The 72,089-nt window shown below is 32.4% G+C and overlaps 1 protein-coding gene across 2 annotated transcripts; it reads left to right on the top strand.

The window, feature by feature from the left end:
- The first annotated feature begins 19,476 nt into the window (after positions 1 to 19,476).
- CCT7 (chaperonin containing TCP1 subunit 7) lies at positions 19,477 to 58,374 on the top strand. 2 transcript variants are annotated; one of them, XM_076506441.1, is made up of 12 exons: positions 19,477 to 19,569; positions 22,064 to 22,214; positions 24,709 to 24,815; positions 26,000 to 26,125; positions 27,648 to 27,700; positions 29,117 to 29,288; positions 35,507 to 35,671; positions 36,130 to 36,263; positions 40,291 to 40,446; positions 45,332 to 45,483; positions 55,336 to 55,524; positions 58,068 to 58,374. In XM_076506441.1, the coding sequence occupies exons 1-12, from the start codon at positions 19,567 to 19,569 to the stop codon at positions 58,262 to 58,264; spliced, it is 1,605 nt and encodes a 534-aa protein (XP_076362556.1). In that variant the 5' UTR covers positions 19,477 to 19,566; the 3' UTR covers positions 58,265 to 58,374. The 2 variants fall into 2 exon arrangements, with proteins under 2 accessions (XP_076362556.1, XP_076362549.1); XM_076506434.1 differs by lacking the exon at positions 19,477 to 19,569 and adding an exon at positions 19,656 to 19,784.
- The last annotated feature ends 13,715 nt before the right edge of the window (positions 58,375 to 72,089 follow it).

Genomic DNA, 72,089 nt, shown 5'->3' with positions numbered 1-72,089 from the left:
TTTTAGTGACTGGAGATGAAAAAGGGCTATTTTACAAAATGTTATGCGCCGCAGACAATGGCTCAGTGCAGGTAAACTGGCTAGAGCAAGCCCAAAATGGACCTCCACCCTAGGAAAGTCTTGCTATGCGTTTGGTGGTATATTGTTGGTGTGATCCACTTTGAGTTACTGCCAATCAATGTAATGATTACATCAGATTTCTGTTGTCAACACTTAGAGAACTTGAGTGTTCCACTGAAAGAAAAGAGGCCTGTTTTGATCAATCGTAAAGATGTTGTGTTACACGAGGGTAACGCACAGCCCCATACAGCAAGGATGGTATCTGCCAAGATTGAAAAGCTAGACTGTGAAAAACTTCCACGTCCTCCTTATTCTTCAGATTTTGCCCCATCTGATTATCATCTATTACAAAGTTTGCAGAACTATCTTGAGCTTGGAAAACATAAAGATGTCAAAACTACCCTCTCTACATTATTTTCCTCCAAATCCCCAAAAATTTATAGAAGTGGCATTCAGAAGCTTGGACATCGTTAGCATGAAGTAACTAATAATAATAAAGCATATATTATTGATTAAATAACATTAAAAGCGTTTGCAATCCTTTCTCTTTTTCTGAACCTAAAATCGGGCATTACTTAAGGGATGACCTGATAGATAGTATTTGAGAGAATCTTCATTTAAATTGCCTACCTTTGTTTTGTTTAAAGTCTTGAACGACTGTATACAATCGACAATGCTCCAGTTTGGAGAGATTAACTGTCATCCTTGTCTAAGCAACTCCTTTTCTTCTGTAGTTATAAATATCGGATCGATTGGTTGCTAACTAAATTAAAATAACTCTTTCTAGTCAGCTGTTGAAACTGGGGTAAATGGGTGGTAAGTTAATGAAATAATTCTATTTACTTCTAAATGTTGAATATAGAAGTATTTTATTATTCTCTTCGCTAGTAAGTTTTTGAAACTAATATTATTTTCCGGTTTTCAATTGTTTCACATAAATTAAATTATAATAAATGCAAGAGAAATATTACTTTCATTTGACCTAAGGCGTGGTGTATAAGTATCCACATTATATATTCAAAACGATACTTTATAGAAAACTAAGCACATCTAAAGGAATATTTAGAAGATTCTTTTGTGTTTCGTGAAGCACAAAGCTGAACAATGTGATGTCCATGCTGTGCTCACAGTGGGCATCGAAACCTTATTTTTGGCGTTATAAACCCTCAGAGACAACAATTAGCTCAACTTATTATCATGTACTAATACAAATTCACTTTTGATCAGCATAGAATATCAATAATATGTCTATGTTAGACACAAAATAGTTGTAAACGCTTCATTAAATCGTAATTTCTGAAACCTTAGCTTTTCTGCTTAAGTAATTAACCAACGACTTGAGCAGGAACTTTAAATCAAAATTCATAAATAAACCTCTTTAGTGTTGGTTAATAGTGTCTGAATACATATATACGTGTGTTTATGATGTTCACACTATTTTGTTTAATTCACAATTCGTTAAAGGTCAAACAGGGTTTGAAAAATATAAGAGAAATATCTAACGGTTACTTATACATACATACACTCACTCACACACACTTATACAGTTATTACTGCAGCAGTTAATTATTTTAACAAAATTGTGTTTTATTTATTAATAGCCTTTTGCTTTAACATGTTTATTAGGGACAATGATAGTGATCAAATTAGAAATTCAATCTTTATTTTTATTCTCTCATTCATTTAAACATTATCCCTCATTTGTAGCAGACGTGTATCTTGCCAACAAGATTGATACGCATGATTTTATTTCTTGAGACAAATATATTTTAACATATAAATAACAATACAATTGTTAATAATGGTTATTGCAAATAATTGTTTATATACAAGGGTTTAACAAACTTACAAACTATACTGAGTCTTCTAAACGTTCTAGAATGAATATTTTATTGACTGTCCAAGTCCACGAGGCACAAGTTATTTTTGTGTTGATACTCAGATAGTTACACTTCGCTTGACGAGAACACTAGTTAGCTCTTTATTCTTGACTGGCCTCACACCGCTTGTGAGCTGACTTTTACCGACGAAGTTATTTAGTGTTCTGCTGGAAATACTAACATCATAAGTTAATTATCTGAAATCGAACGGTTTGTAATGTTCAAAAACTATAAACATTTCTGGTCAAACTCTGGAGTTTTCCAATTAATAAGAGCTAGAAGCTTCCGAAGCTTATAATGTACTGATTGTAGATGACGAATGATAATATCTTTTGGCGTCTTATGATGGCTTGCTTTTATATACTCACGTGAAATTCTCGAACGATAAACAAGATTCAAAAAATGGTTAGAATTTTTGTAAACCACACATTGTTAGTTCTTACTCTCGAAAATCTACAGAATTAGAGAAGCTGGACTTGCGCAATACACATCCAACAATATACGTTACACGCATAAAAACATTTGTAGGTATTAAACTAACTGCATAGCATTAAATTTCTCACAAGCTTCATTGTGAGAAAGCAGTGAAAATGGTATCACGTAATTGACCTGCGCACTAGATAGCTCAGGCTATGCCATATGGGGTCAAATACACTATATAATGACCGGTTGTTAAGAATTACCAGTATACTAAACATGGCTACAATATATATTTCAGCAACGAAAGTGCTTATCGAAAACTAAACAGCCAAAAGAATAAAGTTCTTGCGTCCGGATCAAGATGAAGGAGGCCTGTTTCAATGTCGCAGTTGACCACGCAACTCAAACTAGTCACTCATTTCAAGGGTATTCTTGTCTATAGAGCCAGAGGTGTATGATTTGCTTAGTGTCAATATAATCGTTTCAGTACTTGTTAAGTTACAGTGTGGGAAAACACATTTATAATTGTACACAGACATTTATTTAAGCTTCCATGTGGAGAAAATGTTACAATACAATATGCTGAAGTAGTAATGGACGGGGCCCGGCATGGCCAAGCGTGTTAAGGCGTGCGACTCATCATCTGAGGGTTGCGGGTTCGCATCCCCGTCGCGCCAAACATGTTCGCCCTTTCAGCCGTGGGGGCATTATAATGTTATGGTCAATCCCATTATTCGTTGGTAAAAGAGTAGCCCAAGAGTTGGTGGTGGGTGGTGATGACTAGCTGCCTTCCTTCTAGTCTTAGACTGCTAAATTAGGGAAGCTAGCACAGATAGCCCTCGTGTAGCTTTGTGCGAAATTAAAAAAAAAGTAATGGACACATGAACATTTACGTGAACACTTAAAGCATGAAATAACTCTAATTTTTTATGATTTTAAATAAAGCTCGGTGCTTGTTTTCAGCATTGTGTTGCACTAAATAAGAAATTATAAAACTAGCATGTTAATTGGCGAGAATTCTTGATGAAAGTCAAGTATGTCAAAAAGCTTGAGGTTGCTATAAAGTCGTCAGTCAATTGATCACACTTAATCCTTAGAGTGTAGAGATTACAGCAACGCTGGGTTCGAACAAAGTCGCTATGAATCTCTCTTTCTTTCTTTTTTCACAAAATGCGACGATTTCAGAGAAGATGATTTAGTTATACCCTAATTTTGGTCACTTTGAAAGTGAAAGTATTTATATTCCTCTGTGTTGTCATTTTTATATATAAATGAACCAAAACGATTACTTACAACTTAAAATATATCAATCAGTTGTTGGACAAGAGGCTTACCGGACTTTGGCTACGTACAATAACACTAGTAGTATGTGTAATGAAGTACTTTTTGATAAATTAATAAAATATTCAATAACACGGAACAACAAAGTATACTTTGTTTTGACTATATTCCTTTATTCGCCACTAATAACCGGAAGTACTTGAGGTAATTATTTCTAGAGAGAACTGTACATCAAACTGAACTGTTGCATTCTACCACAATACGGTATGAAGCCTCATTTATTGGCTCAGCATGACCAGGTGGTTAAGGCACTCGACTCGTAATCCGAGGGTCGAGGTTTCGAATCCCCATTACACCAAACATAGTCGCCCTTACAGCCGTGGGGCGTTATAATGTGACGGTCAATTCCACTATTCATCGGTAAAAGAGTAGCCCAAGAGTTGGCGGTGGGTGGTGATGACTAGCTGCCTTCCCTCTAGTCTTACACTGCTAAATTAGGAACGGCTAGTGCAGATTGCCCTCATGTAGCTTTGCGCGAAATTCAAAACACACCAAATCTATATTTATTTGATTCATTCTTCCACGTACCGCTGATGAGACGTGAATTACGCGAAACTAGTAGTAGAAGCAGAAACCTAAAAAAATAGATTAGGCATTACATTAGAAAGAATAGATAAATTAAGTTTAACGAACAGCGTTTTAGTGAGGAAAAGAAATTCACATATAAAGTGTTTGTTATTATTGTTCTTGGTCTGTATACTCTTTGGACAACAACTATAAGAAATAAACTACACATCTTTGTTTCTTTTTACTGTCAGATCCACTGTAAAGTAACAAGAAAGCATAAGAGATGGACAAAATAAATAGTAAGGAGTTAACTTATTGTCCACTCTTCATGCAATTGCCTTACGAATCATATTTATTATTAATCTGACACATAACCTTATATGCATACTTTTCATCAAAAAAACATATTTTTTAAGTTGTATGTTTTCTTCTAACAATGCCACATCGGGCTATCTGCTGAGTCCACCAAGGGGAATCGAACCCCTTGATTTTTCAAGTTGTCGTAAAAGATGTGAGATCAGCTTTTCATAGCACTCTTTGTATCCATTTGTCTTAAAATGGATACAAAATCTTGAAGGAACTAAAATTAGCCTCAACTATCGATCAAAAGTAACATTATTACCAATACAAAACATGTTTTAGGTATTCTGAGACTTCAGTTGTCAAGTATGTTACTTAAGAGTGAAAAATAACAAAACTTTAATAGGTTATATATATATATATATATGCTGTCATATGTGTTGAATCCGCTAAATAGGAAACTGCTAATAAAAATTTACAAAACATAAAGCTAGTTTCAGTCAATTCACATAACAATTTACCCCATATCCACTTGTTTCATTATATCTATTTTGTCTATTTTTATGACTAATTTATGTTTCAAGTTTAGTTTTATTGGAAATTTCACCTATCAAAATAAAAAGGATCATTGTATCTGTTACTATTGTCACTAGGGTTTAAAGTTTTTCTCTTTCTTTTTTCAAGCTGCATAACCCTAAATGACCATATATACGTTATTTTTCCCCCAGTATTTCAGTTCTACACATTAATCACTGGTATGCCCATTTTGACAAAGTCCTACGAGCACTAAATTAGATTGACCTCGATATCAGCACTAGTCCTTGTCCAAAGTGTAAACCCAAACGCTGGGGTATAAATAACATATATGTTTCAGTTTTTCTTTGATCTCGTAGTGACGGCTTTTTGTATATAAAATACTGTAGTGATGACTGTAAATTAATTATTATTTTTTTAATATTTAAAGAAAGGACCGCCTTGTTAATGTGTTGTAATTGTATGTTTTTACTGCGTAGAAGATCCTGGATAGTAAATAAAGTAGGGTATTTCAACGCGCATACATAAATATTACTACTCTCCAAAGAACGCTCACTTTTAAAGTTAAGGCAATGAAAACTCCCAGCAAACTGATTACCGACGTGTCAGATATCTGTAGAAGCATCGTATTCTTCCACGTCATTTTCTGGAATTAAATAAGTAAAAACTGATATCAGAACAATAGAAACAATAGCGATCTCTCGACCTTAATAAAAATACAATTATTAGTGAAATATAATCACTTTTCAGTGCTGTCGATAAACATGTTTTTTCTTTTATAATTTATTATTTCTAGCATGGGGAAACATTCTGATTTGATATAATTTTCAAGCGTTACGCAGATAAAGAAAACAAAACAACTCGTATCAAATACTTGCCAACCATGCAGAACTTAATTAAATCCTTATACATATATACATAAATAGGTCAATAAACAAATAACTATAGGAGAAATTACTGACACGATTGACGTAGTGATATTGTGACACTAATTAGTGAGTTAAAATATGCGTAAATGTGCTAATTAAGCCAACTTCGTATTTGATATTCGTATAGCTTACGTGGTTTATCTTTAAGGAAATATTTCACAGCGATGGTTTATATAACTTTCTGTGGATATAATCTACTGCTGTGATGAAATAACAAAACCGTTCTAAATGCATACGAATAATATTTTAAACAAGCTGAATTTCAATAAATATTTATCATTAGTAACAATATTTACCTTCTTATAAGGAAAACCGCATGTTATGAAACTGTTATATAAAGAATGTGAGATTATTACAACTGAAGAGCATCATAAAACTCTAAAGCAAGCTGGAAAATAAGTAATTATAAATGTATTAGTATCATCACCCTATAGAGACACAAGCGACATAAAAATTACGTCACTAAGCGTTGGCTAAAATGTAATCAAAATAAACCACGCAGTAGTTATTTAGTGATAACCAAAGAAATCTCGTATAGTATGGAGTTATTAAATTTGGAGGAGGTGAGGTAAATAAAAATTAGTTTAATGTTGAACTTCAAGAAAGACAATTCTTCATTACTAACACTAATTACTTTCTTAGAAGTTATTATTCTTTGCTATAAGAATTACATATAAAATTGTGAACTTGATTGTGCATTTAAAGAGGTTTAGAAGACACAATATATTACTTTTTGAAAGGTTTCCTACTTGAGGAGAAACTGGAGACACCTTTGAAGAAGACTACAATATTAGAGAATGAAAATAGTAGGCTTGGAGCAGTACTTAAAGAAGCAATAAAGGAATTGGATAGAGATAGGATACATGTTGCCTTGGTGAGATGAGACTGTAGGTACTGGATGTATAATGGCGCACTGTAGTTAAAAAGCTAAAGTTATATAAAAGGTTTAGTTAACATTCAGATGTCATTTTCAATATATTTGAATCACTGGGTGCTTGTAATAGAGAACCAAGTTATTAAGTGGTTTCGTAGTGGCATACTTTGTCATCAACCATCGGGATAAAGCTATTTGTCGTAGGAAGCATAGAAAGGCTAAAACTAGAACTGGCTTATCGGGTACAACTACAGGATATTATAGAGCGTGTTGGAAGTTTAGTTGCTATCAGTAAAGAACACTCACATTTTATCATGCATGTAGGAGTGAGCGATGTTGGAAATTATATATCAAGAAAGCTGTTTAACAAACATAGAGAACTCCTTCAAACGCATGGAAACAGAAATAAACGTATGTACCCTTACAGATTGCGTCCATCAGAGATGGATTAATTAGAATTATTCAAAGATTAAATATCAGGTTACAAAGTAGATATTTAGAGCAATAGGTAGACTGGTTGAGTTTTGTAGGGCAATTGTCAGAGAGAGGATGAATTATACACTTGAAGGGGATTCTATTAAAGCAGGTTAGGTAATAGGATGTTTGGAGAATTTCTAAACATAATCTTTAAAAAAACTCAACCTAAACTCTCATGGTATCTACGGTGCTTGGAAGGATAAGAATAAATAAACTGATATAATAACTAATGTGACTAGAATTTGGAAAATGTGAACTTCAGAGGATAAAAAACTAGATAATAGTTTTAAGATAAGCCATATTTAATGATAACCATAATAGGGCCAAGAATAAACTTTATTTTTTTATTTTTTTTTTCGGGACATAAGAAGCACAAGACTGATAAAATGAGAATTACTGAAAGCTGGTAATAAGAATTATTGTGAAATCCTCTTTAGAAGTTATTTTAAAATGATAAACGTTTTTAAAAAGGATATATTTACTATTTACATAAGGATGAACTGGACTTTATTAAGTTTCAAGATATGAAAACTGACAGTCAACAGGGTTGAGTATGTATGGTTTACAATGAGGAAATTTATGGTAGCAATATTTTAATTGTCAATTACTCTTGACTACCTGACCAAACATAAGGGTAAATTCGACATTCTGTGCTCAGAATGTTATTACTACTAATAAGAATACTGTTGCAATAATTAAGAGAGATTTCAGTTTTAGCACATTCGTTGTGATTGTATATAATCAATTAGTGTGGGAGTGAAATAGTTAACAAAGTTGAATACCATTAATCCCATTTACTCTTGGTTTATTTGTCTAATCCTTGTTCTGTGAGAGAGCTACATTTAAACCATATTTTCGCGTGTTCTCCCTCACTAGATCCATTCATCTTTTTTCGGTTTTTCTCTTCTCCTTTTCCATTCAACTGTTTGTTTTGTCTGTTACTCTGAGAGTTTCCTTCATCTTCTGTAGAACTGTAGAAACTTCTTTGACATCCCTGTCATCGACCTCAATATCGCATTTCAGCCATGTTTATCATCTCCATTTTCTTTTTCTAAACTCCAGAATTCAGCTTCGTACAAAATAATTGTACACAGATAGCCCTCGTGTAGCTTTGCGTGAAATTCAAAAACAAATAAGCAAATAAAAATGCGCTCTATATTTTAATAATAAAGGTGTACTATAAAAGTAACAGTAAAAGAGCTGTTAATGACTGCTGTTAGCTAAATGCCTTGTCTTTATTTTATCAAATCGAAATTTTGAGCGGTTATACGAAGACAAACCTTTGTGTAACTTTGAGCAAAAATTCTGAGGGAAACAAATAAGATATTAAGATAAACAGACAAATATATATATGTATATATATATATAGTAATTACACTCCATTGTATTGAAACTACATTCTTATAAGAATGCTGACATTAATCAATACTGGTACATGTAAAATAACAGGAAAAAGTCAAGAATTCCACCCTAACATCACGAATTTAGAACATACTTTTATCTGATATTTATTTACAAACATAGCTTTTCTACATTTTACTGTCGGTTTTCTACAGGCATATGACGTTCTTGACAGATGTGTAAAGTTCGTAAACATGTACTCATCCTTTTACCTAGGCAAAGTTGCATACTCTATTGGCAAGAAACTCGTATCACGTTGGCCCTATGCTTGAATTCGCTAGGGAGGGGTGAACCCATCTCCAGGTGTTTCAGGTGCTAATACGAATTGATATATGAATTAACGTTTTTATCGTTATAAATTTCACTTTGAGTATTCGGTGATGTATGCAGAATTGGATTCTGGTATACCTCATTTTTAACGTTACGTCGAAATTTCGGTAGTATAGTAAATTCGCATTTGTCAGTGATGTCGAGAAACTCACTTGTTGAGAAATTTATATGCAAAAACGGCTCGTTTGGGTTGAGAAAATATTTTACATAGAAGAGCGAACAATGTTTCGACTTTCTTCGGTCATCGTCAGGTTCAAACATGTGGTCAGCTTTCGGTCAGTTACCTCTTTCTTTGTGAACCTGACGATGACCGAAGAAGGTCGAAACGTTGTTCGCTCTTCTATGTAAAATATTTCTCAACCCAAACGAGCCGTTTTTGCATATAAAATTCGCATTTGTGTTTTCCTTTATCCAATGTGGACAGATTAAAGCAAGTCTTCTTATACAAATCCAATTGAAGTCACAATACAAGAAAGAGTGATCCAGTCAGTAAGCGAAATACCTGACAACACGATATTTGTTGATAAGAGTTTTATTTATTTGTTTAATAATGTTTCGTTCTTTTGCTGTTCAAGTTCGAAATTATTTTCTGTCGGAAAATCACTGCACATGAATATTACTTATTAGTGTAAAATGTGTCATTTCGGTATCATGACAAAAGTATTTGTTGTTGATAAGTTCATTTTAAACGCATTCTTTCTTCTGTTTGATTCTCTAGCACAGCAAGTTTTGTAATTCATGAATATGGATTTTTTTCTGAGACCACATATATATAACTTTTAGCCGAAATGAGACTGCTAAGACTAAAATGAGGACTAGGTCAAATAATGTGATAAGACTAAGAGCAGCAGTTTCTTGAACACAGATCTTCTGTCAACAATGGTGAAAGCTATGTTCTCAATTCGTTCTCGAGATTATGGTGGTAAATAGGTGCTCTGCTAAGATTTATAGGTGCTTTATACACAATATCCGGTAGTTGCTTCCCGCACATCGGAGCATAGGACAGCGTAGAAAGGCTGCAGATATGTTAACCGGCTTAGGTGTCCTAAAATTCAGTAAAATAATCTTTATGAGACACAAGAGTGGTTTTCGACAAGCCTAAGCATTTAAAGGGCTGGCTTGCTCTAATTGTAGTGAAGAATAATAATCAGGTGCACATGCTGGATAAAGGTCAACACCTTTAATTGAGAAACCTTCAGGTGGAGCAAGTGGCACTTCGCTATGAATGTGTGACAGTAAAAGTTGGTCAGAAGCCTTCAAGTGAAACAAATGATATTCTAAATTCATCCCCTCTGGTGGAGGACATTATGGAATACGATGAAAAATTGTGGAATCACAGTAAAGTCATCCCGATAGCAAAGACAGCATGCACTATCGTGTAATTAGCGACGTAGTGGAGGGATTAACTCAAGAATGTTGCATTCAAAAGAATGTACATATTTTTAACACTGGAATAAAAACAACTCTCCTGTATCTCGTCCAGCAGCCAAAAATTTAATAGGGTGTGATGACAAAGAGTGGAATTACATATCGCATCATTACAATGGCAGAAGTGACATGCAATGCAGCATACTGAGTTATTCCACTGAAGACTTAGTCCAAGAAAATCAGATTTGTGAGAATGCATACGTATCTGAACTTCCAGCAGAAATGTTCAGAGCATCTCATCGAATATAGAAGCAGAACAACTAGTAATAGGTTCCTGTCATCACTGCTACGTAATCAATCAGATTTCAAGTGGATAACAAAGAATATTTGAGTCACTTCCTCAAAAACTTATTAGTTGTTACCTACATGGCTGAGTGGTGTATGAAACTGAGTCTTGACCATTTTGTGCTTGGTTCTTAGAAAACTTGGATTACAGTTTTCTATAAGTTACGCTACAAAAAACAGTGCAATCTGCAGGGACGAAGTCAAAGTTTGAAACCAAGGGCTTAATGAGAACTTGACCACTTATTGAATTTAAAAACATCCTCCAGCACGTCTTCTGTACAGCATCATGACCTACTCATCAATAAGTTCATAATGAATCTAAGAGACAGCTAATCGCTTATAGAAGCCGTTTCACTGACAACGGGATTAGAAGTAGTCATATTGAGCCACACACAGGAACAGAAAAAAGTGACAGTGATAAACTCTGGCTGCAGACCTAAAGTCAGTACAATATCTGAAACCAGGAATGATTCCTAAAGGATCAAAAATGAGTTCATCCAGCTCTTGACCAGCACCACTTAAGCAATTGCTGCAAGGAAGCGTGATTCTTTCCCAATTTATCAGCACGGTTTCCATGATCTAAGCACCATGACCACAACACCAATACAACTGGAGTTGCACTCCCAAAGGAGGATGCAAGAGAAAAAATGTCTGTTTCAACAGTGGCAAACTTTATCACTGGTTGTGGAAATGTTTGTATCCTCTTGTCATCGAGGACCATAGGAAAACAATGAACTGAAACTAAAAGTGCGTGACAATGAAAATACACAAAATACATGAAGGAAAAAGTGCAAAGTAATATATCTGAGACTGATATTTGTATTCTGTGCCACAGAGCTATTATTTTATATTTTTGAAATCGGTACTGCACCTAATTGTGTCAATAATTCGAATTATTTATATCAAAAAATAGCCCCAGTGGCACAGCGGCATGTCTACAAACTTAAAACGCTAGAAACAAGGTTTTGATACCTGTGGTTGCAGAGCAGTAACAGCCTATTGTGTACCTTTCTTCATAATTTCATCAACAACATAAAAATAGCCAATAAATTGTAAAATTGTTCAACATAGATTCTCAGTTTCTTGCTATTACCACCTACATAAGATCTGTGTGATAACATAAGCCAGCAATTTTAGTTATTGTGTAACATTTCATTAAAAATATTATTTGTTATTGGTTTACTAGATTAGTAATTTGATTGTCTTAGTTTTAAAATTTAAATATCGTTAATATACTTTTGGATAAACCAAAGAAAGATGAGGCTGGATAGCAATTATAAAAAATGACAAAGGTGCAAAGAACAATGTTTTAATGCAAAAAGAACTATTGCATAGAACTAAACACAGAATAAATAACTATAGTAATTTTATAAGGCTAACACAAGCCATACACAGATAGAATTTACAGTCGTATTACCAAAAATATGTAAAAACTAATAATGTTGATAAACCTAACCCTCTTCCACCAACTCATAATCTCTAAAGGGACGGTTTAGAAGCTTTTCAGGGCTGAGTTTGAGGTTCCATTCCATCCCTATTTGGTGGTTGTCTCTGATCTGAATTCAAGATTAGTATCTATCACAGAAACTGTCAACCATTTTTACTTGTGCAGCAGAGGTACTGTAGTTCTGCAACAAACACATCCAGTGCTGTCCAGGTTCTGACCGAAAATAGTGAACTACATGCACACATAGAAAAGGACATGACAATTCCTTCGAATGCTTAATCAATGATTTGTGATAAACTTCAGATGCAGTCTGATACTTGATTACTGCCTTCTGCAATTATAGAACCCATATAGAAAACAGTGTGTTTCATGCATGGGTTCGATACATGGGTACAACAGCAATGCTGAAACCGGTGTTAATCTGTGATTATTGATATTTGTCTATTTAGCTTCTGCTGAAATGATCAATAGTAAAATACCAGAGAAAGAATTGAAACAATCTAGCTCAGTAGTTCGAGGTGGAGCCACAGTATTTTATCTAAGAACTGATGCATAACTTTTAGAGCGTTTTGAATTAAACACAGTGACATGAATTCAATAAATTACTCAGGGAGTTTACTGATGTGTTTGTGGACGAGATATCTGGTTTTTGTGACAGTCAAACATCATCACATAGACACAGTAGACGCTTGTCTGGTAAAACAACCACTGTGCAGACGTTTTGGAGCACTAAGGAAACAACCGAAAGCGATAAGATATTAAAGGATGGAGTGATAGAAATTTTGGAAACTACACGATTAGTTTCAGTAATGATTGTAATAAGGATGTAAGAAACTTCAACTTTCTTTCTGCGCTTGTGATAGATGAACATAGTTATATACATCAATACTTTTCTTTACTATGAACAGATAAATTTGAAGATGCTTGTTCTGTCTTCTGAACATTGACAAATCAAACTGTACGACAAAACAAACCTAAGACTGTTTTCAGCACATATCAAAAAACGGTATGTATTTTGTTTTGTGCTGCTTAGTTTGTGTACTGTATCTGTCATTATTAAGAATCTCGTATAGCTTACACTTAAAGAACTACAGTAAAACTAATATTTTCTCTATGCAGATGATACGCTTCTCTTGGGTTGTATATTTCAAGCCAAAACTGAAAATCTAAGAATGGTAATCTGGAACACCAAAGATACTAGTTTGAAACTGATACCACGGAATTCTTGCCCATACAGTTGATAGCAATGAAATGTTTACTAAATCTTCAAACACTGCTGTAGTCAAAGACCATTCTCTAGCTTCAACCAACTAGAAGCTTGTATCTTTCTTGGTTTCAAATCATATTACCAATGCCTTATGAGTAATTTCTCTTAGACAGCCAGAATACTGATAGTGATGACTAATATTGATGCACGCATTCTAAGAACATGGGAACATAAATATGCAATATTATATTTGATGCACACTTTGATTAAAGTATCGGTTTTAGGCTATCCTCATCAAGACGATCCCTTTATCCTGGATACATATATCTGTAATAGTAAAATTACAATTTTGTCACCAGTACAAGACAGTATGGAAAGCGTGGTTGTGTATACGTTATACGTCAAGTCTTAAAAGTGTACAACGAAGAAAGAACTGCATACTGTTATAGTATTTGAGAAACCTTACTGATATTACTTTCATGGTAGAAGATTCATATTCGAATAGACCCACATTATTGAAGTGACAATATAATTTCAAAACTCAGAAGATTTGATTGCATGTTAGATAACAATTCTGCAATAGTACAACTTTTTGAAAGAACATCAACCAGGTCAAAAGCATGAATATATCTATAAGTTATCTTACCAATGCATGACAGCATGTATTAATTCCAGACCGTGGAGATCATGCAGCAGTTAAAGCCATTGAATCAGCATTGATGATTAATAATACAAATTGTGGAAATTCTACATCTGGTTGGTCACAATGAATAATCAACCAGAAAGAGAGTAAGAACAACTTGAGAACACAGATATATCTTTGGTGCTAATTACGTTGCAGCAAGGTAGAACATGTCCACCGTAAAATGTCTTGCACTTGCATATTGGTTAGAATTGCTGAATGGTGTGTCGACCCATTTTTATGAATCTCTGACATGTGGTAGTCAACCTGAGATGTAGTTGGTTGTTTCCAGTTCTCTAAGGCAAGAAATATTTCAGGTTTAGCATGACACAAGGATTAAAAGGGTGGTTCTAGAAGTGTCAAACAGTTGTAGTTGCTCTTCTCAAGAAGATAGTTCTAGATACAGCTGTTTCTCTCCTGAAAACAGGAAGAGGTAATTGGTATTTTTTGGTCATCATTAATTATTTTACTAAAAGAACAGAAGCTATGAATAGCTGGCATGTTAGAGAAGTTTCTAAGTGACATTTTGATTAACTATGGTTTCAATACTTTGGTGCATTGTGAGAAATCCATACAGATTAAGGAGCTAACTTCAACAAGCAGTTGTTCACAGAATTGTTTTGAGTGTTGGGTGTGGTGAAAATGTATGTTTCACCATATCTTTATCAATTTTTTGGTTTCATTGAACAGATAATATAGACAGTGACGCGTATGCTTCCTAAAATAAGCTAGCCAAAATTATTGGAACATGTGTACCTACTATATGTCATGATTATACATCACACAAATGAGAAACAATCGACCGATTTTCTTCAAATCTTCTGACGTTTGAACAAGAAATACAACTATCAATGAATATGATGTATAGAACACCCAACACAGTGCTAATGCATTGTACAGTTTACAGGAATGGGCAGAAAGGCTATGCTATTCAGTAGTTACATACAAAAACGTGCATGATAGTAAGCGAGTATGATGACATAGTATTAAGGTCTATATTAAGAACAAATTTCTAGGTTTATGACTGAATGTAGTTGCGGTAAGCACCTGAAACAAAGAAACAACTTGGTTCTGGCTGAAATAGTCCATATATTGTCTGTCCACAGCTCAATGAAGTGTCTTATGAATTACAGCAATTACACTACGTTCTGTCAAACACGTTGACAGTCTTAAACTACACATCAGTAAGAAGTCTCTAGAGACCTGATTACTTCAGGAATCAGAGATGGACGAGCAGGTTGACTTTTAATGACGAAAATACTCTGTCATATGATCTCATCTTAGCTTACAATTCCCAGAAAACATCATATCTTTGTGAAAAACAAGTCGTGGAAATGCTGCCAGTCGTCAAAGATAACAACTTTTTAATCACTACGGCTGGAATAAACTAGTTGATTAACAACTAAGATCGTAATTTACTTGAAATGAAGTGTGTTTTCTGGTTTATCAGCTCTCTTGTGATGTCCAGTTATAGTTGATTTATTACTATAAAGTTAGCACAATTACGTGGTTGAGAAATCAATGAATGAAAGTTAGTGGTGGTGTTCCTTACTTTCTTAGCTATCAAACTGTATTTTATAACAGAATCTACTTCTCTTACAGTTAGGACAGATGGTTAGTTGATTAAAAAATCAACAAGTGAAGATAATTGCAAACTTTATTTTCTAAGTTATTGTGCAACATTCTGTAGTGAAACATTAGTTGAGTATTTTGTAATAATAGTTTGGACTATTTAGAGAGTTATAGCAGAATTTCGGCATAATAATATATTAAATACATAACCAAGACGGTATTTTTAGATCAAAATATCCTCAACAGTTACAAATGGATTAAATTAAATTCTTTATTATGACCAATGAATCTGAAAACTAATCTGACCGAACTTTGTAATGCTTGTTTTATGAGCATTCTAGCGAATGTTGGTGGACTTTCGCCTGTAGTAATTTCTGAGCAAATTTGCAGTCTCTTCAACTAGAGCGATTTTGTGTTGTGTTGCTACTCAAAAATTGTGCCTGCCAGTCTGGTTGTTATATAGCAGAAGTGCAAAAGTGGAGTTATGCTATAACATAGAGAGAGAAATAAAAACAAACTGTGTCATTATATTAAGTGCGTATCATTTAGTTAAAACTGTGTTTGTTTTTTCGTGTTTGTATGGATGATAACATTACCAGGATAAATATTGTAATTCGTGTTGATTGCCTTGTTATAACAACAAAAGAAATTTTCAAACATCGTTTCTGAAAATAATACATTGGTCTTGGTGTATATGCAAGTTGACGATATACAATGCGATCTGGAATAATGTGTCTAACAGAAACGGCCAGTTCTGCTTATTTATGTGTATGTTTTTATTTTTGTAAGCTCAAGTTAGAGCAATTTTAATTTTCAAGGAGGCGCTTGATATTTGTTATGCGTACTTCAGCAGGCACAGAAAGCATAATTGACGGTAATGTTGATTCCATGGAAACCAGACTAGCTACTGAATAGTGACGTCTGTACCACAAACATGCACTGATTAATAACAATGTAGTTGTAGATTCGTGAGTCTGACAGTACACGTTTGTTTTCAGTTATATTTTTACACCTGCATTATCAAAACACAGAATACACCATGCTTTAAACCTCAATGCGATTTAAGCTAATCATAACAATTTTCTACCAAACGTATGACAATATATCAGTATTTAAAATTATGATTCTCATAATTTGTAACGTTGTAAACTAATATATTTCGTATTCTTCTTATGCATAATTAATAAATACGTTTATTTTGGAATAAACTGGAACATTAGCAAATGTATGGTTTGTTTACTGATGGATCACTCTTCTCAAGAGTTCAGTTAGAGTCAGTTGTACTTCACTGTATTTTCTCTGCTGCCGACTACTGGGCTACTCTTTTACCTACAAATAGTGGTATTGACAGTCACATTATAACTCCCACATGGCTGAAAGGGCGAGCACTTTTGGTGTGATGGTAATTCGAACCCAATGGTGACTCGAGCACCCTAGCTACCTGGCCATGCCGGGGCTGCATATTTTGGTAACTGCTACGAAACAATGAATCTTTGACTCCAAGAACGTCATCCATTATGCCATTAAATCGTGCTCTTTGAGAATGTTTTTATAGTTGATACTGTGAACTATTCACCCCTTATGGAACGGGTTTATAATAACGGCAAACTCATTTTTCTGCTTATCCATTACATGTGGATTATAGAGTTCGGTGAAAGTGTTTAAAATATATGAATAAACGTTGTATTTTTCACAAACAGAGCATTCAAGTAATGAGAAAGAAAGAAAATATCAGTTATTCTTGAAACTGAAAACATGTTTATATAGTATATATTTATTTTTTTTTTAAATTCAAATATTGAGATACTTGCCACTATGCATATATTTGAAACTAGTCCAAAAGTTAGGAGAATCACTAATCAAAACGGAATGGCGTTTATTGTTTTTAGTAATAAACGATTTGCCTAAATTAGAGGCAACGAAAAAAACAGGCAAGAGTCAGTCCAGATTAAAAACTAGTAGGATAGATAATTCACTAAACATAACAACAAAACCTGCGATCGAAGTGCAGACTTATTTGTGCCATGGCAGTAAAGTCTGTGCATTTGATATTTTATTTCAAATACGTCTTAGTTACAGAAAACTTCTTAAAAACAATTTATATGTCAAATTATAAATAAAATAAGAAATTAATATATCTTTTTAAGTTTAATTACTAAAGCATTAACAGCAGTTTGCACAGACTGGAAACGTCTCATGTATTTTGAGGTCTTCATATCACAAGTCTCCTTATTTATTCTTAAAGTTTCACTAGATAAAGCCACAGCTATCTTGTTTCAAAAACTTGGCACAGAATCGACCAGACATTATTTATTCTAAGCTCCTAAAGCCACTTCTTCTTCTTATCGTTCATTTTGATTCATTCTACAATTACTGAGAGCCAGTTTTACACCAAGTATAAATTGTTTTTTGTTTTGGTGGATGTAATCCTGCTTTTGTTGCTGAGATGAAACTAAAGTTTAGTCGCTACGAAGATCTTTTTCTGCAAAAGACCATAATAATCAAATTGCTATATATTGCTCTTCATTACTAACAGTTTCTAAATATAAACATAGTTCTCAATTGTTATACGTTCGAAACCTGATGTTTTTTAGTACGGATACAATTCTAAGTATAAGTTTAGTTAAGTAAATTTAGTTAGTTTCATTCTTTTTGACAATCATGTTCAACATTTTTCATTTTTGTTGGAGCTAATGTATCAAGAGAAAAGATATTAAGTTTGAGTTTTCTTGTTCCATATAACCTACACACATACCAGTCGAAAACATTCGTACATAATGAATGTAAACATTTCTAAACATGCGGTAAGTTGATTGAACCTATTTAACATATAGGAAAATAACCCTCCAACAACATTCATTCAAAAGTATGAAACACTACTTTCACACTAATACACTCTTAAAATACAAAACTATAAACCCCGTAATTCCGATACCCCGCTGGGACAGCAGTAAGTCTTCTGATTTACAATGCTAAAAGCAGGGGTTCGATTTCCCTCGGTGGACACAGCAGATAAACCGATGTGGCTTTGCTATGAGAAAAATACACACATGCACACGTAATTCTGCTGTTTAAATTCAGGTTGGTAGTTTACTGAATATTGTAACTGTCGAACTTAGTTTTGAATGAATGAAATACCAAGACATTCTCTGCTCTTTCAGCTGTGCATGTGATATGAGAGTCACAGTTAATTTGTCAGTGTAGACTGAGAGACTGTTAATGTAGAGCCGTAGACTGTTTGTTGTTAAGTGCAAATTACATAATGACTATCTGTGCTCCGTCCCTGTGGTTATCGAAACACATTTTTAGAGTTATAAGCATTCAGACTTTCCAATGAACCACCAGGGGCAGACACTTTTAACTGGCTGTCTTTCCTCTGGTAAATAGTTTTATAATAAGTGCAAATATTTTAAAGGATTTAGTATTTTATTATACAAATAATTAATTGTGTATTTTTTAAATTTTGTATGCCATGTATATCAGAAATAAACGGCAAAAATAATAAAAGTAAACAGCTGTTAATTAATACGAGGGTGATGAATCTAGTATTATTTAGAACTTTAAGATGAATGGGGCTTGAGACGCTTAGACTTTCAGTTAACAATTATAAAACATAAAAGTTAATGAAATATTACAAAAAAAATTATAGCTTACATAATGGAGACGTATTTGCTTTACTTTGGAAGTAAGAATATAAAAATTCATTTTGCGGTAAATCTTAATGAAGAAGAAAACAAAAATTTCCGTTAAATGTTCTTTTCGTAAATTAGTGCATAACATTTTAAAAATATTTATATTTTAGCTAATGGGGGCGCAGAGGTAGTTTGTACGTGAACCCATTCTATTGCATTGGTTTTATGCATTTGAGAGTTAGGACGAAGTAGAAACAAAAATGGTGAGTACTTTTAATATCGCTTTACATCATTTTGTACCGATATTATTATGTTGTTCCTTATTTCTTCGTTTATAAAGAATTTATTACTCATGTAAGTTGTAATGTTATGTTGTGCAGTGAAAATATGGTTCAACTTTCAATTGTATTTTAATACAGACTTCGTGTGGAACATTCGAGAAAATTGCGTGAGCCCCCCGCCCTATGGCTTTGTTCTGGTGAAGTGTTAATGTATTTGTTAAATTATAACTAAATATGAATACGTTTGTTATGCAAAAATGTGTGTATTTGAATATTCACGTTTAACTTTTATAATTTAATAATTCTGAACATTAGTAATTAACAATGAAAATATGCAATTTGGAAACAGGTGACCAGATGATATTGATAGGGTTTCAATTTTTCCTTCTGTTTAAGTCGTGTTGCCAAGAGCCAGATAATTAATAATGCCTTAATTGTTAAACAGAATGTCGCTATTTCTCCAGTGATACAAGTTTGTACTAATGTTAAGTACTTTCAGTCATTATAATTGGCTCGTTCACCAATTAGTAATCTACTTAATTTTCTGGAAAGCATGAAGTATTTGTTACAAATTTTAGTCTTGCAGCAGGTACAGTGAGAGAGTAAATTGACGAATGAATAGTTCTTTACCGATGTGTAAAGCTACCAGAAAATAGGCCTACAAATGTGGTATTATTGTATAATCCAAAAATATGAATTACGTGCTGGCCATGAACTTGTAATTAAGAAATTGTTATAAAATTTACAAAGGAGTGGGCCTGTCATGGCCAGGTGGGTTAAGGCATTTGACTTGTAATCTGAAGGTCATAGGTTCGAATCCCCGTCACTCAAAACATGTCTGCCCTTTTAACTGTGGGGATGTAATAATGTTACTATCAATCTCACTATTTGTTGGTAAAAGGGTAGCCCAAGAGCCTGGAGGTGGGTGGTGATGACTGTCTTCCCTCTAGCCTTACACTGCTAAATTAGGGATGGTTAGCACAGGTAGCCCTTGTGTACTTTTGGGCAAAATTCAAAAACAGAACAAAATACAAGGTGTAGCCATAAGTTGTTACTATAATGTTTCATCTGTCAAGGTTTGCACGGTATCTTTTAAGTTTCAACAAGTCACTTGTAATGGAATTTGAAGGTTTCAGATAACCTCACATTATTATGGCACAAATTTGGGATATATTGTGAAAATTTAGATACCCAAATGTTTTTTATGCCTTTAGTTCACAAAATTTTTATTTCAACCTACTCAAAAGCTTTTATAGTTTTGATATGGGTTTGAATCTTGACCCTATTTTTAATAGCATGAAGAATAAAAAAGTAGATAATTTATTCTTCTAAGTATACAAAGATGTTTAAATTTATATAGCTTAATCATGTATCTTGCAACAATATTTATATCAAGAATATCCAATATTAATGTTTTGCAGTATGCGTTTAAACAATTTTTGTAGCGGCAAACGTTATGTGAAGAACATACTGAAAAAAAAAGCAGAAAGTGTTGATTTCTGGATTTGGGTTTGAATTTAAATCAAATGACAAAAGAACTACTATAAACAATTGATGCTATTATTGAGAATACTGGTTTGGTAAATTGGTATGCTAATACTATGGCAACATCAGTGAGAAAAGTAACACAAGTGAACATTGTGAAACCTTTAGATAATGCACATTTTGACATGGAAAGTGAATGTCTGTAATTTTTGGAAAAACTGATGATGATGCAGAACAGATGTGAGATGATGTTTCACAAGCTCGCATCATGAGTAGCATTATATAAATGGTTATTTTTGAGTGTATATTTTTGAAAAGTGTGAATTATTTGATGTGTTCAAGATAGTTAATTATTACTTGAAAAGAAAGTCTATAATTATAAGTAATGAAACAAATATATTTTTCAACATGTAATTTTATCTGTGAAATTACTTCAATTCTCAGAAGGCTCACAGTCCCTTTGTAGAAATTGTAAGAAAAAAAAGTTATAAATGTTACTGTATTTGAGTTGTGACTCATAAGGTGAAACTCATTGTTTCAAAAGAATTATTATTTACCTTTACATACAAAATATGATGAAACCAAGAAAGCTATCTATATAATCTTGTATTTTTAGTACAGTCAGAAATGTTCCAGAACATTTTAATTTTATGGGTTCTTTTGTAATATGGAAGTGAGTCTACAGATTTACAATGCTAAAATTAAGAGTTTGACTCCCTTAGTGGACATGGCAGATAGTCTGTTGTGGCTTTTCTATAAAACATGTACTCTTATAGATGATTGGTTAGACTCGTAACTTTAAAGACAACCTTGATGTTAAATTTGTAGACAGTACAACTTAGGAGAGAGTATCTATGTTGGTATACTGAGAGAAATATTCCCAAGTCACAGTATTTTGTTTTTAGGTGGCTATCAAAATATATGTTATACATTAAATAAAAGAAATGCTGAGCTGGGATTTTTTTTTATGTAATACACTTTGTTCTAGCAGCAGCCAATTATATTGTTAAAGGAAGGTACTGAAAACATTCAAGGGAAGTCTCAACTGATAAGTAACATCAATGCATGCCAGGCTATAGCAGAAGCAGTGAGGACAACACTTGGTCCTCGAGGAATGGACAAACTCATAGTTGATAGCAAAGGTGAGTTTTGAAATGTTTTAAGATTTACAACCACAAGCTAGTAGGATTATTGAATAAGCAAACAGTTAAATGTAAAAATATTCTTTATAAAACTTAATTTCTTTGATAATAGACTGACTTTTGACTAAATTAGGGATGGCTGGCACAGATAGCCCTCGAGTAGCTTTGTGCGAAATTCAAAAACAAATAAACAAACACTTCTGAACGTATCTTTCTATTTAGGTTTGTAGAGAAAGAAGTCACTTCTCTAAATTTTTGACATCCATAATGGCCCCTGGACATAATTTATAGGAGTGATGTCCCTCTGGTCTGGGAAAGGTTACTGTGTATGTTAAACTAGGTGTGTTTTTATTGGTGTTAACATTGTGAGTGTCAGTAACTATACCTTAATTGCTATTATTTTGGTAGTAGCTCTTGTAGAAATGTTTTATAAAATACCTTTCAAGATGAAGAACAAAGACGATATGTAAATATATATCTTTACTGAAATTGCCCAGCATTTGAAATGTTTGAAAGAAATATTAGAAATATCTCACGTGTATTCATTTATTAACTTATATCAGGATTTTACTGTTTCATTTGTTCTTAAGTTAAGAAGTCTACTTATCATATTCTTTCCATAAAGAAAAGGAAAGCAGTACCTAATCCACGCTATAGGTTATAAGAGTATCAACTTAGAATGGGAATTATGTTTCTGCAATCATGAAGTTTTTCCCTGTATATCTCCATTAAATCTACTTGCCAATGCTCTGATGTCTTTACTCAACGTAAATTGATTTATATTAATAACTATAATTGTGATTTGTTTCTCCTGTATACTTAAAACATTTCCTACTTTTATTATTTAAGGGCAGTAGAATTTAAATTTTATAGCTAATTTCTACAAATCATTTTTATCGTGAACTATGATTACTGAAAAATGTAATTCCTTTTCAGTGGTATAGGATTTTAGGCACTGTACTTTCTTAAAATATTTTTATAACATTAGTGTCTTGTTTAACATCTGTCAAGTATTTTTCAGCAGAAGGTTTTCATGTATTTAGTGTAAAGTAAAAAATTAACCCTCTGTATAATGAGTTTATGTACACATTTGCATGTTAAGTATTTATACTATAACTTTTAATGCAATGTGTATTTTCATATAATGTGGTAGAATTTTAGTAAATATTGTTTGTTTTTAGTACACAAAAACAATTTTTAATGAAATGTTTTTACTAAAGGTATGTTTGTGAAAATATTGAATCTATTTCAGTGCTAGTCTGAGTTCAAAGTTATTTCATGTTATGATTTAAAAAGAATATTTGTCTCCAAAACCTCAAATATCATTTTTATAATCTGTAAAACCTCCTAAATGCATTTTTGATGTTTATTTTCAGTAAGACTATATTTCGTCTGTTATTCACTCTACCCTAATCATGTGTAGTCTGTCAGTTTTAGATTTCATAACCATAAAAAAAAAAAGGTATATAAGAGATTATTTCCATTAATGGAAAGAGATAAACAGATCCACTGTTTGGTTCAGTACAATATCTCAGCAAAAATAAAAAGATGTGTTTTTTATTTTATATTCTAGTTTATCAATATTGGTATTTTGAATTTGTATTTGATATGAAACACTTAATATTTTGACATTACAAACATCTAACTTGAACCAATGCTGCATTCAGCATACCTAGTTTTTTAATATATACATTCAAATTAAGAAATAAAAATTTATAATATGAAATTTTAAATTATCTATAGTTTGATGAATAAATTCAAAAATAAGAGATGAATAAAATTGAGTGAAAGTCAACAAATCAAGTGATGTGGCCTTTGACCTGTGACCTGTCGTGAAACGTTTAATAATTAGACAATAATAGTTAATGATCTGACATTTCTGTGAAATTCTTAACTACTTTAAATTTTCATAGTTCATTACATCTTTCATATAAATTTGTCATTTCAGTGTTAGTGACTATAGCAATCATATATAAAACATTTTCCATTTATAACAGTTGGAAAACAGTCGTTTATTAAAATATTATCACTTTAAGCTTTAGGGCGAAGTTATAATTAGTATCTTAGTTTCAATCAACTAGCTGTTGTCTTTTCTTACAAATAGTGCAAATGTTCAGAGCTAAATAACATTTTATTAATAACATCCTGTTATAATCATGGTAGTTTCTATTTCAGGGATGCTTGTAAAAAATGCTTAATGGTCTCATGGAAGACAAATTCTTTATTTTAACATTGAATGGATGTATATTTTGTGTCCTTTTACAAAATGTGTGTACATCAATTACTGAACTAAAAGAAACATTTTGTGTTGTATTACACTTTATGTGGTGATTGTTATCATTCCCTGCTAGTACAGCTGTATGTCTACAGATTTACAATGCTAAAACAGGGGTTCCATTCCCCTTGATGAAATCAGCAGATAGGCCAATGTGGCTTTGCTGTAAGAAAACACTCAAACACAATGTTAGTTTTGACTTTTGAATTTTTGTCACAGGAAAAGCAACAATTTCCAATGATGGTGCAACTATTATGAAAGAACTGGACATTGTTCATCCAGCAGCTAAAACTCTTGTTGACATTGCAAAGTCTCAAGATGCTGAGGTATGTTTGTAATAATATTCTACTGTTTAAAGACTGTTTTGTGTTAGCTTAGATATTTTTTTATCATTCTAGATAGTGCATAACGTGTGGTTCATTAAGTGTAAGCATTGTGTGAGATTAATAAAATAATGTCAGTAGAAAAAGTCACTGGAAAACTTATTGTGCTTGGAAAAAGGACTGTGGATGCATTTTCATTTTGGAAAAAGAAACTATGAAACACTAATACTGTTCCTAAAGATAAGTTAACATTTGTCATTTACCGATAACTTGTGAAAATTAGACATTGTTATACTTTCTAAACTAAATGTCATTGAACAAAAATAATTGCATATGATGGTAATCATTGAAGTAAAGAAGAAAACAACTTGCAACATCAACAATGAGGTTTTGATTACTAAGGTAGCCTATTTATGTAGGTATATTTTAACAACAAACAGATGTAATGACAAATTTGTGATTAGTTGAAATGATTAAAAATAGTAACAATTGGAAATTGTAATTTTGACTGGATTATTTTTGAGTTGTGACAATAAATCATAAAGCTGAATAAACATTAGTTGGTTTTGGGAATTAGCTCGAAAAACGTTAGTTTTTGAGTTTTGGTAGTCTGTACTTGTATATTTAATTGTAATAAGTGTTTTTTGTGTAATGTCTTTCAATAAACTCACAGTAAAGAATGAGGATGCTTTTCTCCAATGATTGAGATACAATTCAGAATAGGTTTGATAAATCAGCACAAATAGCATTATCATGTCATTTAGTGAGTACTGATGGAAATACTTTAACCTGTGAATAAATTCAGACAGATATGACTAGACATGGAAGTGGTTAATCATGAATAGTAATGAAAAATATATCTATTACTGGTTAGGTGGAATAAATAGATTAATTTTGAGTAATTGATAATTTTGTGATTCTAATTAATGTAATTGCTGCTCATATGTACTAAATATCATTGTCCAGTTCTGTTGTGGTATGATTGGTCATTCTTATGCTGTTACTTCAAATTAGAATGTGAAGTTTTTCATCATGTTTATAGGACTGTTAAAGATACTCAGTGTTGATTGTATATAAATACTGTAATAATATATTTTTCTGGGATAACTTTGGTGTGGTATATTAATTAGTCATGAAGTGCTCAAATTATAAGATGCATTATAAAACTAGTATTTTTCCATTATTAGGTTGGAGATGGGACAACAACTGTAGTTTTACTAGCTGCAGAATTTTTGAAGCAGTGTAAATCATACATTGAAGAAGGTGTACACCCACAAGTTATCATAAAAAGTTACAGAAAAGCAGTTCAATTAGTAAGTTGTCAGTAGGGGATTCTTTTGTAACATTAAATGGTTACGTGATGTAAATGCCACAGGAAAAGAAGGCCAGAAGAGTTATGGCAATTATTTAAGTAAATTTTCCATACATTTACTTTATTAGTTAACAGATCTTTATCTGATTTTATATTTGTGTAAATAAGAACATTAAGGTATTGAATTACAGGTTTTGATTTTAGAGATGAAATAAACTAAGAAACAGATTAATGATTTCTGTATTATTTTTTTTTAGTAGTCTAAGCTAAAAATGACATTGTTTATAAAAAAAATATATAAATATAAGATATTATAATAAAAAATTTCATCTCTAAAATCAAAACCTGTAATTCAATACCTTAATGTTCTTATTTACACAAATAAACTAAGAAACAGATTAATGATTTCTCTATTTTTCTTTAGTAGTCTAAACTAAAAATGACATTGTTTATAAAAAAAATACTTTTTGTAAGAATTCAAATCAGTTTCAAAACGTATTTAAATTATTTAACCCTGTTGTGATGGGTCACTGAATAAAGGCCATGTCATTGCATTTGTTGACTTGCATTCAAACTTTTAGTCAACTGCTATTTTATGAATTTATGTATCACACTGTATATTATAATTTAAAATTTCATATTTCTTAATTCAAAAGTATGTATTAAAAGAACATGCCTAAATATCAGATATTTGTGAGTTGCAAGAAATGTTGATTGCAGCATTGGTTAAGATTAGATGTTTGTGACATGAAAATAACTACGTCTATTGTTTTGTACTAATTACAAACTCAAAATACCAATATTAACAAGCTAGAATCTAAAATAATAACCTTGTATCTTTTTATTTTGCTGAATAATGACTTGTGTACTGAATGAAACACAGTGGCCCCATTTGCCTTTTTCTATTTTTGGAAATGGTCCCTTGTATACAATTACTTCAATGTATGATGTGAGTAACCAGTCGGAGACTAAAAATATCTTCTAGTAATTTTCTCAGCCACCTTTAAATATAAGTGTCCTCTTTCTTTCGATAAAGACCTTCATACTGGTAAGCTGAGTCTTTAGTCTTTTTAAAATTTCATATTTTTTGATAAAAATACAACTTAGTTATTAAACTTATAATTGAATTCTATAGTATTGTTAAAGTAATTTATGATTTGCCTGATATAAGTGCTAATTTGGCAGGAATTGTTAATTTTCCGTGAAAGCACAGTGAAAAGAATTATTTTAATTTATTTCCATTGAATGAAATAATAACAAAATTGGTTCTAAAATAATCCTGTGAACAGAATAAAGTTGCAAAATGATTATTGCCTCATAAATTATGCAAAACATTTAGAGAATTTTGTTTTGAACACAAGTATTTTATTATCAATGGAAATGTAACAATAAAATTTTAGGAGTAACATGTAACCTCATTATTGGGAAATAATATGTTGTTACAGTATATATTTATCTGATGTGTAATATTTGCACATACACAACTGTATCAAAATGTTCAAGTAAATTGTCTTGAATTTTAGGCTGTGGATAAAATCAATGAAATCTCTGTGAAAGTGAAGAAGGAAGATAAGAAGTAAGTTAATATATTTACTTGTCAATTTGTTATCTTCACCAAAATGTGAAGAAAGTTAAAGTGGAGGCCTAATATGTACTTAATCTGTTAGTCACTGCAGCAGACTAGTTTAATTGAAATCATGTTTCATCAGTCTTATTGGGAGAATGAAGCAAATAAAGTAGGCCTACATGATGGTGAAATGTAGGCAGTTTCTTTGGTTTAGGTCAATAGTCCTTTACACCCCACCAATAATTTAAAATTGTTATCCAAACAGCTAAACAAATTTAAATTGAGTAGTTGTGTGTGCATTTACCTGAAAATACACAGTTGTACTTCTGAAGGCTATGTATAATATGACAGTTCAATTTCGTGTTTGCTCCGTGATTTTAGGTATAAACTTTTTTTTTATTATTATGATTTTAATAAAAAGAGTTGAATCAACTGTCATTACAAAAAACAGTTAAATAATAGAGATTGTAAATGTTTTAGTTATAGTCAGTTAGAAATCAGCATTTCTGTGCATCATAGCACTGCCCTTTTTAATGCTTGTATCTTTAGTGTAGTTCATTTCAAGTATCTTTTGAAAAATGACAGCATGTGTACATTTCAGGCTTGAAGTTTGTATTGATTTTGACCGTTTTATTTTGATAACTTTTATCAAAGACTTGATTGTTTTATTCTTTTAGTTAGTTCTTACATTTTACTAACATCAAATATGACATGAATGACAGTTTCATTCCTGCCAAAAATGACATTTACATTTTAGGCCTGTATGGGGTTAGAATCATTGTGTGTATTGTTGGTTTCATGTATTAAAGTGTCTCACAAAGAGTTGGGCACTTGTTGCTTAGTAAGTGGTTAATGTTAGAGTTGTGAAATAAAGAATGGTAAGGATGATGACTATAATCATTGTGGTGTAACTGGCCTTGCATTTCTGATTATGAAGGTTTTTTGGAAGTAGAACAAGGTTCTGTCACCGAACTCTTAGAGCAATTAACTTACATTTGAAACTAAATTATATTGTAAATCATGTTTTATGATTTGTTGAAGTATGTGAATATTGTTACTGAAATTTTATCTTGGGTATGTAGTTTATAAGAAAATGGAATTCATATGAAGGACTGCTGGTGAGAAAGTATGAATGCTTATAGTGTTTATTAAACTTGTAGAATCAAGTAATTAATGCTTTAAAAGAAATGACAGGTTAATTAAAACGTGTTTACTTTTAAGAAAAGATCAGTAATTCTCCACTGCTTGGATGAGTGAAAATTAACTTCTTTTGATGATTAGTTCATTAATCAGAATTGCCCTCAGTATTAAATATGTCAACATAACCAGTAAGTTGTTATTAACTTAAGGTAAAGTTTAATATTTTGTATGTCATTTCATTCATTAATCCTAGACTTGAAAGTGACTGCTAATTTTGCTTTTCAGAGAACACAGGGCTCTTCTAGAAAAATGTGCCATGACAACTCTAAGTTCCAAACTTGTAGCAAATGAGAAGACATTTTTCTCAAAAATGGTTGTGGATGCTGTGATGCAGTTAGATGAACTTCTACCTTTAAATATGATTGGAGTGAAGAAAGTTCAAGGAGGGGCTCTTGAGGTTAGTAGTTTTAATTATTTAGAATAAAACAAACTGTTCCAATATCTTCAGTTTTTTGAGATAGCAAAAATGTGTCTAATATAAATTATTAGTTTACTTTTTATTTTATGTGAAATTTCCTTGTAACTGTAAACAAGATAATTCTCACAAATTTAAATTATAAAAGTGACACAAGCCTTGTTCATGCATTTATCTCAAACAGAAGTTGACCTGTGAAATATGCAAGTGATATCTGGCAAATAATGAATGGAAGTATATTATCATTTTGTACTGAGCATATATCTACTGGATTTGCTACAGAAGTCTAAGTAGTTACTTTTACGATAGTATAACGTAAAAAATAGTATAGAACATAGTGATCTTTTTCTCAAAGAAATTATGGTGGTTGAGGTTACAGCTATTATGATAACTTGAACACCTGGAGAGAAAGGATGACTTCCAAGGTAAATTCTGAATATTATCAGACAGTATTATAATTGATATATTTTTCTACAGACTGAGTGTCAGTAAGATTTGGATCAATGAAGAGGTTAAATATTCAGCTAAACACCTCTGTCCACTTTCAGATCTTTACAAGAGGAAAGTATAAGCTGGAATTCATCCTATAAACTTTACAGACTTCTCCCATGGCCTTCAGTGTTTTTGGCTACGTAGTACTTGTATAAATCCTTGAGTCACCATACACAATGGTAGATGTATTTTAGAAAATTGTATGAAGAAGGGGATCAATGACTTTAGTGTGTTGTGCAAAATGTGAGGATTCAAAAATGATAGTTTTATCTTTACTGTTAGTAGACTTATTGTTACAATATCATATTATCTACATGGAATGTTTCATTGCAGAATGCTTAAGTTTGTATTTTTCTCACCATGAATTTGTGTAATACTTCCATCAAAAAAAAGAATTGTTTTTCCAATATAGTTCACACTCCAGCAATATGCAAACTAGTGTTTCCTCAGTTGTTGTTTTTTTTCAGCAGAAAAAAATATTGAAGAATATTCCAGAGTTTTTGAAGAAAATGTTAATGAATTTTGAGTGTTATATCAAATCTGTCACTCATTAACTATAAGATTAGACTTTGTTACATAAAAACCCTGTAAGACCTGGGACTATTTTAAAATTCCTTTCTGCAAATGTTAGTTTTTCTGAGTTGTTTTAAAAATTTAATTAAACCAATTTACTCTTAGTGTATTTTAATGGAATTAGTGTTAGCAAGTACATTATAATTAAAGTTTTATGTCAAGTCAAAGGTGTTGAACACAATTGGCACTCACCAGTGGCGAAATGGCTGTCAGTATGACAAATTGGTGCTTTACATTTACAACTAATTTATTTAAACAATTAATTTTGTTGCTAGATAATTGAAAACACTATTGGGTAATTTTCTGCTCCTCTATATCTATAAAACAATTTTTTTGTTATGTGGAATAAATGTTAACATATTCACCACAGTATTGACGATTATGCAAAAAACTATTGGATACTGCTATCTTAAGTGTTTATTACTTTATTTCAGAAGTAATCTTTAAGAATTCATTTTTTGTCACCTGTTTCTGTCATGGTTCATGTATCTAAACTGTAAGAGATGATGTAGAAGATACAACTGTATGTAATGTAGATATTTTCATGCAGATGTTCAAAATACACGTATTTAGATTGTTTACCAATAATTTCAGAAATGATCTCAGAGAAAAAGAATTTCTCTGAATTGTAAAAATTCCCATTTTCAAGATAAGCCATGTCCATTTTTGAGGAAGATGAGATGTTGATTAACAATAGTTTTAACTTGGATGATATGCTTATAATCAGTAGAAAATGCAGAATTTTTACTGTAATGTTTCAAGTTTAGCAGGAAATGTAGATAGTAAATTATTTTTCAAATGAAACAGAATACTGTTAAGTCCATTGTTGAAATCAGTGTTTCTAGCACTTGGCAGATTTCTCTCACTTTATGCATGTTACTTTAATAAACAGTTAAATTACATTCTTTGTTTTTAAAATCTGTATTTGAAAGGTTCGATTTTTTAAATATTTTTATTCTTTGTATTGTTCCATGAGGCTTAGAAAAGTAGTAGTCCAAAATTTTACTGATGTCTTAAAAAGTCTCTGCTGCTGATAATATTATGGCCTGCAAGCATTAGTTCATGTGTGTCAACATAAGTAATCAAAGGTAAAAAATATCAAAGAAAAATATTTATAATTGACTTTAAGTAAAAAAGTAAGGACATGACCCAAATAAGATATTACAATAATTCAATGAAGATATGGAAAGGTATGTGTATGTTTCCATTTCTAAATTTTAAACATTTAATTTCATTGTACGTTGATGAATATATTAAAATAGTATGTTTTTCATATCACAATTATTTCAACTTTGAAATGGTGATTTGCGAGGTATGGATCTGGTGTGAATATTCAGCAGAACCAGTCCATGTCTGTTCGTCGATGGTGGCTGTTTTAAGGTTAATTTTTTATTCATTTTATCAGTTTGTTGGCAGTATGATTGTGTTATAATTGTTTCACCTGATTGCAGAAAGGAGTAATGGACAATTCCTTTAGCAGACCACCATACTGTCACCATGACTTTTTTTTTTGTGCACAGGAGATTTCAGCATGTCTCTGAGATTCATCTACATCTAGTAATTATCCTGATCTCTTCCAGTTTGTAGTATAGGATCCACTTCTTGTTGCAGGTAACAATTTGCTTCAAGAATTGCTCCTTCTTCCTAACCACCAGGAATGAACAGATCTCTGGGTGTTGCAGTTTCTGCCCTTCTGTCAATTTGTGCAGTACCCATTTGTCCAATTTTTTTCACTTTTCCAACTGCAACCAAGTGATGAGGAAGTTGCACTGAAAACTTTTAAGTGTGCTGCAAGAGCTTGAACTTTTATGAGTTAGCTTACATGATAGCTCTTAAGCTCTCTTTGTCCACAACAGATTGAGGCCTTCCTTGGGGTTCATTCTCAAGGTCTGTATTGCCAGATTGAAATTTCTGGGACCAATGCTAAATAGTCTGTTGAGAAGTAGTTCCTTCTCCAAATGCCAAACTGATGTTTTTAGCAGCTACAGCTGCATTTTTTTTCTTAGTTTAAATTCATAGAAAAAAAAGTAGTCTTAATTCTTTTGAAGACATCTTATAGGGTTCCAAAACACACAAACAATTATAATACAAGTCTAGTATGAGAGAAAAATGAAAAGCATGACATCTTTGTCAATTGTGAATAGGAAACAGTCAAGTTACTATATCCAACTTATCCTAATCGAGTCACTAAGTGAAAAGTTAGTGAAACCAAGTGAAAGTCGGCCATTTCACATGAAATGAGCTAATAGCTAATTAGTGATATGGTAGAAAAAATGAGATGTGAACATTCATCTTAAAATAGCATTCAATATTTATTTAAGATTGCTCTGGATATTATTCAAGTGAAATATGAAAACTATAAAATAAGAAAACATTATTTTTGTACTTAACGTGAAAATTGCATAGGCAAGTTATTGAGAATCCAAGTGCAAATAACTACATGAAATAATGAATTTATTTATAGAAATAGTAGAGAAAAATTAAAATCATTTTATTCTTCTCAAATAACATATTTTTAGAAAAGCTTTCACAAATTTATCTACTAGTTTTATTTTTGATATGAAATATGACGAGCAATGTTAGTTGTGCATGGTGTGAAACTAGGTTTAAGGGGACTTAATTTTAAATCTGACACCAGGTCTTATAGGGTTAAACAACAAATCCCCACCACCAATATCATTGACTAAGTTGCATAGTGTAACTCACTGCAAAATATTTGTTGGCAATACTGTTGTTTTATAAAAATATGATATTTCAACCAAAGACTTCACATCATCTTGCCATGTATTAATGATGATTTTAGCAAGCATTGTAAAGCATTGGTCTTAGTGCCTGCTCATTAACAGCTCGCTATTAATAAAGAAAAGATGCAAGATGTATACATATAGCATCTTCAAACATTTAAAAAAAAACAACTAATTTAACAGAATAAGTATTTGAATTATGTAGATACCTACATTCATGCTAGTTGAAACACAAGTTACTGGTTTTGTGGCTCTGCTACATTAGGTATGTTTACTTTCACATGCTTGAACTATTCCAATTTCTATTTAGCTTCAACAATCACTAAAGAATTAGTTATAACAATTACAGAGTAATTGAAGTAAAAATGATGCACAAGATAAGCTTGTATCATCTTTGCTCTGGGCTAACTTTATTTGGTTTATTGCATTACATTTTTAGGTAATTCCCATATTAGTATATAATTGTAAGTTTCTTATGCAGGTTCCATACATTGACAATGGAAGTGGTTTCGCCTTGCCTATCGTAATATTGAGGCTATGAAGAATAGAAATAATTTAATGAAATTACATTCACTCAAGGGAAAGATATCGGGAAAAGGAAGATTGCATTTCCTAATTATTTTTTTTTATATTAACTTTCATTGGTCATAACTAAAGGAATATGGATGGACCATGCATTCCCAATATGGAAAGCCAATTTAAAATATAAAACTCCTTAAGCAAATTTAAATTTCTTAGGGATGCTTGTGTGTAATGTTATGATACCTGACTATTAGATATACAATTGACACTATCAGTGGTCCAGTAGCAAATGTTATAAAAACTAGTCATCCTTGTATGATACTTTCCAGATAGATCAAACTGTACATAGCTTGATGGTATACATTGTGTAAACAGCCGGTGATACACAGTATTGTACCATAAGCAACGTTGCCTTACACAATAAGCAATCAATAAGTAGATAAAATGACATTGGGGAGCAAAGGTTTTGTGCAGCATGTTACAATAAAGTTTCAAATATTGCAATACAAACACTGATAATACCTATGCTATAACAACTGCATGTAACTTCAGAACGTCCCAAGCAATAATAGTGTTTCAAAGCTACTTATAGATTCAGATTCTTATGTTTGACTAAAGCATGCAGTTATTCTGGTATAGGTATTACCAGAAATATTGTTTTGTAATATACTGAAGTATTTATAACTGTGTTGCAACATATTACCCCAAATCTTTCTGTATTGGATGTATGGTACTAAACAACATTCAATATCCATAGCTGCCACACACACACACACACACATAGGGGCATTTATCCTTATGTTTAGATTAGTACCTGTAACAATTGCATGAATTTATTAGTTTGAAATTAGAATTTCAGTGTTTATGTAGATCCTGGTGGAGAAGGACTTGGATCATATTTTAAACAAGTTGTTTGGCATTATAGTCAATCAATGGATTCCAAATCATTGTGTTTAACATTTATTAGTACTATTATACTGCCTTCTAGCCTTACATTATGCAGGAGGTTGTTATATAATTTAATATCGGCATGCAGCAATTTGTTCTTCCAGTTATATATTTTAGTTGCACATTTCTGAATATTTTGTACACTTTGTTAAATTTAAATCATTGTAAAATGCAAATTTCTGTTAAAAGTGCCAGATTATATGTAAAGAAGGTGATACTCTCTGCTTGTTCAGTGGATGAAGTATCAGTTATACTACTTGTTTCAAGGGCAGTCTTAAGTATTCTGGGTACATAGTGATATAAATTTTGCACAACTACCTCTAGATAAATTAAAAATCAATGTCTGTTCTTAAGATTCACTTCTGTGTATATATGTGTGTGTGTGTGTGTAATCACTTGAATGTTGTTACCAATGCTGTTTATCACATTGTATGTATATTAGTATTCTGCTGTTTTTAAACTTTGAAGTTCTTGTTTGGTATGTTTCACGTAGTGTTATTCAGTGTGTATATCATTGTACATGTAAACATTGTGTACAAGGATTGTGGTATTTTTATGATTCAAAAGCTCTTAAGATGTATCATAATATTTTTGGGTTAAAATGTAAAAGATAATGTTTTAGTTTCCAGATATATCACTTTACAACTTTTGGTTTTATTCATCATCATCATGATTAGGAATTTTAGATTTGTAATTATGTATAATGTCATAAAACAACCAAATTTACTAATTACTGTAGGCTCCATATTTCACTTAGGTTAAAAAAATAATAACATATAAATATATTAAAGGAAATGTATGGCAACAAATGAGTATGTCTCAATTTTGTTGGTTTTTTTTGTTCTTCTTAGCAAAAAAAAAATGCATTGGTGACATAGCCATCCCTAACTTTTGTAACTTTTAAAATATTTTCACTTGCAGGATTCCAAGTTAATTTCAGGTGTAGCTTTTAAAAAGACCTTCTCTTATGCGGGCTTTGAAATGCAACCTAAAAAATATGTCAACCCTAAAATAGCTTTGTTGAATGTAGAACTTGAATTAAAAGCTGAAAAAGAAAATGCAGAAGTGAGAGTTGAATCAGTACAGGTATGTACACAAATTGGTATTTATAAAATTACAGCTCTTTGTAACTAGTTGTGTAGTTGGTTTTAAAATACTTTTGAAATTTTTTAAGTTGTGAATAATAGTTGTAATGGTGTTCAATGTTGTATTCACAGAGTATGAGTCATATTAAACTTTAATTTAAAATGAAGTGAAATTTGGTTTAGTAATTCTTCTAGAAAATGTAAATAAATGTTTCTGAATTAAAATGAATTTGTGATGTGGAAGATGAGAAAGCTGTTAATGACATTTTCTTCAAATGATTAACATTTTTAAATTTCTTTAATGATGGGAAATGTCACGAATAAAACCTATACTGAATCTGATGTTAATAATCTCGTACAATAAAAGAAAAAAAAATTGCAAATTAGTGAAGTGTTAAGATCTATCACAGGAGCTTAAGATGGGCCTAAAAAATTAGAACACTTAGTTGCTTTTAACAGGAATACCAAAACATTGTTGATGCTGAGTGGAATATTTTATATGAGAAACTGAGGAAAATTCATGACAGTGGTGCAAAGGTTGTGTTATCTAAACTTCCCATTGGAGATGTAGCTACCCAGTATTTTGCAGATAGGTATGTATGTATGTGTATGAATAAATGTGTATTATTTTAACTTAAATGTATTTGACTGTAATAAACTGTAGAGAATGTTGAAGATTTGTTAGATGTGAATTATTCTCTTGTTAACCATGGTATAGAGGATCATAGAATGGGTGTTTTTTATTGTTGATTTTTCAAGTATAGGCTTTTAATTCACATCTGTTATATTTTGACTAATTGAAGATTAGTTACAGTTTTGGACTTGGTAGGTCATACTCTTATGTATTTGACCATGCCTAAAGTTTCATAGATTAATTTTTTTCTAATCCTGCATAAAAGAATTTCACTTTGAGGGTAAACTGGTAAAGATCCTGATGAGTAATAAAATTGAATTGGATGTACACGTACATCATGCTTGATGTTGCTGGCACACAGAAATATAGTCAATAAAAAGGAAAAAGTCTCATAAGTTAACTTATTCCAATCCTGCCTAAAAGAATTTCAAGTATTGGGGTTAATGAGGATTCCTTTTTTGCTTTTTACTTTTAGTGTTGATTTTGAGTTGTTATTTTATGATATTCTTGTAATATTTATTTAATTTTCCATTATCCGTTTTAAGACTGAAGTGATATCACTGACATCTGTTGCTCATTTTCATTAGAAAAAATAATATAAGAATTGGTTTATTATTTTTCGGGCTGATAATTTTAAACTTTTGTTGTGATACTTGCCTTTCTGTGTAATGTAGTAAATGAAAGCTAAACCAGTAAATCCACAGTTAGACAAGCAAAGTGTATAATATAAAATAGTTGTAAAATAATGAATTATGCTGAAACTTTACTTGGAGAAATAAATGTAAGTCTAGGAGTAAGCAAAAAAACAATAAAAAAACAAAACCTGCAGCAAATAATAAAATATTAAAAGTTGATTTGTGAGTGTCCTCTTGAGAGACTAAACATCCAGCCATAGTAAATGGGTTAATTGTTTTGGTATGCGTGAAGTAACTTTACTGCTGAAAATTACAAACAACCTGCATTTTAAGACTAGATTATTTAATCATAAAATTGTCATCTGTGAAATCTATTGAAAAATTTGTGAAAAACTAAACTTGTACCTGCATAGATTTTTATCTATCACTGCATTTCTAAAATATAGATAGGACCTGAGGAGCAAATTAACTTTTCTTTAGGTCCCTATTTCTCCTTGATGATAATTTAAAGTGTTATAACTACAGTAAAACTAATACTGGAATTAAGCTTTGGTGTTTGTTATTAGTAATTCGTTATTGAGTTTCAAACTATATGAAAAAGCCTTAGTTAAAACTTTTTATAAATAAAGTTAAGATTATTTTAACTTTACTTGACTTATTTAGGTTACTTTAAAATATTGTCATTTCTTAATCAAAAAGCTGTCTTAAAAAGTAAATGCATATCATACTATCATTGTTAAAATAAAACATTACTAATTGCTACCATGAATAAGTTAAATAATACTATGTTGTTTGAACCTTTCTAGTTTTATTTAGTCATTCCTTAATGGTATTCAATCTCTTAAGTTGCAAAAGTGACAAAATGTAATTTATAAAATAAATTTGTTACTTTAATATTTATTTTAACTTTAAATTTAAGGTATGTGAAAATTATCTAAAATCATGTTTTTACCTTAATTTGGCTAAAAACTTGTTTCTTTAATGAATAAAATGTGTTAAGTATTTTCCTTTGGTTGAATATACAGTGTGTGTGTAAACACTCAAGGCTTATAAACATGTAACAATACTGAATCATCAGTATTGTAGCAAGTGACTGATAAGTGAATCTGTTTCATTGTTTGTAAATGTTAAAGTACAAGCTTAACATATGAGATATTCAGTATCCCATATACCACTGTGCATATTCATGGTGTATTGGGAGCTCTAAGTGATGCATTACTCTTTGCATGTTAACATGGTTAATCTGAAATAATTTTACACTGAAAATTAGTTATTTTGATAGTTTTTTTAAAAATAAGAATTATGATTGAAAACAGATTTGTAGAAAGTACATTTTAAACCTAGTTTTTGTAGAAACTAGCATTACATCTGTTATATCCATGTTTATTGAACTGAGTGAAAATTTCAAGTTAAATATTAACATGTTTTATGTAGTACAAACAGCTCAACTGACATCGTTAGAACTGTAAGCAAGTTAGTGTAATAACATCTTTATCATTGGTCTTTTAAAGTAAGTGTTTTAAATATAACTTAATTACTACTTGTTTAAAATTGGTGGAGAGCTATAAACGTGAATTAGTCAAAAATTGTTGCTATTGTGAGTTGTACTAACAATGGAGAAATGACAGAATAAGAAAAACAAGTATAGAAGATGTGATATGGTTCATTCTGAGAACTAAATGGGAATGGGCTGGACAGGTAGCAAGGTATTCTAATAATAGGTGGACATTAAAACTAATGGAATGGCAACTGAGAATACAGATGTAAGTGAAGGCAAGAGAGGAAGGAATGATGTAGTCACAGAGGGAGAGCTATATCCAGTGATGAATGACTGCAACTTTGATAGTTATAATAGTAGAACCACCAGTTCATGATTAGTTAACCTGGGAAATGTTAGCACCTTTGAAATCTTTACTGAAAGGGATGTTCAGGTTTTTAAACAAAGATAACTGCTGTCGAAATGAAAGGCCTAACAATATATGTTAGAGTAAAATAACAGTTTTAAAAGAGATGAAAAGTATAGTGTATTCCAATGAAACAAGCTCTAAAGTAATTGAATCAGTTCACTTTTACAAAAGGAACAGACCTGTTCCTGAAGTACAGGACCAGACGGTTACTACTAGATCAATATACAACTGTGCTGTACTTGTAAGTAAATTACACATGTAATACTAGTGTGATAGAAATAGAGAAAGGTAGTTTGAATTATCAACTGAAGCAACTGAATAGACCTAAGTGTACTTTTGACAAGTAGAGCACTACATAGTGTTTACTACTGTAGAGGAACCCTTAGCTCAATACACCATTAAACTTGCATTACTACATACTGCTAAAATAGTACATAATGTGATATTGTTGTTTTGAAGTTACACTATGTTATTTCTGTTCATGTATGTTAGACTGTACTTCAGGGTATTACATTTGTGCTTTAAATGGTTGAATGGTAAGTCTGAAGTTTTGTCATGCTAACCCACTTGCTTTTTATACCTGTGATTGATGTAATACAGAAAGTCTGTGTAGCTTTGTGATTAGCAAGGAACAAATAAATGTTACACTTGTAACAGCTGAATGGTATATAAAATTCTTTCCCTGGCCACATTGTAAACTATTGTATGTGAATAAGAGATTTGCGTACATGTTATTTGATACACTCACTTGTTCTTGACATCTTTACATCTTAGTTTTATGTCAGTGGAATATGTTGATGTAATAACAAATTATTTGAAAATTGCTTTTTACTGCATGTCATTTACTTGTTGCTCTATACTGTTGAATCATGTTAGGAAACTGAGGTACATTGTTAGTGTTTAGTCTGTAATATAGAATAATGGTCATTATTGTAGGTATCTGCTGTACAAATATAAAGTCGAATCTATTGGTGATCTGAAAGTGAATGTGAATCTTATTAATAATTTTGTAAGACTTGTAGACACTATGCAATGACTGTCTGATCAGCTTCTAACTGACTTGTTTCTCTAATGTCATATAAATCATACACGTATCTGTTGGGGTTATTTATCACTACTAAGCTGGTTCTCTTTATAATTGTAAAATTTTGTTTTCCAAACTGCTGAGAACATAGTTTCATTCACTGTTATATACCAGTGAACCATGCATGTCAAAGTCTTTCTCATTTCTTGTTTTTTTTTAATAATGACCTCATGGTTGCTGTTGACATTATTTAATAATGGGAGTTCTCTTTTAGATATAATGTTATTCTTTGAGTTGTTTTGAGAGGGTATTTTATTAGTGGTAAGTTGTTTTCAGTATTTCAAATTTTTATAGAATATTGAATTAATTTTATGCATATTTACTGTTCTTAATCAGCCTTGAATATTTTATCTTCTACAGAGATATGTTCTGTGCAGGAAGAGTTCAGGAGGAGGATCTCAAAAGAACTATGAAGGCTTGTGGTGGGTCAATTTTATCAACAACGCATGACTTGACTGACAGCAAAAACCTGGGAACATGTGAATTATTTGAAGAAATGCAACTTGGAGGAGAAAGGCAAGCTGCTTATGATCTTACATTGAATTTGAAGAATTGAGTTATTTGGTTACTCGAGTTTAGGTCGATTAATTTAAATTCATCTTCTAGGTAGGTTATAAATCAGGCTAAATACATTTTATTATTGCATAAATGTCAACTTAAGTAAAAATCTAGTTATATAATTGTGGAAAATCAAGCTAGTTATACATTAAACAAATACATCATTTATTATGACCATAGTTTTGCCAGTAAAGCCATCAGTAAGATAAAGATAATAAAATATTTCACAAGGTGCCTGATGATTCCTTTACAGGTGAAACCGTGGTTGTAGTATTGTATTTGTGAAGCATACAGTTGTCTCGTTTTTAGTCAGTTCTATAATTATGGAGCCTCGCCAAGTGCTGACAGTTTCGCGTATCAGTCGTGTATAGGATACTTATTTATTGCTCCTATAAAATTAAATATTAAATGTTCAAAGTTTGGTAGGTACTATAAGTGGTTTTATTTGGGAATTTGGAACTGGTATGTACTTTTAAGGAAACTAGTACTGAAATTGTGGGGTTTGCTTGGAGATCACTGGTTGGAGGAGAAGTTGAAGATTTGTCTCAATTAAAGTATAGGTAGTAATTAATAGTGTAAATTGTGGTAAATGGCAGCAGGATTTCAGGATGAACTTAAGCTTTATGTGAAAGGGATGCATTAGCTTACAATGGCTTTTAGGAAGTTGGAAACAGTAATTTTATGGATAAACATAGTGGATTTATTTGTAATAAGTGTTTTGTTGAGCAACAGATTTTAGCTTTTGGCTTGTACAGATGAGGAATTATTGGAGGGAAGGAAAACAAAAGGAACAGAGAAGTATGTGAATGATTAATGGGGTTAGTTACAGGTAAATCTTTGACATGGTAAGTGGATAAGATAGTCCATGCTGTTAAAAAGTAAGAAAATTGGGTTATTATACCTTGATATAACTGACAGACCAAGAGATACAGTGGTGCAGTTTTGTTGTGTGTATGTAGGGCTTAATGAGTTCGAGAAAAATAGATCAGAGGAACTAATTAGTAAGTACAATGGTTTGATAAAAGCATTTAAGAAAAGGGCTGTATTTTAGTCATGTTAGGTATACTGATGAGAATTAAGTGTGGGTATGAAATTATAAGTATGTCATTACAGTTGAAGAATAAACACAAGTTTATGTAAGAATGAGCAGATTGGTTGGTTGAATGTGTGGGATGAGTTTAAAGAGAAAGACAGTTGTTTGGAATGGATGGTTTACATTTAAATAGGGTGAGAGCTGGTTTGTTTGCAAAGGCTAATTAATTTAGCTCTGTGGGAAGTTTTTAACTGGGTCAAGACAGTGATGAGGGCCAGTATTAAACTTTATGCAAAAAAAAAAAAGAGAGAAAAGTTTAGCATAGGGTATGAGTATAGTAGTTTTAATGGTAGGCTTAATTATTGGATAACTTAGGTCAAGTTCTGCATGTAACGATCTTTTACAGAGTTACATTCAAAATTAAATTACTTTGTTATCAATATGTGTGAATAACCTTGGCATCAAAATGTAATTAATAAATCAAATTTTTATATTAAGTTTTAAATTTTATAAGGCAATATTTTGAAATCCTGCAATTTACCGTAGTAGTAGAACTGTGCCAGTTATCTGTCTTCCCTCTTCCTTGATTTATTTACCACCATTCCAAGAAGTTTGGGATTCAATTTTAATTGCTCATTATATCATATTTATTGTTTAGGCAAAATATAATTTTATAGCTTTGAATCTTGTTTGTTTAAAGAACCATTAACCCTTCTGCAAAGCCCATTTGTCACACACTCTTTTTCACACATTGCACATTGTTGTTTTTGATGTTTAATATCAGATTAGTTATAATCAATTGAAAGCCAAAGTTTCAATCCATAAAATGGTCTATTATATTGTGTTGCTTTATGGACAGAAGATTGCCACTTTCACATCCAGTTTAAGCTGGTTTCTGATGGCTCTTGTTGCATTGTTAGAAAGTCAGAAAAAATGATAGTGATGAGACATATTCTGCTTTTTGCATGTTATTCTGTGTTCTTTGGATCATTATTTAATCAAATAAAGCTATTTATTGCAGTAGTGTTATTAGTATAAAAAAGTAGGGTTAAGCGTCATTTACAGTTAACAGCAAAAAGACAAGATAAGTACTTTATTTAAAGTTTTTCATTTGTATTATTTTTTACTATTAAAAGTAAATGAAAATAAATATTAGAAACATTTTAGGTTATTATATAAAATATAGAATAATAAAATATTTCACTGGGTATGCTTATCAGCAATGTGTGTTCTATAGGGTAGCATGTGCTGTACATTTGTGAAGTAATTTCAGTTTTCATGGTGGTAATATTAGCTTAGAAATGGTTCAAATGGCAGTAAAACAAAATTTAGGAATAAATATGTGTACTGTTATGGTGTACAAATTATGTAGTAGAAACAAATCAAAGTTTGTTACATTATGAAGTCATTCTAGAAAGAAAATAAATGGTAATTCAGCTTTATTTTCAAGATGTTTGGGTGATTACAAGATTGGTAAAATTGACCAACTGTTTGTTGGTAAAATAAAAGGAACTACTTTGTGTTTCTGAAAAAGCAAAACATTTGATATTTATTTGGGAGAAGAAGGAATGTATTGTTAATGTATTATGTATTTTTCAACACAGGCTTGGTCAATTTGACTCATTACCTCTTTGTACTTATTTTAAAGTCTTTATAATTTAACACTTCTAACTTTCAGTATGTGTATATCTGGTAGTCTTTCAGTTAACATTTAAGTTTTTCACACAAATCATTGTTCAATGAAGTATTTTTAATAAACTAAAGTCAAAATTGGTCATAAGTATATTGAGTATTTGTTTAAATAGTCTGTGTGAAAAGTAATTTTTATGTTAAGATTAAAAAGTTTCTCATCTTAAAAATCTCAATTTCCTTTGTGTAATCCCTAAAAACTTGTAAGTACATTTCAGATGCTTTTATTTTAAGTAAAACTCTTTTGTCTGTTATTTTCAGAACCATAGTTCAAAACAGGATCAGTAAATTTGTTTAATCTCATTACCACAATATATATATATATATAAATTACTCTTGTATTTCTAGTGTCTTCAAATTGTAACATGAAACTACATTTGTACATCACAAGTAGCTTTAAGCTTATAACAGTATATATCTATTTATAATTAACTTTTGTTGTTTTATTTCACTGTAAGGGTTAAAATTAAAGAAAAGCACCATAAGTTTGAGAAATTTAAATTGACTGGTGTGATGGGAGATTGAGATCAAATAAGATCAGGAAAGTTAGGAAACCAAAAAAAAAGTTTGGGTAAAAATGTAATAATTAACAGTAAAGATTTTAACTGTCTCATTGTGGGCTTAATCCTAGGGACTGATCTTTTGACCTTTTTGTCTTTTAATATTTACTTGCATACGTTCATAAAATTTGGAATGCAAATTTACAAATGTGACAACATGCCCTTTGAGTCTTAACTGTAGGAAGACCTGCAGCAAAAGGATCAAATACATTAAAAGTAAACAACATGCTAGAATGGTTGTAGGACCTTTACAGAATGATAAAGGAAGGCTTGTATCTGTTGTTTGTGAGGATAGCTGGCTTAATTCTTTTTCTACAGTTTTTACCAATAAAGACTTGAGCAATATTTCTAATTTTGAAGAAGCTCAAACAAATTGACCATATTAATTTTGATCTTGTTAAGACAAAATAGGGAAGTATGAAGAACAATAAGGCTCCTGGGCAATGTAATATTTCTCCAAGGTTTTGAAGGATTTTAGCTGCTTAGTTAGTTGGGCAAATAAATGGCAAGTGGGTTGTAATTGTGATAAATGCAAGAAATTGCATTTGTATTATTGTAATTTGAATAGAAATAACCTTAAAATTGTTATGGAAGAAAGGGATCTTAGTGTATTGGTTGATCAGTCTTTTAAGTCATCCCTGCAGTGGTTGACAAAAAGTTGTACCCTATAGACTATTAATATGATAACCATGTCAAATAGTATAGTAATATCACTCTGCTGGTAGTCATTTAAGTCATTGTTTTAGAGACTGGGTATTATATGTAAATCTAGCTTGTGAAGTCTCCAAGTTCCACCAGAAAATGTAGAAACTCCACTTCTTAAACTTGGGGTTTAAAAAGTATTCTTTTTGTATCATCTTTAATCAAATGTTAGAAATTATATCTCAAGATGGCTGGTATGGGTGTTAATACTTTTATTAAAATAAAGTAGAGAACGACATTTTGACCTTAGGTCATCTTCAGATTAATATCTATACCTGCCATTTTGAGATACGTTTTTACTTCAGGTGGGTTTCTCATCATCACGAATATTAGAAATTATAAATTTTGATCACGGATGTTTTTGCAGGAGTAGTTGTTTTGTAGTTGTATGGAAGATTGAAAGTTTACCATAAGTAGTTGGAAAAAAAATTAAGAAGAAAATATAAACGGTGTTGTATTTCTCTACTTTTTTGGTATTATTTAATACTCTTGTTTTTTACATGTAAATTCCAAAAATATAGTTATGCTTATATATTTGAAGTATTAAATTACAATGGTACACTTGTAGTATTAATAAATAGGATCTGTTTGTGTGTGTGTGTGTGTGTGTGTGTGTGCATACTCACTTAAGAATTTTTTTTTTTTTTTTTCAAGTGAGGTGCATCAATAAACTTTTCTCCTTCAGTTTCCAAGGATAAGTTTTTCCAGTGCTAATATTCCTCCTTATAACCTTGCTTTAGGAAGTTGGTGCAGTTTATGACCTTATGTGATACCTTAAGTGTGTGACTTCTTTTTTCTTTTTATTAAAATACAGCACAAAGTGAAGCATTGAATAGTCAAATTTTTTACTTCCTTATAGATACAACCTATTTACTGGATGTTCCAATACCAAGACAGTAACAATTATTCTTCGTGGTGGTGCTGAGCAGTTCATTGAAGAGACTGAGCGATCTCTTCATGATGCTATAATGATAGTCAGGAGAGCTATGAAAAATGATGCTGTTGTAGCAGGTAAAACTGTTTTCTCATATTCAATGATCTTTTTTCTCAAAATAATTTAATTGGCAAAGTTTTTATTGTACCATGATGTCAGTTTTTCTAGTGTACTTATAGTAATATAATTCATTGTATTCAATCAACCTGTTAACATTATCTTACTATTACAATTATTGTAAATAATTCCATTTAATGTATAAAAAAAATTACATGTTAAAGTAATCTCTGCCAGTGAAGTCATAAAACTGTTGGATGGTATTCCTTGCTGTTAATGTAATTTGGCTGTAAAAATTAATTTAGCTAACAGTTATAAAGCCTTACTTGTTATTTATATGATTTTAATGGTTAAACATGTTTTCTGAATTTCTTTTTTTTTTTTTTTTTAACAGTTGAGTATAGACTCAATTATTGTACAAGGTGTTTGGAAAGTCACTGTGCACTTATATATTTATTGCGATGTGGAACGGGTGTATCTGGGAATTTTTCATCAAATCGCTGTCGCACTACATTTGTGTATCTACCACCTTCTCAGAATACGTGTTTGACGAGCCATACACGTTCTTCAGTTGTTAAAACCATATTGGGATCAAAATCGGAAATATAATAACGTGATTACAAAACTGCACAGTGACTTTCTGAATGCCCTGTAGTTAAGTGGGTTCATTTTTTTTTATATTAATTAGGGTTCCCTTGTGGATCAGTGTTAAAATTGTGGACATGCCAACTCAAATCTAGTTTAATTCATCATGGTGGACGGATTACAGATAGTCAGTTGTGTAACTCTGTACAGTAGAGCGCCGTTAAGCCGCGGTATTTGGGGGGGGGGATCAACCTGCTTAACCGCGGCTTAAACCTTTGTGACTGAAAAGCCGAAGTCACCAACAGCTCCGCCGAGGAGCCTCATCTGGGCCATTGCGTTATCATTATATCGGATTATCAAATTAAAAATAATACTTTAATTATTGATCACTTTTTTCACGGATTTACCGCGGACGGATTAACTTTAATGTATGGAGAGGTGTGATTCGGTAACAATGGCGGCCTCCATAAAGCAGACGTAGAGAGCGGATAAGGTAGATTTCTATTGTAATATATTTTATTTATTTCCCAAATTAAAGCAAATTATTTTAAATCCCCTTAAAGTTATAAAGCCAGGATTAAATTTGTAAGCTGCGTTTCTACACGTTTTTAAATTAGCGGTGAGCCGCGATAATCCTCGCTCACAAGACTTCAACAGCGGCTTAAGCAATTTCGTGGTTTACTGGTCCGCAGCTTAATGGCACTCCACTGTACTACAAAATAAAAAATATTAAATAATATTAACTGCCATCTGTTTTTGTGTAAAAACAAAAAGTTGTACAATGAAGATAAATATTGTAACATGTGATTCACTTTCTTTACAGAAGTGGTTGTTATAATTATGGTTTTAAAGGGCAACAAAATCAGTAAAGTGCAATTTGAAGGTTTTTAAATTGACTTAAATTTACTGTTTAAAAGGTGTGTGTGTAGTTTTAATGAAAGTAATTATTATGCATACCAAAAAGATAGTTTTATGGCATATTTTCTCTTTGACATTGCTTTTGCTATAGCATGTTTTTTTTTACAGATATAATATTAGCATGATTATGGTGTAGCTAGCATTACTTAATTTTTCCATATTTACTTTCTGAAAAGAAGGATACCTTCCATTTAACCCTATTCTGTTTATGAATGCATATCATTGGATTTTGAAGCAAATTTTTCTAAGCTATTCAAATGCCAAATTGTTTGAGAAGGCTATGATTTTCTTGGTTATAGGATATTTAGCTATGTATGAGCCATACATAAAAATGTAAGGAAATGTATTGTCAATATTTCAGTAAATTTCACTAGCTATTACTAATTAGGTCCCATTTATAGTTTACATTAAAAAAGTTATTCAATTTGTTTTATCAGTTTGTTATACTAAATGTTGTGCCAGGCCAAAATAAAATTACTAAACAAAATCTACTACATAGACTTCACCGGTACTGACTAGTGTAAAAACAGCATGATAATTTTGAGGGTTAATGGCATAGAAGCCCTTAAATCATGTACAAAATAATATATACATTTCTCCAAGAACATTTTCTTTCAATTCAACAAACTTAGCACTGCTGTTGAAGTCTTTGCTAGGTAAATGCTAATGTTATAAATACAGTATATGTTTTACAAATGTATATTGCAAAGTAACAAGAACAATAGAATCTACTTTAGTGGTTAGAAAATATAAAATATTAACAAAGAGTACCAATGCTGGAATTTAAACAAAAAAAAATATTGGGTGTGCCATTCAACATTTTGAAGTTCTGGCTATTGCAATTAAAATAACTGATACTTGTGCAAATTCCAAAATGGTAACAATATAATTTGAGTTGTGGTTGAGAGTGTTTTCATTTATTGTTCGTTTTTTTTCCTTATGGCATGAACAACATCAGCTGTAGGAATCTTTATGAATAAAAATGCTATGTAATGTTATTTGTGACTTGTCAAAATAGCTAGTTAAGTCTTTGGAGTCTTCATAATTAAAGGGTATATGCAAGAAATTTTAATACAGAAGAAACTGCACAATAAAAAAAGATGCTGTAGTGGCATGTTTTTATTGGAGATACTTGGTAAACTGTATAGCTGGAGAAAGAACTGCAAGATACAAAGAAAATTCTCTGTTTCACAATTGTTCACCTAGACTTATATTTTTCCCAAAGTAATGTAATTTTTTTTATTTTTATATGTAGGGTGAACTTTTATTAACTGGAAGTTTTTCATTTTATATTGTCTCCTTTATTTAGCAAGACAGTGCAGTTTACCTTGTCTGGAAGTACAACAACACTTGTCTCATTTAAGCTCATTAAATGAATTATGTTCCTTGCATTTCATGACTGTTTGTGTTTCTTTTAAATCTTGATAAATGCTCTTTCATTTTTTATGAAGCTCATATGCAATATTTTCACCAATGTTTAATGCAGTGTGTTGAGTTTCTCTGTTAGTCTCAGAAAATGCAACTTGTTCACAATAGAAACAAAGATTTATCTTGAATTTTTTGTTTCTTATAGCCTTTTTTCATTGAAATTAATAACCACTTTTTATGCAACAAGCAGTTATTTCTTCTGATATCACTAAACCTTTCTTCATGTAATATTTCAAATTTATTATTTTTTTTTCTGTTTTACTAACCTAAATTTTCATTGAACCACTCTGAGAATCTAATTTAGAGTTGTAATGGAAGATAAACAGTTGTAAATAATGTTATTGAACAGAGCACAAGTCCAGCTATGATTTAAATTATGAATTTTACAGTACAGAGAAAGAAAAGTTTTGGAATAAGATCTTGTGTTGCACAGAGTGTAGAGTCACTGTTTGTTGTGTGTACTTACGGATGAGATTACAGATTATATTCCCTGGAAATCAGTGTGAATTCAGACATGGTTGGCAATTCGTAATCCAGGTATTGCAAGGAGTTCAAATGTGTACCCCCTTGGTGTGGATTCCTGTACTTGGTGAGGGGACTCCCAGGGAAGGTTCTGTTCTTTCACTTTACCTCTTCTGGGATCTAAACATCCCCCCACATGTTTGTCATTCATGGTGACCCATGAAAGGGAAAAAAAGGAATCCTGGTAATTGAGGTGTCCAACCCTAACACACCACTTTGGTCCTGAATTCCTGTAGATGGGCAGGCTTGGGGTGGCCCTCCCTTGGGTCAATTGACTGGTCCACTTGGGCTAGGGTCAACCAAGTACCAGTGTTGTATGTTCTCAACAATATTAACAAAGAGTACCAATGCTGGTAAAAAACAAAACAAAAAACCTTTTGGGTGTGCCATTCAACATTTTGAAGTTCTGGCTATTGCAATTAAAATAACTGATACTTGTGCAAATTCCAAAAGGGTAACAATATAATTTGAGTTGTGGTTGAGGTGTTGTGGATATTGTATCTGATGCTGGTGTTTGTGTATAGCACTCACAAAACCCTGGCATTACTGCAGTGTCCTTGTTTGGCATTGTAGTGCAACCCTTGTATGGCACCATGGTGAGTGGGGTCAGTGGGCACCAAACTATTCTCATTTTGTTATGGATCCTTCAAATAAAAACTTAGATAGTGAAAAAACAGTCCATATGTAAACAACCATGACTTGAATATTCTGAGCAGCAATTTTCAACATTTGTGACACTTGTATCTCGTTTTCTTGCACCACATTTTCTTTCAGACAAACCTTTAGGGCAAGTGTCTCCCTTTTTCATTCAGAAGGGACTAGAGGGACTTACTGGCTCTCCAAAGTCAGTAAAGTTTTGCTGTGGTCACATTGATGGAAACATCCACACCTAAACATAGTGAACTCCTCTTGCATTTAGAGGTGATTGGGAATATACCTGTTGAGGTTGTGCTTCATGCTACTTTAAATCCATCATGAGAAGTTGTTGTTGAGAGGGATTTGAAAAACATCCATGAGTTATAGATTCTTGCTGGTTTTTCCATTCAAGTAGTTTTTGCAGTGAGGCATATCTTCACTTACAGAGATGGAATTATGATGCTTACCAGTGTCCTCATTTTGACATTTACATCAACATGTTTACTTGCCACCATCAAGGTAGATTTATCTTAATTGCAAGGTTCAGCCATTCATTCCAAACCCTTTCAGATGTTTCCAATTTTAGCAGTTTGGTCACTCAAAAACATTGTATAGTGGTTTCTTGATGTGTGTTCCTTGCAGTGGCAAAAACTACAATGCCTGTGAGTGTGAAATGGACCCTCATTGTATCAATTGTAATGGCTCTCACCTGTCCTACTTTCATTCTTGCCTTGAATGGGTGGAAGAAAAAGAGGTGCAGCATTTGAAAATGATTCAAAACATTACTTACCTTGAGGCTGAAAAGTTGCTCTTCACTACTTCATCTCAGACGTATGCTGCCACACTTTGTTCCACTACTACAGTGGGAGTGCAGACAGATCTCTCTGTGGCTCCTAAAGAATTGTCCTCAAACCAAACAAAAAGTCTTTTGACCTCCATGGTTAAAAAAGTTGATGAATCAACTTCAACACACATCTCTGTCCCTAACATACATTCCATCAAACTCCAAGATCCACTTTCTTTGTTTCCAAGTATGGGCATTTCGTCAGGTACATCTTCTCCCACCTGAAAATGCAAAACTATCATTCGTTCATGTCCTCAGTCGCTGGAATCCTCTTCCAACAGTAAAGACCTGCCATATTGACCCAGGGTAGGATCCATGGAGGTGTCTACAGACCTCTCATAAATAAAGACAAAGAAAAAAGACATGGTCATAAACAGAAGGGCTCTCCACCCAGTTCGGCTACACAAATAAAAATGGCCACCTTGACACTATGGAACTGTCAAAGTTTATGTTCTAATCTGAATGACATGAAAGCACTGATTGCTTCCTACCATCCTATATTCTTTCTTTCCAGAAAACATTTTTGAAACCTGCCACTACAGTCACCTTTTGGCAGTTTTCTTTGTACAGAAATGACAGGCTGTGTGATGGATAAGTGCATGGAGGGGTGGCACTGTTAGTTGATCAGAATGTGCCCACCCTGTCTTTGCCACTTGACACACCCTTAGAGGCCATAGCTTTCTATGTTTCCTTGGGTTGTACCATCACTGTTTGTTCTCTCTACTTGTCACCTGGAGAGACATATGATCAATCAGACCTTGATGCTCTCATTGAACAGTAACCATCTCCCTTTTTAATCCTGGGGTACTTTAATGGACATCATCCCCTCTGGTGAAGTGCTGATATTGATGGGGAGGGGTCACTCTGTAGAGCATATGCTTTCTGATCAATATCTTTCTCTTTTCAATAGCAGTTCTTATTTTCATGCACCTAGTATGTCCTTTACTGCTATTGATCTCTCAATTTGCTCCCTTTCACTGTTCTCCCACTTTTGGAGGATTGACAATAATCCACGAGGCAGTGATAATTTTTCTATAATTTTGAGAGAGACTGGCAGTGATTGATGCCACCTGACCCATGTGTACCACTAGAAGTTGGATCAAGCAAATTTACCCTGTTTCACTGCTCTCGCAAAACTTGATCCTGCCATTGTCTGTAAGCCATCAATAGTTGACTGTATGACAACAGTAACTCACTGTATTATATAGGCAGTTGCTCAATGTATTCCTAAAATCTCTACATGTGGTGGAGTTCTGCCTGCCACATGGCATGGAAGGATCAAAAACAGGCCTGGGATACTTTTTGTAAGTATCCCACACTCTTGCACTTCATTGCTTTCCAGGAGGCCTATACACATGCTCGGTGGGTAAGACATCAAAACCAGAATAACCCTTGGATTAAGTTCACAGTCAGTATATCTTCTATCACCAGTTCCAAAATCATATGGGAAAAGATTTGAAAGGTCAGTGGGCAGTATAATTCTGTTCAGAAAGTAGCTGATACCCAGGGCATTGTCAATACTCTAGATAAAAGCTTTAGCCGGGTATCTAGCACTTTTGCTTCCTCCTCCACCTTCTTAGCCATCAAGATTCAAGCAGAGAGATCACCTCTTTTCTTTTGAGCTAATTGTCTCCATGACTATAATCGTCCCTTTACGCTGGTGGAACTTGAAATGGCACTTCATCAGTCTGGCAGTTCATTGGTTGGACCTGATGATGTACACTATGAAATATTGCACCACCTATTTCCTGCTTCTCTTGCTATTCTTCTGATTGTTTTTAATTGGATCTGGCAGGAAAATGTTTTTCCTGATTCCTGGTACCATGCTATTGTCCTACTTTTCTTTAAGCTTGGGAAGGATCCCAAGATTCCTTCAAACTACCGTTCAGTTGCTTTGACAAGTTGTATCTGTAAGACCTCAGAAAGGATGGTTAATGCTTGTCTTGTTTGGTTCCTCGAATCAAACCTCTTACCCACCCAGTGACAGCACTTCATCATGGACCACCTGCTTTGACTTGAAATGTCAATCAGAGAAGCCTTTCTCAAATGACATCTTGTATCAATATTCTTTGACATTGAGAAGGCTTATGATACAACATAGAGGTATGGTATTTTGTGAGACCTCCATATGTATGGGTTATGTTGTCATTTGCCCATTTTTATTAAAATAATTTTATGACAGGTGGTTCCAAATTTGTGTGGGTTCGACACTTTCCCGTTCTTTTTTACAGTGTTTTGAGTATCACACTTTTCAGTATAAAGATTAATGCCATCGCACTGCAATCACACAGTCACTATATCGACTGTCACATCTCATGTCAGTTGAGGATGAGGTATATTGAGCAGCAGCTACAGACTGCCCTTAATCATTTACTGAAGTGGACAACAGCAAAGTGCTTTAACTGCTCTCTCTCTAAAACTGTTTGCATGCACTTTTGTTGCCAATGTGGTGGTCACCATGATCCTGAACTTGGTATCAGTCAAATTATGCTGACTGTGGTCCTTGACAAAGTTCTTGGGGCTTATCTTTGACTGTAAACTGACCTTTTATACCACACACCAATCAGCTACTGGTTAAATGTACAAGAGCACTGAACGTCCTCCATGTTCTCTCTTCCATCACTTGGGGAGCGGACGGATGTTCTATGATAAAAATATATCGTGCTCTTGTTAAATCAAAACTAGACTATGTGTCACTGGTCTCTGGCTTTCTGCCAAGACCTCGACTTTAAAGATGCTGGACCCCATTCATCAAAGACTTTGGTTCTCCACTGGGGCTTTCTGCACTTCCCCATTTCAGATCTTATACACAGTCTCATGAACCTTCTTTGCACTTCCATCATTTGCAACAGTCTTTACTATATGTTTGGGAACTTTGTTCTTTACCAAATCATCCCACCGTGGGTTGTATTTTCCATCTACAGTGGGCCATATTTTTGCAGAACAGATGATCTGCCATTGCTCCTTTTGGCCTTCATATCCAGGCACAGTTGGATGAATTGGGTCTGTCGTTGGATAACATTTGCTGTATCTGCTGATCAGCCCATCCCACCATGGCTTCTTACAGTCCCCAAATGTGACCTATCTTTAAGTCATCTAAGAAAAGCAGACACTCCGATTGGAAATACTGTCTGCTATTTGCTGAATTTATTTCAAACCATCCTTCCATTCTTTTTTATACAGGTGGTTCAAAATCAGGTGATTGTGTGGGCTCTGCCATAGTTTGTTGTGGTTGTGTGGTTGCATGCAGAATCCCCTCTACAGCATCTCTGTTCACTGCTGAACTGTACACCATTTCTTTTGCCCTGAGTCACGTAGAAGCTAAGCATTACTCAAAGTACACTATTTATATTGACTGACTTGTTCTCTACTGGCACTGGAATTGCTTCATGTTAGTTCACACCCTGTTCTCACCAATATTCAAAACCGACTGGCCCATTTCTCTTTAATATCTACTTCTATCCAGTTTTTCTGGACACTGGGCCATGTTGGTGTTTGTGGGAACAAGCCTGCTAAATCTATCGACTATGGCACTATCACTGCTGTGCCCTTTCCATACATGGATTATTGTCCTGTATTGAAGACTTGGCTCCATGTCAGTTGGCAGATGACTTGAAGTGAGCAATATGGAAACAAGCTTTTCCACATAAAACCCTCCATTGGAATTTGGCTGCCTTGTAAGGATTGGAGAGAGAAAGTTGTACTAAGGAGACTACACATTGGTTACAGTTTTTTAACTCATTGCTTTCTTTTGTCAGGGACTGACAGAGATGTGTTGTTTGTGTTACACTTAGGTCAAAATAAGCCACATTTTACTGTCTTGCCATTGTTATGACTCTCAATGATGGCACAATTGAAAACACAGTCTGGCCAAGAGTTTATCTGTAATGTTAGACATTGTTATTGATGATGGTGACACTGTCGACCTTAGAGTTTTTTAAAGGCTATTAATCTTTTTAATGCTATTTAAGTTTTTAATTTATTCATTACACCTTTTTTAATGTAATTTCCTTTCAAGAATCAAAGCACATCTAGTTCGATTTAAAATTAGAAAGTGGCTGTAACGTCAAATAACTCAAAACCAGAACTGGAAAGGCCAACTTCACATGATTAACGCTGCTGTTGGAACTACCTGTTAGTCATCCTGTTGAGTTATAATTAAAATTTTGCTACAAATCTTTTAAAACTTTTGTTACTTTTTGAAAATGGCTATAATGTTAAATAACTCAACCGGGACTAGAAAGGCCAACTTCAGATGAGTAACAGTTTTTTAACTTACCTATTAGCCTTCCTGGTGAGTTATGTTAACTATAATTATGCTACAGGAAGTCCTTTGTAACTTGTATTAGTGTAGTGTTTCTCTTACTGCTATAGACTAGATGTAAAAGTTGGATTTAATGCATTTAAATTTATTTGTTTTTAATTCAAAAATTAAACTTTGTTTTACTTTAATTTCCTTTTATGAATTTCTTTAATTTTAACTTTTTACTGGATGTTTGGTGCAGATAGACTGGTTTCTTTACACCATAAAACACCAAACCATCCAATCAAATGTTTATTCAGAAGTAAAATACAGAGTGCACTGGAAACCTGAGAATTACTCAGTTACTCCACATACACGTTTCTCCAACTTGCACACTGGGTTTTAACATGAACTCCAACAGTGTTTTATATTTACTCTCTGATAAAATAATACTATGATGTATTATTTGACAGTAGCCCACTATTTTATGCTATGTCAGATGGTGGATAAATTTTGTTAGCCCTTATGGTAGTGGCTTTAATGTTTTGTCTCCATGTAAAATACTTCATGTACCACCATCAAATACATTAGTTCATTTTTATACCATGTTCATTTTCCTGGACATCTGATGTTACAACTGTATGTATGACACAGTTTTGTAACAAAAATCTTGTACTGCCTTATAAATTTCCTTAGGTGGAGGAGCAATTGAGATGGAGCTGTCTAAGTACCTAAGAGATTATTCAAGAACAATTCCTGGCAAAGAACAACTACTGATTGGGGCCATGGCCAAAGCTCTTGAAATCATTCCGCGACAACTGTGTGACAATGCAGGTTTTGATGCCACAAATATTCTTAATAAACTACGACAGAAACATGCATCTGGTAAGTTAAGTTATATTAGTGTAGAGAATTTATATTTGTGAAGAATTAAATTTTTATTTCATTTTATTCATATAACCAATGAGGGAATCTTTTTAATTTGACAGGTTAAGTGAATGACGTATGGGAGATTCACTGATGTGTTTTTGAAATTAGGAAGTTAACCAGAAATTCTGAATTAAATGTGTTTAATAAAAATATTTACAACTGATTAATAAAGCTATAAGATGGCAGACAACATTTTCCAGCCAACTATAACTAAATATTGGCTGTGGGTTATGGAATGAATTTATTTTTGTATGTGTAATAATCTTTAGTTAATTGTTTGTAAATGTTTGGAGTTAAAAATGCACATCATGACACTTTACAGGTTTACTTTCAAAATGGAAGTGGTCGCCTTTGTTATCAGTGTATATCAGTAAACTACAACAAAATGGAGTTAATTATTCAACTTTTAATTTCTTAAGAAGGAAATATTTAAATCTCAATCTTTTTACCTATATCACATCATGCTCTTTACTATAAAATACCCAATTTAGATTTTCTTTTCACCCCTATCTGATCTGCAGAGTTTGGCACAAATTATTAGTTTATAGTAGGGATACTGCTGAGCCATGTTTATTCTAAATTTATAGTCTCAAATCTTCTTTCTCTACTGAAATGTACATGAGTCTAAATACATGTCTTGCCCTTTTATTACAGTGTCTTTCAAAAATATCCGTAATTGTTTCAAACATTTGATATTGAACTATTTACACCAGTTACAGTATATAGAAAAATAGTTTAATTATCTTTAAAATTAGTTCATCCTGACAATGATATATTTTGAATAATTTGTCCCCAAATCCATTGTTTATCACCTTATCCAGCTGTTGCAGTTATTTTAACCCATGTATAGCATAGATAGAACACCAGTTCAATTTTTGTAGTTTTAGGATATTTTTATATTTGTGTTAAAATGGCTGAAAAAAAATAACTAAGGGACATTCTTAGCTTTTGGTTGGTTATTCATGTGTAATATATTGAAATAAATGTTTCTTTCAGTACATAAGCCTTATCTCAGCATATTCTTATTTTATATTATAGATTGTCAATTTTGGTAATTTGTTTTCCTAATTCATACAAAACAGTGCTGCATTAAATATACCACATGACTCACAAGTGTGATATTTAGGTGATCTTTTAATATTTACTTTGAAGAAATTATCTCATATATTATAAAGATTAAATTATAATCTACAATATCGTACCAACTTTTTTTGACATAAATTCATATAGTTCAATAAAATTTTGAACACATGTCAACCAACATTATAACATGGTTTTTGATATATGACTTGTTGCAAAAGGATCAATCTGTTAAAAGGCTACCATGTTCTTTTGAACAAAGATTTCAAGGAGGTAGGTTGAGTCTGGTCTGTTGGAAATTTTATGTTTTTAAGGCTTGCATACAGCATGGTTACTATGCTTGATAATTTGTGGAATTTTGTGGTATTGATATAATAATTTATGAGTTTTGGGTTATTGGTCTATGCATGCAAAACTTAATGTTTTGGTTCATATCCTCCACTTGCAAAATTTAAAAAGACTTAGCAACAAAGTACAAAAAACATGTAATCTTTACTAAGTCTACCCAAGTTTCTGAAGGTATGCATACTGCATCAAAAGTTATACTACAAGTGCTTAACGTGTGCAAATATGTATACAAACTTGTATATATTATACCAACCCTATTATGAAAGGATTAATATATTTTGTTCTAAATCACATGTTTGAAATAAGTTAATAAATATTACTGTTTACTACCAATGACCCTACCAGATAGTAGGTAATAACTTTCAGGTTTACTTTTTGCCTGTTGTTGTGAGCCGCAGATAAATTTGTGATATCATTCACACATACTAAGGCAATGTTTGAAATGTATCTTATGAGAGCATAAACTTTTATCAATAAAAATAAAAGTTTATTAATCTTAACTGAATTTGTGAGGTACCTTCATTGCTGAAGCTTGTTACATAGGAAACTGCAGTATCAGACAGTAATGTGTACTTGCTATCAGATTGAACACAGTAAGAAGAAATAGTTACAAGAGTTAGCTTAAATATCATTCTTACATAGCACAATGACAGCTGAGGGTAGTCTTGAAGCAAGACAGTAGAATAAGGATTGAACAATGCATAATTTAAATTTAATGAACATATTTTCATTGAAGTATTTAAGATTCTTTTTTAGAAGAACTTGATCTTTACTGCTTGGTATGGCACAAAAAAAAAACAGTAACTTGTCATGGTGTTTAATGGAAACTGCTAGATTTTGTCAGTTTAGTATGGTTTAAAATTCTTAAGCCTTTCCCCCCCCTTTGAGTTTAAAGTTATGGATATTCATTCATGGTAATGTAAGAAACTGAAATATTAATTAATTTCTCTTCTTATTTTTCACCAATTTTTTGCAGATATAGTGACTTTTGTTCTGATACCATTTTTATTTTATTTTTTTACTTTGTTGAAAATAACAAACCTGGATCATGATTATTTTTTTTAATGCAGGTGAACTGTGGTATGGAGTCGATGTCAATAATGAAGACATATCAAACAATTTTGATGCATGTGTTTGGGAACCTGCAGTTGTGAAAATTAATGCTCTTGTTGCAGCAACTGAAGCAGCCTGTCTTATCCTTTCTGTTGATGAAACAGTAAAGAATCAAAAGTCAGAAACTGATCCAGGCAAAGGAAGACCATTTTAAAGAAAACTTTTTAATCTTCTTGCATTTCTGTTGTATTTCTTTACTGATATCAAACTTGTTCACATTAATTCGTTGTATTCCTAACAACAGTCAGTAAATTGTTACATCAAGAAGATCAAGGAATGTGTTAGTATTGTATAAATTGTGAAGTTCAAAGCTTTCACAGTTTACCTCCAGTCATTTTGCATCATAATTGTGTGCTTGGATTATTTAGTATGCATTAAATATGAGTCAAGTTGTGTGAAGTATTAAGTTAATGCTTAAAATATTGAGCATTTATATGTACTTATCATCACAAACATACCCTTTGTTTTGAGAAACTAATTTAAAAGGAAGTGGAGCTATTGACTTAGGTAATGCTTGGATCCATTTAGAATGTCATTGATTGAAGTTTCATATAATATTCCACTGTAGCTTTAACATTTTATGGACTTTATTTCTGACTACTATATTTGTGGAAAAAAAAATGTAACCTCAGTTAATAAATCTGCTTTTTTAACTTGCATGATCATGTTTTGAAAAAACTGCTTAATATTAAAAAACAAATTCCATATTTTTATTCAACTAAAATTTGTTTTTGCATGTATTGGTTTGGAAACTGATCCTATTTCTATTTAAATGTAACTTTTTATTAGTACTTGCATGTCATTTCACATTATAATACTACTTCAAAAAATTAGATTCAGTAAGTGAGTTGAGTCAGTTAATTTGTGTAGCAATGTCCTTATTTTTCTTTTATGAATGGTTAGGAAATATTAGTTTCCAGGTGTGGATGAAAATTAAAAGGCTTGGGCATTTGTTACCGAGACAATTCGTATTTGAGAAGAATTTAGAATCATTACAAGAATCTAGAAGAGAATAAACTTGCTTCTTCTAAGAGAAGTTTCTTAGTGTAGTAAAAATAGTATATGAATTTATGGGTGCGCATGCCACATTGTTTGCAATTTTGTGAATTTCAACTCACTTTGGGGATGTATTAATTTTTATCATTATAATGTATTAAATTCACCATTCGTTGTATTTATTTACAAAATGTTTATAAAAGTTAAGAGGCTGTACTTTAATTATCAAAGACAAAAAAAATAATGTAATAATACAACCCAGAAATTCAGATTGTCTTAATTTCTTTTTGAGTTAAGTTAAATACCTGAAGTCATATTACTAAACTTAAGTCCATTTTCTCAAATTGGAATGGGTAGTTCTGTACTATATCTTCCAAATCGTGTAGTTGGTTCTCATAATTCTATTTTTAAATGCAGAGTGCTCCAATTGGCGTTTTTAGTTAATACCACAAAGATGAGGATTTTTAATACACATTGTCCTAATGAAAACGATTGCCAGTTTCGTTCAAATTTAATTAGCATACAAGTATTTTTTGTATTATTTACAAGGACTTTTTAATGCATAAATAGCCTAATTGGCAAATCAGAATCGACCTGAAAATATGCTAGAAACATGCTGGGTATCTCGTATGTCAAATAATTGCGCAGGGTGGAATAATACAGACTTCAAATTTAGTGATTATACAGGTAGAAATTATAATATGAAATTGGATATGGTATTTTACGTTGAATTTAACAAAATATTGTGTAGATCCAAGTAAACATTGTGCAGGGTAAAAAAAAAATAACTCACGATTATTTGAAAGATGAAAGTATATTTGTGTGTAGTTCGTGATCATGTAAAATAAAATACATCTGCATGGTTATGCGAAGTGTGGGTAGTACATAAATCTAAAAGATGTTCACGTAGAATATTTGGTAGTCTAATTTTGTAACGATATTCTTAGAATAACTAATGTAGTCTGGTTCACCCGTTCTTCAGAATGATATTCTAGAAGTGATGTTAATAAATATTAGTATTATAATTCTGATTTGTAAGTAATTCGAAAAAATAACTATTTTAGCCTAATATACTTCACGCTATAACACTTCAAGCAATTACTTAGTAAAAGTAACGTCGCGAATACTGTTTGTTGTATCCTAGCCACCTTGATGAACCCTGATGTTGGGTAAACAGCATTATCAATACCAGATTGCGTAGATATAATGCATTTGATATATTTTAAAATACTCGTGCTTTATAAGGAAACATGACGTACTTAGAACGGTTTAAAAACATTGTGTGGTTACTAGCGTAAAAGAAACCTTATAAGCTGAGCGCTTTTGGAAAGTGGCCTTTTTTGTTAAGGTTATTTTTGTGATCCTAACATTTTTAGTTCTGATGAATCCTGTTTACAACTGCCTCCCATTTAGACGAGAATAATAGGAAACACTTGTGTAACTTCGAGTGAACATCAAAAATCTGTCGTGATACCGTTAAGTGGGGATGTTTAGTCATCTGAACAGCGCAATGAGGAAAGCAGTTATATCGATTTAGAAATAACTATAAGGCTACAAGTAAAGTATTTCTTGTCGGATTATTAATTTTTTTATGATTGGTAAGCTTATATACCATTAAAGTTGTTGTTACTTTATTTCTGCGGTTTTTAGTACGCTGACCAAAAGTCAAGTATAATTATAGATAAAGTGAGTTTATATGTTTCTTTCCAGATGGCGTTAGAAAAGTAGCGCTGGCGCCAACAGTTTTTTTTTTTTTGTAAATAATGTTGATTAAAATTTATTGTTATAAGCAAAAATAAAAATATTTAATATTTTTTATAAAGTTATAACTTTCGAATTTTAGATATATTCTATATTATCCTTAAAATATATGGATAAAACATAGTATAACAAATATCTTTACACAAATGAAGTTACAAACACGAAAAAAGAAACGTTGATATATTGATGATTTCTTTTACCAAAAATTAAGGATAGTCTATATAAGTGTGCCGATTAAGCAAAGAGAGTAACTTTAACGTTTGTAGTATTTAGTGTTGACTTCCTGTCAATATTTTATTTCAAAATTATAGATAGCTTTGCACATATAGCTTTGTTAGTAATTCTGAAACAACTGATTTTCAGAGGAAATGTGGCTAGTGTTGTAGCCATCTTTATTTATTGTTAGAGCTGTTTTTATGTCGCAAATCTACTTACGGATTCACAATGTGTTTGACGATACACTTTCGTCAACTGTGTAAATGATTGAAAAGTACACGAGTAGTATATTTCACCAGAATAAAAAAGAAAAAAATATATTTTTGTTTACAGGTTTTTTTATGTCATGCAAAACATTTAATACTGATGGCCAATCCCACTATTCTTTGATAAAAGAGTAGTGCAGGAGTTTGCTGTCGGTGGCGTTGACTGTCTTTTTCCCTCCAGTCTATCATCAAATTAAGAGTGTTCTAGCGCAGAGATCCGTCGTTTACAAAATTTAAAATTCTCATTAAATAACTGCTTTTGACAGTTTGTTTAAGATATTTTTTATGTTAAGACTTAGCGGGGTTATTTAATGATATTTTTCATCTGAATTATTTTCTCTAGGCATCTCTCTCCGAAAGAAAACTAGTTTGGGTTAAATTCCGTATATTTTATTATTGATATCGCACTAAATGAGAGCTTTTCCGTATTGATTATGCTTTATTTCTCCTGAAGCAAAAAAAAGAGAGGCCGCATAAACCAGGTATATAAACGTAAATTCGATGCTTATTACCGTAACAAAGTAGTGAACTAGACTGGTGAGGTTTGTAGGTCGGTAATAAAAGATATACGGTAAGACATCTGTCGTTTGTTTACAGTCTTTGTTTTCAAAGCCAAGCTACATTCTTGTCAATTCACCTTATAAAATGGAACGATTATAATAAGCAGGTAAGTTATATTTCGTATCGTGATAATTTGCCATTAGAAACTGAAATGACTGCCTTGCGCATCTTTACAGCAAGTGATTTCCAAAGAAAAATTCCGTGCAATTTGGTTTTGTTTAAATATTATAACGTGAGCAGAATACTATTGCCCTCTGACGGTTCATTGTTGATCCTATGTTGTTTACGCCAGGTTATAGAAATATAAGGTACATCACCGTTAAATTTGGCACGTTAAGTTCTTTTGACATGTGATGGAAATATTGAATAACTTTGTGATTAAAAGTACAATACATGTCACGAGCCACGAAACTAAAGAGGAAGTTTAAAATATTTTATTTGATATTTGCTTTCCGTAATTTAAGCTAATATCTACTACAAATTGCATTCATATATGCATAAAGCATTTAAAATGTGTAAAAACAGCAAAAAAATAACCAAATTTTTCAGAAGGGGCATGCTTCCAGTCTCACCAGTATGGTCTCACCTTTCATATTTTTGTATGAAGAGTTGTTAACCACCTATAAATTTTTCCCTACACATCTATTTTGAAATTTCTAGAGACTTCTCTGAAACAACAGAAAACCAGTTAGTATAACTTTGATTACAACTTTCCTTTTTATGTTAAATGTAATGCACTGACTGTATAGGTTTAATCCCGCTTAAAAAGAGCTTAAGATTATTACAACTGTATTAATTTGTCAGCTTCCTCCATCTGCAATGATTTTGTTTCCTTTTTAATTTTCAATTGACGTTTCGTCCCCCTTATTGACTCAGTAGTAAGTCTGTGAATATGTATAATAACGTTAAAACTTGGTTCCGATACCCGAGGTGGTCGCAGTACAGATAGGTCATTATATAGTATTTGCCGGTTACAAAGAAACCGATCTTAAATTAATTGTGATTGGAAGTATATTAAATCAATATACATATTAAATTTCTTTTAAAAAATTGAATCAAATCACTCAGGCGGTAAGCTTTTGGACTTGTAATGCTAAACTTCATGGTTGAATACCGTCATGGGTAGCGTATGTAGCTTACTTTGAAGCAATAACAAAGTTTATCTAATTTACAAAACATGCATAATATTGGTTGTCTATGGAAAATTTGAGTGCTGTGTTTTTTACCTGAATAACACTGTGCACCGCTGACCGCCAACTGACAGGCTACTTATTATCAAAGGATAATGAGGTTGAGCATTACATTATGACACTACATTCGGTGATGAGTTTCTAAACAAAACCGAAACAAAATTCCATGGATATATCTGCATAAATGAGGTTACAGAACACATGAACAATAATTGTAAGGCCAGGTGGTTAAGGCGCTTGATACTTAATCAGAGGGTCGCAGGTTCGAATCTCCGTCACACCAAACATGTTCGCCCTTTCAGCCGTGGGGTCGTTATAATGTGTCAGTCAATCCTATTATTCGTTGGTAAAAGAGTTGGTGGTGGGTGGGGATGACTAGCTATCTACCCTCTAGTTTTACACTGCTAAAGGACGACTAGCGTAGATAGCCCTCGTGTAACCTTGCGCGAAATTCAAAAACAAATTTTATCCCTTTAAAACTGTATTCGTAAATCTTCCATGTACAAAAAAAAAAACATAATCTGAAAGTTAATGTCAGGTTTTGATTGGTTGGGTTTGTTTTGAATTTCTCGTAAAGCTACACAAGGGCTATCCGTCCTAGTCGTTCCTAATTCAACACTATAAGACGAGAGGGAAGGCAGCTAGTGATCAACATTCATCGCCAACTCTCTTACCAACGAGTGGTGGGGTAGACCATTAAATTATAGCACTCCCACGGCTGAAAGGGCGAGCATATTTGGTGTTACGGGGATTCGACCCCGCGACCCTCAGATTACTTGTCGAGTTTTTCTAATAGACTTTCCAACCTATATTCCCTTTAACTCATGTTGCCCATTCTTTGCAACAAATGATTGGTTGACTCCGTAATTAGGACTGTTTTGTTTTGTTTTTTTTACACTGTGTGTCAACTATATAATGTAAATCATGCTTTATCACATTCTATATGGTTAGTAAACAGTAGACCTGAGGAGGATAGATAAGTTGGGTGCAAGTCTACTTGATTATATTATTGCCGAGTAAATTTTCAATTTTGCTATTAACGATATTTCGTCAATCTATCCATCTTTGAGCTTCTAGCTTATAGAGAGTAATTAGATGTGGATTACTATCGGGCATTACGAGTACTTAAATATCAACTTTAGGATATAAGCCTCATTTCGGTAACGTAGAGAGGACATAAAAAGACAGGGTTTCATTCACAAAAAAGAACACTTTTTCAAGCATATTAAGGCGAGTTTTTTTGGGAGGGGAATGTATAAAGGGAGCTATGGGGACTCTGGTTAGCCTCTGCTACAAATAAGGTAAAGGGCAATAACAAACAAAGAAATAATCTGTTAAATTAATCTTATAAATATTTTTAACATCTAAAGCTAAGTAGTAAGATATTTCATATTAACACATAATAGCATATCACAAATTATGTTTTACAGTAAAGACCTACAAAGTATTTTATGCTAATCATTTTCAGGCTGAAATCCCTTCACTCCTCTGATAACTCACAGCAAACAATCATGTTGTAGGAACAATTTCTTTTATGACTGGGAAAAGGGCAGGAACACAGGGACTTGAGTCAACTCATTCACCCTCCGTCACGTCATTGCGCGTATTTCCTCTGTCTCATTGTTCTTCTGAATAACCGTCCTTTCTCCAGTAAGCTGTAGACAATTGTAAGTGCCCAAGACGTACGTGTGAACACCTGTATCAGTTCTTAGAATTTGTATTATTTTGCAAAATACGTGATTTGCAAATTGGAGTATGTTACGTGCGAAAATATTTTAGGATTCTGCAGTATTGCCTTTATCTGGTTATGTCTAAATTTCAATAGCGGTTTAGATTTCGTCTTTTTAACATTTTTTTCCGTTAATAATTGGGAATTTACAAAATTGTAATTTTTATGAAATAGAGTACTTTGTAAGTCTATAATTAGGATTACTAATAATTTTAAATTGTGTCAGTTTTGTGATATAAATTATGCTTTATACTTATTTTACCTCTTAATGTATAGTATCTTTGATTATCTTACGTAAGCAAGATAGATAAACTATGTGTCTTACACAGGTAAGTTTCTAATATATTAGGCGCACGGCTAGTTAACACTAAGAAGAATAGGCCTGGGTAAATGGCCATCCACCACACTAACCTATCAGGCTTAAGTGTGTCTTCGAGGCTTAACGAAAATATTTTATGCATTAAATGGATGCGCCTTTCTTTTTAGTTTATGGGTGCATAAGAAAGGCGAACACTCTAACATTGCCTTTTTATATGCGTCACTGTAAACGCAATCACTCAAGTTCGTTGAGGAATATGGTGGAACGTTTCGATTTAATTTTGTACCTCAGGGCATATTCATCGAACATGCAACGTGAATACCGGAAGTCAGAAAATGTTTTGGCGGTATAGTTTAAGACAGGTAATACGTCGTTAGATAAGATTTTCCTCAGAAAATATTTGACTCTTTTGAAAATTTATCATATTAACTACAAAGGCTTAGGTTTGGGAATCTACCAATGTATGAAATGAAAAGATAATAGAAATAACTGAACTATTAAATCAGTCACGTTCTCTTGAATTGTTCTGAGAGTGTTACATATTCTCATTCTCGTTGAGATTTGAGAAGTGTAAGAAATGCTTGCGTGTGGATATAGTATAAATTTCACCGTTAACTCCAATATCTTGGAATTTTACTGAGCTTTTACACTAAAATAAATATATCAAATTAAATACATACACTCACACACAATGTATATATATATATATATGTTTGCTCAGCCCACCAAGGGGAATCGAACCCCTGATTTTAGCGTTGTAAATCCGGAGACATACCGCTGTACTAGCGTGGGGCACACACACACACACACACGCGCGCGCGCACGCATGTATGTATGTATGTATCACCATTTATAATGTTAAAACACGTAGGTTAAAGAAGTCTTAATAGAAATGAATAAAAACGTATAACCCGAGCCCTTTGCTTTCGAAAGGTGGGCCTTTCTTATTCAGGGGCAAACTGAGAATGTATTATCAGATCTTGTGCTATTTCTGAGAGTGGCTTAACCATTGCACTACTGGTTGGGGGGATAATTCAATATAATTTTAACATCGAACAATTCCTGTTTTTGCAGATTTCGGCTACCACTTCTATCAGAATAAATACATAACAAGGAAGACATTTAAATGTTCTATCTCTTCATCTGGATTTTTGCTAATAATGTCTTTGTTCAAAGTTTCCGACGCACACTTCAAAATGTAGTATATAAGATGTTTAAAAAAGTAATTATTAAATCATAAGACTCAAATAACTATAACTTTAAAAAATGTTTTAATCTCTTGATCGTGTATGAAATAATATATTTTGTTATCGAATAAACACATTTTCTAAATTGATGAAGCATAATTGTAATTACTCATACTTGAATAATATTAACGTTATTTTTAATTGTAAGAAATTGCTTGTATGATGTTTCTCGCTGGGACAGCGGTAAATCTTCGGATTTTCAACGCTAAAATCAGGGACTCAATTCCCCTCGGTAGACATAGCAGATAGCCGGATATGGCTTTGCTATGAGTAAAAAATACATGTTTGTGTAATAAGTTTAGACGTATGCTGTATGCGATATGTTATAGCCACTTTGATGACCTGTATTCACCGAAATGAGTCGTTGGCCGCTGAAATGGCAGACACTGTTGAAATTGAAAGACTTAGAACTTCTCTTCTTGACAAAACACTGTAGAGATAAAATTTAATAAGTTTTATGCTAGTGTCTTGTATCAAGTATGATTATTGATAATTTATTTTCTTTCTGCTAATATATTATGGTATTATAACTCATTTTAAAAGGTATAAAATTAGCAGCTTTCTTCAAACATCTAATTTTCTAGCAATTTCTGTCAAGATGTCATTACAGATATTCTTTGTTATCTCAGTTTCTTAAATGGATTTATTTGAATATTAACTAAAATTTAAAAACAAGGACAGTAAAGTGTAAGGAATTGCTGAATATGTTGGGATCCCTCAGTAGAACTAGAATTAAAGTACCAACAACAATTAGATTTTGACGATATCACTCAAATTGAGTCTTTAGGTGTTCGCAATGGTATTGTTTTCAGTATTTGGAAGAATGGAAAGCTTATGGAAATATAAAGAAACATCATGGAGGTAGCTAGCAAGGATGGCCAATCCAAGACAAGACTAGTTTCTGACCATATAGGGTTAGCGATACCCTATTCAGTAAGAAAAGAAAAATCTTCCTTTTGACCTAAAATGCATTTGGAGTTGTATGAACCTAAACTTTTTGTAATATATCCAGTAAAGCTATAGTTTGTGATCGTATTGAATCTCATTTATCTAGTTTCACAAACATGACATTTGTGATTGAAGTATATGTCATCTGTCTCAGACAATCTAGGATTGGGCACTAGCGTTCTTCTTGACTGTTCCCAGATTTTGTTTTGACTTTGCAGGAAATATTGTCTCATAATGGAAGTTACCTTGGAAGTGTCACTTTAAAAACACCAATGTAGCTATGTTGATGAGTTCATCATAGTCTTATGTAACATCAGCTTCAATGACAAAACTTAATTTTATTTGTTCCCACATGGTTTTTTTTTGACAGCTACAATATGCAGAGATGAGAGTCTGGAGGTTTACACGAAATTATACAATGACACCATTGATCTCGACCTTATCCTTGCGAATGAAAGCACTCATACATCACTCGGATCGTAATAGAATTTCTTTGGATGGAAACTACTGTCTTCTTAGAATGGACTGCTTAATCTCTTTGTGTGCTGCTTTTGTCATCCCTGCCCAGTCTGTGACTTCTTGTAAGTTGGGAAATGCTTTTATGAAGGAACGAAATCATAATATCATAAACGAACATTCAGAGACCTCTCGAAAGCACTCAAAGACTGTTAGTCTATGGTCAATGCTTTTGGTGGACACAGTGTACTGGTGAAATTTGTTTCGCTGTTTTTGACTCTTAATTAATCTCTGTGTAATACTTATTTATTTTTATGAATTTTATAGGCAGACTTCTTCAATTGTGCAAACACTGGAAAACACTGATTACAGTTTCTACTTGAGAACATGCAAAAGAATTGAACTATGCATCTGTCAGTTGGTTACTAATTAAATATTATTTGCCAACCTCATTTTGAGAAATGATCTCTAACAAATTATGTGTGGTTTATGTATGTCTATGTTAAATCTGTAAATTCACCCCCCAGTGGCACAATGTAGCTTTGTGCTTAGTTCAGATCAAACAATCAATCAGATCTGTAAATTCAGAAAGAGTTCCTTACAAAATAAAAGTATGTGCATGATTAAAGTGTTACTAGTGTAAACTGAACTGATTCATCACTCTCAAGGCAAAATATGTTAGTAAGTTTACAACACTAATTGATCATAGTGGACACAAACAGTATTAGATAGTGTTAGTAACTTGTTTTAAAATTAGGTTATACAGAGCTTATACACGTACATTGAATCGTAACCTATTAATTCCATCTATAACATTGATGTAAGATGTAAATGAAATTTAAATTTAGAAATTAACTCCCTGAAGTAAGGAAGTTTTCCGTAGAAATCAAAACTTCTCTTCTTATAAATTCGAACCTGAAACTTCTAACTATCAGAACATTGTTTTAAATTAGAAAAGTGATTTTGTTATAGTTAGTAGTAATAAGATATTGTGCTTTGTTTAAGAACCTTCACTGACTGTTAACTCTGATGTCAGCTATAAAACAATTACGAATCAGTTCCCGTCAGAAAATTAATTTTCAAGCCCTGAGATATTAAGCAAGCGCATATAACAAAGAACGTAATCAAAATAAAAACCTGACTAGATAACAAAATAAAGAAAAGGCATTTCGTGTTTTGTGCTTGAAATACACTTTCATGTATACTGTTCGTGTAGCATCAGAAAGCTGCCAGTTTTATGAAAGAAAAGTTGTCAGAATCTAACCTGCATTACGTCAATTCAGTAATAGATAATTAACTTTATTACAGAACAGACAGAAATATATCAAGCTTCATGGAGAAACACACACAGAATGATGAGTGGGATAATAGAAGACAGCTAAACAAAAAGATAAATCTATAGACTGGCATAGAGAAACATTTGATAGAGGAGGAAGAAATATATAGAGAAGTTGAGAATGTTATATTAAGGCGACATTTAGAGCCTCATCACGTTACTACAGTCCAAGTTATTATGTCTCACCATATTATATATGTTGTTACTGTTTTTTGAACTAAGCACAAGGTTACACAAAGGGATGTCTGTGCTCTGCATACCTAGGATATCGAAACCCTCTTTGTAGTGCTGTAAGTTCACAGACGTACCGCTTTGCTACTGGGGAGTTATTATGTTTGATAATTGTTTTTCTTGACAATGGATCTATAGTGTAGAATCTATTGCAGAAGGCTCTGAAAGTTATCATGTCTGAAGCACAACTCATTTCTGTGCTTGCACTCCGTAAGCCATTTAGTGTAGTGGATGACAATTTCCCATTGTCTGTTTCAACAGTCCAATCACACAAAAAATCCATAGGTGCTTCACGTGATGATTGACTAGCATGCCATCATACGAAATAGAATGAATAGTCGTTTCATCCTCCAGCTGCTTCAGGCATTCAACAATTAAATATATATTTCATAAAAGCAGTTTATGTACACTAGTCTTATGTTCCTTTACCAGATGGAGATTCTTCTTTATTATGCTGCATGCTATTGTCTGGGTCATGTTAACGCCTATTGCCACGGATCTTTGTGCTCGCGGATTTTCACCTTTTACATTCTGTTTATCATGGCTATGATATGATTTATTGAAAATTTTTTAAGACGGTCCTAGTGACACAAGTTAATCCATATTTCTTTGTTTTCCAAAACCATTAGGGTAATGAAGGATTTCCTTGTCTTGGATATTCTAAATTATCGAGCTGACCACATCAGAGTGTATGAATATTTTGCGTTGGGAAAGACAGTTATGTACCATTACAAAAAGTGATCATTTCTCAGTAGTATCACACTACCTACGTATTATTACACAATATTGAAATATAGATATAATACATGTCATTATCGTGCATTATTATATCGGCTGAGTTTGTCACATGAATTGTTGATATGAATATTCAAAATTATTTTCATATGGCATACTAACTACAGATAGCAAAAAAGCAAATGAAGCGTATAGAGACAAACCTCTGCTAAGAGAACTGCAAATATATAGTTTCCTTTCAGTCATATGTTTTTTGGTAATCGTTGAGTACTCAAAAATATATTGAAAATTATACTTGATAAAGCATTGAATGTCTGTTTTGGCAGAATGGACAATTCTGATGGTGCACTTCATTGAGTTTTTAACTTTTATCTCAGAATCTTTTAAATAAGCATAAAATGCTATTTTAGTAAATGTTGAATTTCCTTGTAGTTTTGACTCGCAATATACCCGAGTCCTGGTTAAAGTCAACAGCTTGCGATCATATTGGTGAAATCGACCGGTGTAGACCGCAGGATGACTTTGCTTCATGCTACAGAACTAAAACGTTTGTAATGTTCATGACATCTGCAGTAGACGTCAATTAAAGGTTATGTATTTAAAAGACATCTCAGATATTATTTCATTGCTTCAGGTGAAGGACTGTCATGAAAGGGAGACGATCAGGATATTACATTGACCAGGCAACAACCCAGATCTCAACACTATCGAAGACTACTGGAAGTTAATGGATAACAAAGTAAAGGAGAAGAAATCAAGAAGCACTTTGTAACTGCAAGAAAACTAATCCACACATCAACTCAGTCCTGCCTATGTTCAGTCCCTTGTACACTCTATACCAATATGATGCCAAGCAGTTATTAAAGCGAGAGTAGGCACAACTAAATATTAAAACAAGAAACAGATTATCAGACCATTTGCATATTGCATTAATGGCTTTACCTTTAAATGTAGCTTTTGTTATTCAGGGTGTAGTTCCATATTTACCGAGAATTTGTTGATCATTTGATGTAATATGTTTGTCATGGTTGGTTTGCTAATAGGAATACACGTATATGTTTAAAAGACTGATATATGAGTTACACCGCATAAGGTCCATAACCGTTTCAAACTACTTCTAATATGTCCACAATATATAATATCGTAAAACGTCACAGGAGCTAAAAATGTTTGAAAATTTGGGTGATTCAGTAATTTTTCCATCGCTGTACTTTATTATTATAGTCTACCTAGAAATAACTGAAATATTATTGTCATTCATAAAGTGACGAAATAAACCAAAATTAGTAGTCATACTAAACCACTAAAACAAGAGCAATAACAGCCAGATCCGTCGACCACCGTTAAACGGAGAGAAACTTCAAATTCATTTCATGTTTGTTCCATTCAATGTTTGCCGCTGAAATTACGGTAAGTCTTGGGATTTACAACGCTAAAATTAGGGGCTCGATTCTCCTCGGTGGACACAGCTAATAGCCCGATGTGTCTTTGCTATAAGAAAACACACACACTATCCCATTCAAAATGACCCAGACATCACTCTACCAACTTACAATTTTTTCTTTCAACTTTGCGTAAATCTACTAGAGAGCTATCTGCGCTATCCATTTCTAATTCAGCAGTTACGTACAAGAGAAAACAAAAACAGCTATTCGACACCACTTCTTGAGCTACTCTTTTTCCCAGCGAACGGTGGAATTGATCATAAGACTAAATTCTTCAAACGGCTGAAAGGGTGAGCATGTTTGATGACGAAAATTAGAACCCGGGACCCACAGATTGCGAGTAAAACGCCATAAACACCATTGGAAGAATAATTTTAATATTCCTATTCACCAGCTTGAGGACTTGGAAAAAGGTATCAATCAGCCTTTCTTCAGTTGAATGAGAGAAATGTAAACAGTAGATTACAACCATAAATGTAGCTGTGAAATGTAAAGGGTGAATAAGGGTTTTTCCCAGATAACCAGAATTGTGTCATTTGCGTT

This window comes from Tachypleus tridentatus, chromosome 1, assembly GCF_004210375.1.
Source record: "Tachypleus tridentatus isolate NWPU-2018 chromosome 1, ASM421037v1, whole genome shotgun sequence".
In the NCBI taxonomy this organism is placed as follows: domain Eukaryota; kingdom Metazoa; phylum Arthropoda; class Merostomata; order Xiphosura; family Limulidae; genus Tachypleus; species Tachypleus tridentatus.
Note: the sequence above shows the minus strand (reverse complement) of the source record. Positions and strands in the feature narration are given on the sequence as shown.

What these genes read in the sequence shown, in the direction of transcription:
- CCT7 (XM_076506434.1), top strand. Translation starts at nt 19,671, where the DNA reads ATGTTATGTTGTGCAGTGAAAATATGGTTCAACTTTCAATTGTATTTT. An exon ending in AAATGATGCTGTTGTAGCAG is followed by an intron (nt 45,484 to 55,335) that starts GTAAAACTGTTT and finishes AAATTTCCTTAG; the next exon opens with GTGGAGGAGCAATTGAGATG. An exon ending in ACGACAGAAACATGCATCTG is followed by an intron (nt 55,525 to 58,067) that starts GTAAGTTAAGTT and finishes TTTTTAATGCAG; the next exon opens with GTGAACTGTGGTATGGAGTC.